Genomic DNA, 72,089 nt, shown 5'->3' with positions numbered 1-72,089 from the left:
GAAATAAATCAGACAGAGAAAGACAAATATATATCACTTACATGTGGAATCTAAAAAATACAACAAACTAGTGAATGTGAAAAAAAGAAACATGTTCACAGATGTAGAGAACAGGCTAGTGGTTACCAGTGGGGAGAGGGGAGGGGAGGGGTAAGATAAGGATAGGGGATTAAGGTGTACAGACTATTAGGTATAAAATAAGCTACAGGGATATATTGTACAACATGGGGGAAATAGCCTATATTTTATAATAACTATAAATTGAGTATAACCTTTAAAAATTGTGAGTCACTATATTGTACTTCTGTAACTCATATAATATTAAGCATCAACTGTACTTCAATAAAAAAACAAAAGTGGGTGAAGTGGTGAACACTGCAGCTGGCCGGTGAGGGAGCTCCATCAGTGGTGGTGGAGCTGGTGGTCATAGTAACGGTTGCTCTTCTCAATTGCTCTGGGAGAAAGGTACTGATGTCCTGCTTCACCAGGTGAGAAAACCGGGTCTTTACATCTGCTGAAGGGGCTCTGATGGAGCGGGAGATGCCTGCTGCCCAGCTGTCACCCACCTGCCAAGGATGGTTGGCCTTTCTGATTGGTTTTCCCCCTCTACCATCAGCGTCCTCCTGTCCATAGTGGGAGCTGGGTCACAGTCTCCAGCTACTAGACCTGCTGAGGCTGCAACCAACCTGGGATGAGGTGGATTCTCCTGGACACACTGGTATGTAGTACTAGGTTCCGCAGCCCATTGGGAAGGCTGCACTGACGTTGCAAAGCCCAAGTCCCTTCTTACATGAAGACTCTTGACCTTGGGGATCACTCCCCTGTTAGAACTTCTGAAATCCTCCTGGTCTGGGCCACTCATCTGATACTTGATGTACATGTGGCTGTGGTTGTTTGTCTTATTCCAGCTGCTCTCCTCGGTTAGATCATAAATGGATGGAGGGCAGATCATGGCAAGATAATTCCTCTGGACGGAAAGAACTTTTTATCTTCCTTCCTCCTTCTCCAGCGGATAGCCTGATACTTAATAAGTGCTTATTGGATGAATAGACAAATCAGTGGGGGAAGGGACTAGCCACAGGACCATGGGGCACTTCTCAGAGCAGCCAGCTTTGGGCTTTGCTGCTGCCAGCCCAGGTCTGCCTGTGTTGTGGTCTATCACAACGCCTTTTCAAGTTCACACCGTGTGTTTGCATCATCGGGTCCTCTGCTGGGGAGGGTGACAGGCCGGATTGATCACGCCAGAAAGTCAAACAGCCAGTCAGGTGTGGTGTCTTCAGAAGGGTGGTTTTTCCACTTCACCTGGAGTGCACCTGGAGCTAAAACCCTGATGCACTGGCCCCATACCCAGAGATTCAGATCTTCTAAGTGGTCTGGGATGGAGTCCCCAAAGTTCCCACGGACCCTGGCTGAGAACCACTGCCCAACACTAACATGGAGGGGGTCCAGGCAGCTTGGGGGCTTTCGTGGGTCTGAGCATGGGATCCCCACCTGTGAGCTGTGTGATCCTGGGTAAGTGAGGTAACCTCTTTGAGCCTCAGTTCCTTCGTCTGTAAAATGGGGTCATGGTAGTACCCAGCATCTAGGGAGGTCAAGAGGGTCGAATGAGTCCATGCATGCAATGTTCTTAGCACGTCTTAAGTGCTCAATAAATGGTCACTGTCATTACTATTATTGATTATTATTTTACTGACATGTGTGAATGAAGGAGGGTTTGGGCCAGAAAGACGGCGCTGCCTTGACTCGCTCTTGTGCTGTGTTTGTGCGTAAATCTGGATCCAAAAACCCAGCGCACATGTACAGCCTTGTGCTGTGCTGTGCTTGGGGACAGTTGGTGCAGCTGTCCCAGACCCTCTGTCACAGCAGGCCACATGTCATTTATTATCCAGGCAGGAGGAATGTAAAGGAAGAGGCTTCTGCACTTAAAAACACTTTTACTTTATTAAGAGCCTCTCTAATGTAAAAAACGCTCACACAGTCACTTTCCATGGCAGCTGCATTACCATTATTTTCAACGCTCTGAGGACAAAATGAGATTAGGTGTGAGGAAGGGGCGAGGTAGGGTGAGCATTCAAGGGCTGGATTTAAATCCAATTCTGCAGGTTGAGCCCGTATTAATGCAATATTACAGGATTTGAAGGCAAGGGCCTCTGTGGCTTAATCCAAGGTTTCTCCAACAACTGGGTCATTGGCAATGTCACTGCTGCTTTTATTCTAACTTTATCAAAGGGATACTCAGAGAGAGCACGCTAATTCTTAATTCCCACAATTTCTTGCCTTTAAGCATCAAATAGACACTTCTGCCAGGTAACCTTTCGTGATCACAGCAGACCTGAAATAGAAATGTTTTAACCCTTTCTGATGATTAGACAAGGCACAAAAACACACCTCCCTGGTACCACTCCAACAGATTAATTTCAAACAGGAGAGCTCAGAGATCAAAGAAGGACACACACTTAATTACCTCACTGCAGCCGCACAATTTGCTCAGCCGGCCGGGAGGCCCCAAGAGCCAGAGCGAGAAGCAGCGCATACGTTCACAGAGCACATATTTATCAAAGTGTTATGGGCTGGGCACTGGGAATGTTCAGTAATTGAGAACTCAGTCCCTTCCAGAGGGAGTTCAGGGTTGAGTATGGGAAAAAGTGTAATAAAAGATACAACTGTGACCAGGGCCTTAAGAGTGCAGGGCAGATACTCTTCCCAGGCTGGCCTAAGAGCCATTATTAACTTCTTTCTCCTTTTCCTCATCTACTCTATAGATTGGGGGAGTTACAGTGTCATTTCCTACCCTCCACTGCAACTAGAAATGGTTGGCGAGGCACTGTGGGGGCATGAACTGTTAAGTAGAAGTCTGCCGGTGGGTTTCAGGAAAACTTTTATTTTCCTGACAAAAGAGGAGAAGAAGCTGGAAAGCAAAAATGATTTACCTGGAAAGCATATATGATGCCTGAACGTGTGGCACCCATCTCGCCACCATGAGGTAATGAGCCTAAGACAAAGGCTACTGTCAAGCTGTTGTCTGGATATTGTGAGACCTTTCAAACAGCTGGCAGCTGCCTTCCTTGAGACTTCTTGTTATGTGAGAAAAATAAATCCCTAAGCTGCTGTAAGTCAGCTTTCTACTCCCCGCAGCAGAGTGTCATCGTGATGGACAGAGAAAAGCACAGATGAAGTGTCAGGGGCCTGTCGAAGTGGGAGAGGTGAGTTGGCACAGGACGGGGTCAGGAAAGGCTCCATGGAGGGGGTGGTGGTGGCATTTGAATTGGGACTTAAAAGGCTTTAGCGTTCAATGTGTAGAGATGGGAGAGAAAACTATAGTGTGAGCGGAGGCGGAAGCTGGGAAAAGTGGTAAAATAGTGCTGCCTGTTTCTGCAAGTTGTAGTAACCAAACCCAAACTAGATTGAACAATGAAGGATGATTGTTTACTTGTGTGATTGGAAAACCCAAGAGCTGACTTGCTGCAGGCCCGTCTGGATCCAGGAACATAAATTACGTGGACAGGAGTCTGTCTTGTCTTTCTAGCTCTTTCTCTCTTTGGCTTTGCTCTTAGAGAACTGTCTTTGAGTAGCAGACAAGACGACTGGCAGCAGGTTAGACTCACATTCTCTCAGCTTAGAAACCTCTGGAGAAAGAGAAGTTTGAACTCTTACCGTTCATATATCAGGCTGGCCTTGCTTGGCTCATTTCTTTTTTTTTTTTTTACATCTTTATTGGAGTATAATTGCTTTACAATGGTGTGTTAGTTTCTGCCTTATAACAAAGTGAACCAGTTATACATATACATATATCCCCATATCTCTTCCCTCTTGCGTCTCCCTCCCTCCCACCCTTCCTATCCGACCCAGGTGGTCACAAAGCACCGAGCTGATCTCCCTGTGCTATGTGGCTGCTTCCCACTAGCCATCTATTTTACGTATGGTAGTGTATGTATGTGTATATATGTCCATGCCACTCTCTCGCTTTGTCACAGCTTACCCTTCCCCCTCCCTGTATCTTCAAGTCCATTCTCTAGTAGGTCTGTGTCTTTATTCCTGTCTTACCCCTAGGTTCTTCAAGACATTTTTTTTCTTAAATTCCATATATATGTGTTAGCATACGGTATTTGTTTTTCTCTTTCTGACTTACTTCACTCTGTATGACAGACTCTAGGTCCATCCACCTCATTACAAATAGCTCAGTTTCTTTTCTTTTTATGGCTGAGTAATATTCCATTGGCTCATTTCTGACAGATGCAGCACAAACAAGGAATCTGAAAGGAGGGATGTCTCTGAAAGGGCAGCCTCAGCAGGGGCTCCCCCTGCGATGTCCCGCCAGGTGTGACAGCCCCAAGGGGACCACAAGGAGTGAGGAAGGGATGAGTTCCCCAAGGAACCGGAAGATGGCGGGTAGGCAAAACCCACAGTGACTGTAATCCTCGATGAGCTGTTTGCTCGGCAGCAACTAGATCGGGGAGCACTTGTCTCAGGGTCACCTGATCCTCCTTGACTGAAATTGAGCTCAGGAAGGCAGGGCTTGCTGCGTTGTGCGGTCAGCAGCTCTCCAGGAGACACTACAAGGTTTCTCACGAGGCCAGCCTCTTCGGACATCTCTTCCATACTTATTACTTTCTTTCTCCTTCACCAGCCCTCCAGCTGGACGCATGACTATTTTCTTACTGTTAAGGACACATCTCTCTCTCTCATTCTCTCTCACCTTGAAGCAAAGAAAGGTACAGGAGGCTTGGGAGAAACAGCAAATCCCAGGCTGCTTACATTATCTCTGGAATGAAACAGAACCAAACGCGGCTTGGGAAGCGTAGCATCCAGCATCCCACATCGCCCTGCTCCCTTTTCACGCTGGATGGAGGCCCTTGTCATGACTCATCTCCCAGGAGCCTTGAGGAATCCTACCCCTGGGGGCCTCCCCTCTGGAATTGCTGGTAGCTCCTCCCCCGACAAAGGCATCAACAACAGAAACCACTGCTCTCGGACCAGCTGGAAACCTTTCAGGGCAGAGACTCTCCGGCTTAGGTCATTAGGCAAAGAATAGAGCTTTGTGCAGTGCAGGAGAAAAACCTAATTTGGATGCTCTGTTTCTTTGTTTCTGTTCAGCTCCGGAACCCCCCTACCTACTCCCACTGCAGTCCTCGGCCATTAAACTAGTCTAGAAACCAGTCTTCTTCCTGCATTCATTCCACAGCTATTTATTGAGCTCTCATTATGTCCCAGCCATTCTTCTTGGTTCCCTTCCTTTGCGGAACAAAGACTCCCCCACTACTTTTGAACACTAAATACAGGAGGCACCCTCTACCTCTGCTATGGAGCGACAGTTTTGAATTTAGTGCCCATCTTCCCCCCTCTTCCTATCTCTGAATCCTATCCTTCCTTCTCCCCTTAGTCTTGTTCTTTTTTTCTCCATGACCTCTGGCTCCCCACTGGCCTTTGGAAAAATTCCATTTTCTGTGATTCTTTTCTTTTTTTTTTTTAAAAAATTATTTATTTATTTGGCTGTGCTGGGTCTTAGTTGCTGCATGCGGGATCTAGTTCCCTGACCAGGGATCAAACCCGGGTCCCCTGCACTGAAAGGTGGATTCATTATCACTGGACCACCAGGGAAGTCCCTTTTCTTCTCTTTTTAGTATCTACAAATCTCTTACACCTGCTGTAGTTTGCCTTCTTATACACCTCCTGGCTCTTAGAGAAATACTTCTACTTGGAGGCAGCAAATGGGGTGGAATGAACAGGCAATTCAGATGAAAGTGCTGGCACCGTCACTCATTATTGCGACCTTGGGCCAGTGACTTAAGCTCTCTGAGTCTGTTTCTTCATCTGGACAGTGGGTATGATATTAATACCTACCCATAGGTCTTTGATGGGGATTAAGTGAAATGATTCGTGGGAAAGTACAATGCAGGCATTTCGTGTTCGTGGACTGTGCGGAAGGTAAGTGGAGCCCTGACTGTGGCAAAGGGACGTTCACACGCGCACTGGGAACCGTCTTGCACGTCCAGCTTCAAGATTTGGGAAAGCTCTTCCTTTACAGCGCTTTGCATCCTGGCCCCAGAGCAAGATGTTAGAAGCTGACTGAGACGTTTTCTAGATGAACGAACTGCCCCCAGACATTCAGGGTTTTATGTTTCAGAAAGTCTGAACAGGCTGGAATTTTAATCTCCCTTCTGCCACTCCTAGTCTCATTTTGGAAATGGACTTAAAGTCACCTTTTTGAGATTCTTAATTTTTAACCCCCCTAGCTATTAGGAGTGTCCATTTGCTGCTGTTTATAACATGGGCTCCTGACTCGGCTTCTCCCACAGCTTGGACTCACCCAAAGACCCCGGGGCTCACTTGTGTCATCTTGGTTGTCTGGCCTTTTGTTTTGTTCATCACGTCTCTTGGTTTCTGATTTAGACTGGGCGTCTCTCAGATGCCTTGGCTACTGACTGTCCATCCTGTGATTCTCATCCTGCCTTTCCTTCCACAAGCCCATCAGTTGCTACCTAGTCTTTTAGGTGGTCTAAGCCTTTTCTGGAACTTTCTGGTGGAAAGGCTGTCATATACCTATTCCTTCCTTGACCTTAAGCAGTACTGCTCTCCTTTCACTTTGAACCTGTGAATTCCAACTGAATTCTTTATGCTCCAGTGAGACTTTATTTACCTGTGCATAGGATACATTCTTTACTTTCTCCCAAAATATATACTATATACATGTTATATCATTTGATTATATTTCATATATGTATAATATTTCATGTACTATATTATATATAATATATATAACATGACAAGTTTCCTGTGAGTCTAACACATTGGTTTTAGGGCTACATACTTGGAAGGCTGAAAAAAAGAGGTAAAATAATGGGTCATGCTACCCCCTAGTGGCAGATATGGCAGCGCACATCTCAGCAAAGGTGAAAGTTTTATATTCTCTTCTTATCAAAAGTAAAAATCCAGAGACCACACAGATGAGCATTTCCCTTATGTTATAGATTTAAGTGTATTTCTGCTGCAACCTGTATTTACTGATACGAAGATTTCTTTTTGGAGCTCTGTGATTTTAGCCTTCTATTTAGGGATAATAGACTATTATTGCATGGCCAAAAGGTATATATTTTCTTATGGATGCACAATACTGTAAACTATATTTATATGAATGAAATAATGTTTTCCCATACAGTTGATGTATTTTTTCTTCTTTTCAAAAAAAAAAAAACTTTCTGTAAAATTGAGATGTCTCACACCCCTGGGCATTTCCCATGCTGACAGATCAGATCAGGTCTTCTACTGGCTCTGGTGCACAAACTGCCAAAGGCTGCTGGGAAGTCAAGGACCCTGAGCATCTGACTCCAGGCTGTCTTCTACTGGAGTCCAGCGGGTAGTTGGGCAGCCCTGATTGGGTTCTCAGCTGCTGCTCAAGCTTCCTTTGGTCCCTTTTTGTTGATTCCTCTGAGTATATCCACCTGCTACCTACCCACCCCCCTCCCCGCGGCCCAGGCCCAGGACCTTGGCAATAGACATAAATGATCCTCCAGCTGCAAACCTGATATGCAGAGCCCCGATGGCTGTCCAGGGCCTCGGCCATACTGAAAATATTTAACACTCACAACACACCAGAGCAGGGGAGGGCAGACTTCCTGAAAAGGGCCAGAAAATAAATATTTTAGACATGTGGCCCATTCTGTCTCTGTCACAACTCTTCAGCTCTGCTGTTATTGGATCAAAGCAGCCCCATGCAATACAGACATGAATGGGTGTGACCCTGTCCCAGTAAAACTTCCTGAACTCACAAATTTAAATTTCATCTAATTTTCATGTGTCATGAAATATAATTTCTCTTTTGATTTTTTCCAACCATTTAATAATGTGAAACTCATTCTTAGCTTGCTAATGTTATAAAAACAGGCTACAAGCTGGAATTGGCCCATGGGCCTTGGTTTGCTGACCCCAGCGTCAGAGTGAGTATTCCATTACCCCTTTCTAGCTGATGGCAATTTTTCTGACAACCACAAACAGCTGGATTCAGGACTCTATTCTATTCAGTTTCACAATAAAACACAGTTCAGAAGTAGTTAAAGTTTTTGTCAATTCCAAACAGACACATATTTATTTAGGTGTTTGGAACTGCTTGGCTGAGCCAGCCTTTTTTTTTTTTTTTTTTTTTTTTTGCCATACGCGGGCCTCTCACCGCTGTGGCCCCTCCCGCTGAGGAGCACAGGCTCCGAAAGCACAGGCCCAGCGGCCATGGCCCAGGGGCCCAGCCGCTCCGTGGCACGCAGGATCCTCCCTGACCAGGGCACAAACCCGCGTCCCCCCCACCATCGGCAGGCGGACTCTCAACCACTGCGCCACTGCAGAAGCCCTGAACCAGCCTTTTATTTCCTCAAAAGAATTTGTTGATCCACTGAAAATTCTCTTTGAAAAGCAGCCTCATAGATGTTTTATAATAGTCTAATATAGAACCTTTGGGGCCTCAGTGCAAGGGAGTGAGGATGTCACCTCCACATCCTTTTCTTTCTGTGTCCATACCTCTGTCCCTTTTCTCCTTTCCTCTTCCTAACTAGCTGATTATATAATTAAACATTTCCCCATTTAGAGCCCTTTAATCATCCCATGGCCCTCCCGCGGCCTATTCTATTTCCTTCTGAGATGAGGTGCCCAGGACCGAATGGCAGTCAAGGTCAAGGTGCCTGCAGTTGTACGACATACAAGCGACATTAACATGGCGTTCGTGCCTCCTTAATACGGACTAATAGCTCATTCTCCTTGGCGACCTCTATTGAGCACGGGACAGTCATCTTCTGTACACTCTCTGTGATAATTTCAAGATCTTTTCCTTAGGAAGTGATCACTAATTCAGGGCCATCAGCGATCATAAATAGCTTAAATTGCTCTTTTGAGTGTGAACTGCCTCCCGTGGGTCATTTAATTTACCAAGTGTCCCCTGGCTGTGCTTGTCCCAGACCAGCCGCTCTCCCTGTCCTTGTTAACTCTGTTTCTGTGTCTTCCTTTGGTCCAGTCGGGAGAAGTGGAACACGTTTGGGAATGAACATGTGTTCTGCTATTGACCCACGCAGCAAGGCATTCGTGATGGATTTGATTGGATTGAAAGTGTTTTAAGCCCAAGGAAGTTGTCTCTGGAGGATTTTCAGGAGGCCAAAGGGATCCTACATTGTGCTCGGAGTTGGTTTGCTTCTGTTTAGAGAAAACCCAAGTGTTTTACTTTACTTGAAACTTTCCCAGTTTGAGGGTTTTATTGGGTTTTCATAATTCGCCACTCTGGAGAACCTCTGAGACAGGGTTCTGCCCAGCTGACTAAGTTTTTAGCTGTCCCCAACTGGTAATTGTTTAAGATGTTTAAATATACAAATTAAGTTGGTAAATTTTGAATATGGATTGTAATTAGATAATAATATTGTATCAATGCTCAATTTCCTGAATTGGATGATTGCCACTGTGATGAGGGAAGAGAATGTCCTTGTACTTGGGAGATGCATGTTGAGGGATTTAGGAGTGAAGGGTCATGATGTTGGCACCATGTTTCAAATGGTTCAAAACACATTTATATGTACATATATATAATGTGTATAATAGTGCATACATAAGCACACACATATATGGAGACATAAAGCAGATATGGCAAAATGTTAATGAAGGGTGAATCTAGGTGAAGAGGATATGGGAGTTCAGTTGTAAGGGTTTTTTTGTGTGTGTGTGTTACGCGGGCCTCTCACTGTTGTGGCCTCTCCCGTTGCGGAGCACACGCTCCGGACGTGCAGGCTCAGCGGCCATGGCTCATGGGCCCAGCCGCTCTGTGGCATGTGGGATCTTCCCAGACCGGGGCACGAACCCGTGTCTCCTGCATCGGCAGGCGGACTCTCAACCACTGCGCCACCAGGGAAGCCCAGTTGTAAGGTTTTTGCAACTTCTGTGTTGGTCTGAAGTTCTTTGCAAATGAATAGTTTAATTAGGATAGTGTAGCAATGGTAATGACGGCGCCTGAGACATTTGTAGCTGGCTGGCCCGGCTTCGCCTTCCCCCCAGCGCGCCTTGGTGTCTCCCTCCTTCTCCCCCTCCCCCCTGCCCAGTGCATGCTGCTACTCTTCCGCTCCCTGTCCCCACTCGTCTGCCCCATTTCAGTCAAGGGTCATCCAACATGAGCTGAGCGCCAGTATGTGCCAGGTGTTGGTGGGGACAAGGGAGTGGAGACGTTGTCCCTATCCTCAAGGAAATACAGTCCACAGGGAAGACAGAAACTAAACAGAGAATCACCAAGGGCTGTAAAGGAGAAAAGCTGAAGGAAGCATGTCATAGGGTCTAACCCATTTGAGGGCTCAGGGGAGCCTTCCTTGGGAAATGGTATTTGAGCCCAGAGCTATAGGATGGTGGGGATGAGCTTGGCGAAGAGAAGGTGGCAGAGGGACCAGCGTGTGTATATAGGGCTTGAGGGGCGTGTGGGAGGTATGGAGAGAAGCCCAGCCTGGCTGGAGCGGAGATCAGGGGCGGGGCAGAGGAGGTGGGAGAAGCAGGCAGACCCCTTGGATAATTTGTTTTTCTTTCTTCTGAGAGCCTGGGATGGCAGTAGACAGTAATGCCATGATTAGCTTTGCATTGTTGAAAAAAAAATCCCTCTAGTTGCAAGGCAGAAAATTGGGAAAAGCACATGTGGTGATGGGGAGAGAGGCCAGGTGGCCATTGCAGCAGTTCCATGACCAGCGATACTTTCCTGGACTGCATGGAAGCTGTGCCGACAGAGAGAACTGGGGATATATCAGAGACATGTAGGAGGTGGGCTTGGCGGGACTTGGTGATTGATTGGACAATCCCTTTCTAATGTCCCTTTATTGGAAAATTTCTCTGTTTTTCCTTTTGGTTTATAGATCTGGTTGCAAAATACTGTTTTTTTCAAAAACACTTGCAGATATAGCCATTTACATGACATTGACCAATTGTCTTACTGTGTATGCCTGAGATGAATGAATATTCCTTGCACAAAAATGATGGTTTATCTTGTTCAATAAAATCATGCTAATTAGGGAATTGGGAGCTACCCATCTCACACATTCTAGAAACTAGAGATGTGGGAGATAGAAATTAATGTAGTTTTAAAACAATCTATTGCGCTTAAGAAATTGCACATTAGACTATAGGGTTTATATTGGAAGATACTAATTTTGATTGGGAAGAGGCCCGGTATGACGCAATCACAATTCTGACAAATAAATGTTGTGGTTCTTTTCCATGCCAGGATGATTTACAATTATAAGTCATACATGGTTCTCTTTGATTTATGGCATCCTGTTAGCCATGGAATTACTTAACAAAATCAGTTTGGCTTGATGTAAGATTTTTTTTTCTTGCCTAGAAAAAATATTGGCCTGAAGAAAAGATGACATTAATTTAGGAATAGTGGAGTTATCATTGAGTTATCAAAATAAATCTGAGGACATAAATCAATTCTACTGCATGGAGAATGCTAAATCGATAAGTCCAAAAAGACTTATTGATTTAATGGCTGTCACTCAAGCCTTCTTCAGTAGGTTCCTCAGCCATATGTTTAATTGAAATGATAATGTAGATAAATTTGGGTAAATCCACAAATCCTGACTTTGATACGGGATTGTTCAGGGTAATGGAAATGATTTGGCTAGGCTGACTTTCTCCTTCAGATTCAGGAGAGTCCGTGTTGGAGGACATCACATCTTCCTGTGTCCTAGAGCTTCCCCTCTGGACAGATGATGGCTCAACAGTTTTGTTCGTTTGTTTGTTTGCTTTTTTGTGTGTGTTGTTGTGCCGCAAGGCTTTCGGGGTCTTAGTTCCCCGACCAAGGATTGAACCTGGGGCCACGACAGTAAAAGCGCCAAATCCTAACCACTGGACTGCCAGGGAATTCCCTGCTCAATAGTTTTAAGTCACTCCTTTTAAATTTAATTTATGAATTTAATGCACAAATAAACTGATCACAGTATTAAGGGGACATTAAAAAACATTACTCATAGTTAACACCCTGACATATCGGCAACTATTATGCTGAACTGTAATATCTATTTCTGTGTCTTGTCTCTCTAATTTATAAGATATGAGCCATTGGAGGCAAGAGTCATTTATCTTAGTATCCCCTAGATCTTGTTTAAATGCATGAATGTTTTTACATAGCTGTAATCAGAACTGTATCAGTTAGGTTTTGCCATATAACAAAAACCCCAACATTTAGTGGCTTAAAACAATGATCCGTTTATTTGCTCATGATTCTGTGTGTCACATAGGTGGTTCTTCTGTTCTTAGCTGGGACTGGATAGTCTAGGATGGCTTCACTCATGTGTCTGGTAGTGGATGATGACCCTGGGATGATGGCCACCTGTCTCATTATCCAGTAGGCAGTTCACATCATGGCAGAAGAGTTCCCATCAGCAAGGAAGGGAGTAATTGTCAAGTACTTGTGCAAGTATTATCAAGTCTTTGCTTGTGTCATATATGATAATAGTCCCTTGACCAAAGCCAGTTACATGCCAAGCCTGTATCTGAGAGGTGGAGAAATAGATTCTACCTTCTGATGAGGGGAGCTACAAATAGTGTGGCCTTTTTTCAATATAAGTAAAATTGGTTTTTTTTTTTACTTTTTTTTTTTTTTTTTTTGCAGTACGCGGGCCTGTCCCTGCCACGGCCTCTCCCGTTGCAGAGCACAGGCTCCGGACGCACAGGCCCAGCGTCCACGGCTCACGGGCCCAGCCGCTCCGCGGCATGCGGGATCCTCCCAGACCGGGGCACGAACCTGTGCCCCCTGCATCGGCAGGCGGACTCCCAACCACTGCGCCACCAGGGAAGCCCAGTAAAATTGTATTTTATACTTTTTTCCTTAACTATAGATGCTTCCTTTTGTTACATTTTTTTAAACGCTATTATAGTTACTATTTACCATGTGCTAATTGCTTTAGAAACATAAAGCATTCAACCCTCAGGCAACCCTAAAAGGAGGGTAAAACTATTATCCCCATGTTACTAATGAAGAAATGGAGGCTGAGAGACATCAAGCAACTCACTGAAGGTCACAGAGCTAGTAAATGGGAAAGGAGAGATAATAGCCCTGATCTCTCTGGCTTGAGAACCTTACTTTTAGCAGACTTTTCATGATGATTACTACTTCCCTCCTGTTCGGTATTTAGACACTGATAATTTTTTGAAGTTGTAGGAAATATCACCAGGAGGATTTCCTAAGCTGTGTAGGAGACTGGCCCTCCACTCCCATGCCTTCCTTACCCAAGGGTGACTTGGGCTGTGTAGAAAAGCCATGCCATCTCCCAAGTCCACCAAATAGGACTCCTTCTGACTTAGAGTAACTTTGATGTTCGTGTTTCCCCTAGGCCATGGAGGCAAAGTGGTGATAGCTAGACTCTGTCAAACCCTAAATTAAGGGTCTGGGTGCCATCCCATGTGATTGAATGGTGCCCAGGCAGGCAGAGCATTGCAGCAAGTCTAACCTAAGCACTCCAACTGGCCCAGGAATCTTTATTTTCTTGCCTCCTCTTCCTGGATCAAGTATCTTCCAAATGATCTCATGGAATTATTCAGGTATCGTCTCGCCTTCCCCTGCCTGCCATCTTCCTGTAATTGATCAGCTGGCCGTTGCTTCCTGGTGGAGCCAAGCTAATCAGACCGTGGGTTTGGGGTACTTGTTGGAGAAGGAAGGGTAGGCTCAGGAACCCCACCATTCAAATGGGTGGGATTCAGGATAAAACAGCATAGTTGTTTAGATATAATTGCTGGGCTAGAAAGATCTTATGTGAGGATTTACACAGACACTTATGAGGAACCTTCAGAAATGTCCAGAAGGTTGGCCAGGAGCTCAGAGGGGCTTCTCCACACCTTAACCACCATTTCAAGTCATTGGACCAAAAGTAGGTATAAAGGAAAAACCACCCTCTTGCCGTGTCTCTCCTTTACTGTCACAATACTACCACACTCACAACACTTCTGACACACATCAAGCCACTCTGCAGTACCAGCTGTAGGGTGTCCTACAATTCAATTCAATCCTGACACCACCCGGAGTTATTGTGGACCCCACAGGTTAAGGGCTCAGTCTCACAAGAACCCTGCTTCAGATGCCAATCACAAATAGTAGGTCCCAGGTTACCCACAACTTCTGTCCCACTGGGTTACAAATTGGAGGTTTCCATCACCCTCCTCCTTGGATTTGATCATTTGCTAGAAGAGCTCACAGAACTTAGGGAAACACTTAGGTTTACCAGTTTATTATATAATAAAGGATATAATAAAGGATCCAGATGAACACTCAGATGAAGAGGTACGTAGGGTGAGGTCTGGAAAGGTCCTGAGTGCAGGAGCTTCTGTCCTTGCAGAGCTGAGATGTACCACCCTCCTGATACATGGATGCGTTCACCAACCTGGAAGCTCACCAAACCCTATACTTCTGGGATTTTTATAGAGGCTTCATCACAGAGGAATAATCAATCATTAACTCAATCTCCAGCCTCTCTTCCCTTCCTGGAAGAGTGGGAGTGGCGTGGGGCTGCAAGTTCCAATCTTCTAATCATGGTTTGGTCTTTCCAGTGACCAGCCCCCATCCAGGAGCTATTCAGAAGTTGACTTATTAGAATAAAAGACACTTCTATAACCCAGGAAATTCTGAGGGTTTTAGAAGCTCTGTGCCAAGCACCGGGGACAGAGAGCTATATATACTTATATACTTTTCTATTATTTACGGTAAGCAACTTTCCTAAGACCTAAAACCCATATACATGAATGTCTCAAATGCACAGCCTCTCAAAAAGTCCAGCCCCCCCAGGTCTGTTTTTGGGCACATTTCGGAGGTGCATTGGCACTGGCTCATACCAGCTTGTTTGTCATACAACTTATCATCATATTTTCAGGAATTTTGCAAGCTAGTTGTTAAACACGGCCATTATTAAAAATTAAAGTATATAAACTTACAATTAAATAAATTAAAGAACTAATAAATACTCAAAACTCATCACTTCCTGCTTATTTTACATTTTAGTATTATCTGTGCTTTTTTTTTTTTTTTTTTTTTTTTGCGGTACGCGGGCCTCTCTCACTGTTGTGGCCTCTCCTGCTGCGGAGCACAGGCTCTGGACGCACAGTCTCAGCGGCCATGGCTCATGGGCCCAGCCGCTCCGTGGCATGTGGGATCTTCCCGGACCGGGGCACAAACCCGTGTCCCCTGCACCAGCAGGTGGACTCTCAACCACTGCGCCACCAGGGAAGCCCTATCTGTGCTTTTGAGGTCATTTATATCTATTTTATCAGTATGGTGGAATTATTATATCATCATGTGCTTCTTCTAATTTCTTCCCAACAGCATTCATGGCATCATGTTGGTAGCTTGGAATCAGTCATGGTGGGAGTATTTACACCCTAGAAATCTGCAAATACTACAAATTAGGGCTTGATTTTTTGTTTTGTTTTGTTTTGTTGATTTCCTAGACTTAAGAAAGTAATGGAGAAAATGTGAATAACGCATATGAAACTTAAAAAGTGCGTCATGTCTGTACCTGTTATACTGAGAATAGTCCAAAAAATGGAGGAAATTCTTCTAGTATTTGAAACTATTACCTGACTCAGCAAAGAAGTCACTCCTGTTGTTGATGAGCAAGTGAAGTTCTGACATCCATCTTCATCATTTCACTTTCTTTTTTCTTGTTAATGGAAAGGAAACTATCAACCAACCTTCATGCTGTAACTATACTCATTTGTCATTTGCAACCATAGGTTGACTATGGACACAGGGATTTGGCAAAAGTCAAGAAAACATTGTGTGAGTCCATTGGCTACATGGGATTTACAATAAAGGGCATTGTATAATTTATTATTGATAAAATAGCACTATACATCCTTTATACTAGTAAAATTTATATTAAATTTACATACATAGTAGATCCATATACACACACTTTTTTTCTCCTAGAGAGAAGTTGTTAAACATTTATTATCACCCCATCAACATGTTCCCAGCACTCTCTTACTGGTCACATATGAGAAATTGGGGGAGTTTCCTCTTTAGTCTGTATGCTTGAGAACACCAACTTTCTTCTTATCCTTGGTGCACTCAGTCACGGGGGCCCTGCAAATCATTAAATTCAGCCTGCTGAGGAAGGCCAAAGAACAAAAAATGACTTCTCTACAATCTGAAGACTTTCCTACAAAGAACTGTAACATAAGCAGGTAGAGGACAGAGTTAGCATTTCTTGGGTCTCCTGTAAGTGAATGTCTTGTTCATCATGAGGGCGCACTTTGGAATTTTTGCATTTACATCTATCAAAGTAACAATGACAACAAGCATCTGTATGTTTTATCATTTACAAAGCACATCCATATTTATTAACTTATTTCATACTTCTCAAGCTTTCTCTGTTTCTTTTTTAAAGAAGCTCTAGTAACTCATGTATTTATTTATCATGCTTCCCATTACAGTATTACATGTAGTTTGATGAAACAAATATTCAACACATCCACGGATTTCTCTGTTGCTAGCAATTCATGTGCAACTGGAGAGGGGGAATATTTATCACAGCTCTAGAGGCTAGCTAGTTCATTCCTCTCCACAATGTTATTGCCGCTCGGACATGATATTAAAGACGTTTACTTGCTATTTCCTACACTGTTCTAACAAATCTGCAGTGAATTCAGGGCAGGAAACAAAACCCCTTAAGGGGATATTAATGGTTCTAGTGGAAAAAGTAATCCCACCTGCCAAAAGTAAGTATGATGTAGTTGTCTTTGAATCTATTTCTCTCTTGGGGTATCAGGTGGAGAAGCGTATCGGGAATGGTAGGGGAAGGAGAGAGGAGCAAGCAGCTGTCTCAAGGATTATGGACAGAGTTCCTGACCATTTTCTAAACACTGTTACTGTTTTAGCTTTCATCACGATGGAGGAAAACACCATCCAACTTATCTTCCTTGTTGTGATCAACAGCATAGCATGTTAAGGTTTGCTCTGGAAAATTCTGCATAGAGTAAGGTATGAATTAATTCAAAAGCAGGTGGCGACTCATTTGTAATAGTTCATGCCTGTTAACAACAATTAGACGAGGTTTCTGCAGCACCCAGGGTGTTGGAAGTTTGGCTATTAGCCAGTTAACATGATTGATTTTCAGAGCTACTCAGGATCTTTCAGACCTGAAAAATGGGCATTTGGGACTAAAAGCACTGATTTGATGCTCTCTGATGATCAAACGAAATCAGATTGTTATCAGATCTTAACTCCACTTTATGCTGCATGAGCTTGGATTGTCTACAGTAGCATCCTTGGCACGCTTGGGAATGAAAAAATTCAGTTTCAAAAGTAAACACAGATGGGGCTTCCCTGCTGGCGCAGTGGTTGAGAGTCTGCCTGCCGATGCAGGGGACATGGGTTCGTGCCCCGGTCCGGGAGGATCCCACATGCCGCGGAGCGGATAGGCCCGTGAGCCATGGCCGCTGAGCCTGCGCGTCCGGAGCCTGTGCTCCTCAACGGGAGAGGCCACATCAGTGAGAGGCCCGCGTACCGCAAAAAAAAAAAAGTAAACACAGAGAACAAAAATAGTTCACAGGACAGCTTATGGTAGAACAAAGCCCAACTAATCAGGGGCAACAGATACAGCTGAAGGTGGCAGAACTGAATACACAGCAAAGGACACCAAACACATTTTTTTCACCAAGATTTGCTTTTTTCTCTTTAGTTATTGATTACCTTTGCGAAGGAGAGAATATTGACATGTGCAGAAGACCAGAACAAGTTGAAATAGTTTTAGCTAGAGTCTCTTTGGCAGGTCTTCATGTTCTGATTTAGAGTGGGAACCACTGTGGATTCTGAAATAGCTTCTATAACTGGTTTCATCACAGACCTAATCATCCAAAACATCATCCTCTATAATTTGACTGAAAAGCAGTGGGACAGCAAAAGTTTCAATTCTTGAAAAGGATTTAGCAGCCAGACAGCTTATGCTTATTAGAGACACTCTCACACTATCTCCTCCCCTCTCTCTTTACCCCAACCACGACTAAATAAATCCAGGGGCTTGAATCAAGTATGGAGGGGGGAGGGGCAGGAGAGAGGACCTGAACAGACTCCTGGGGGAAAACGGTTCTGTTAAAAAAAAAAATTAAATAAGGCTTTACTATCCTACAGAAGTTCTAGTCTCAAAAGATTGAGAACTTGAAGAGTGAGTCATTTTTTTCAGAGGATGTGCAAGGACACACCCTCAGGCCAGATTTAGAGTGGAAGGAATCCAGCTCCTGACAGGTGGGGACCCAGCTCCCTGAACCTCTTCTCCACTGTGTGACCTTTGATGAGACTCAACTTCCCTGAGTCTCTTGTTTGAGGCTGTGTCTGCTTTCAGACCTTTACACTTTTTTTCATTGTAAAATTTTCCATTTTTAGGATTAAGATCCTTTGAAGACATTGCTCTCATGCCAGGTTGTCTTAATTTTCATGCTTTGGGTTTTTAGCAAACACTATTTAGAAACTATATTGGGGATATCTGGGAAGGCTGGACGTTTCTGTAAGGAGATATAAGGAAAGTACCATCCTTCAGATAAGCCTACATTATCACAAAGTGGCCCTCATTTTGATTATGTGTGCCATGGCATTAAATTAAAAAACAAATACATACAAACTAGTATAAACACGTGACCCAAGCATCTGCTTCTCCCCTTGCATATACTAGACATACATTAGAGGTCGATTTCCTCTGACATATTGTTTTTGCCTATGCCTACGTTGACCAGTGGCCCTCCCTTAAGTCTTCACTGTTCTCTCCCCACCTTCGCACTGTCTCCTGGGACTGTCACTCATGCCTCTGTGACAGTCCAGAAAACTTGGCCTCTGTGCACCAGTGCCGAACTGAATCTCAGAGACAGTTTTGGGTGAAGTAGAAAAGAATAGCTTTATTGCTTTGCCAGGCAAAGGGGGTCACAGCAGGCTCATGTCCTCAAAATTGTGTGTCCCAACACAGGGGGTTGGGGGGGTGGAGGCAGGATTTGGTGAGGAGTTTTATAGTTGGTTCAAGGGTGGCGTTGCTGATAAGGATCCTGGTGCGTGCAGGGCCTGCATTCCTTTAATCTGGCCTCAGGTGTTCTCCTGATGAGCTTCTGTGGTTCTTCAGGTTATCAAACTGTGACCTTCTCTCTGGAATGAAGAATGCTTCATCAAGTAGTTAACATCTTCCATTCCTTGAGGGTTTTAGCTCTGCAGAAGAGCTCAAAGATATTGTTGTGTGCATCCCTTGAGGGGGAAACAGGACCCTGCCCCAAGGCTGCACTATTGTTCCTTGGCTGCTCCTCCCTTGTCTCTTCATCCCCTTGCTTCCCTGATTAGCCAACTGTTTGAACCTCCCCTTTGGAACTCAGGGAAGGTCATGAAGGCTGAAGCCTATTTCCTACAAACAAGGAATGGGGGACACTGAAATGCTTCTGTGCCCAGGAGCCCCACGGGGTCCTGCTCTGTTTCACCACCACCTCTTATTTACCAGCTTCACCCTCTGCTAGAAACAACCGTTCTTCCGTCATTACTCCAGGGCACCAGTGACAAAGCCCAGGTGGAAGCAGATTTTCCATGAGTGTTTGGAGATATTTGAGGGTGATTATGGTGCAGGATGGGGACAAGCTCAATTCAGATGTCACTGTTTTTAGAAATTTATCAGCGAACCTCCACTGTGGTGGGTATGTGGTAACTGGGGGAGAGGGAAGATGACTAAATGGAACATTTAACAACTATCCTGTCTTTCCCTCCTCTTAGGAGGTCCTGGAATTGGAGCATTAGAACAGAGATGGGGGAGGGTATTTCAGGACAGGACAAGGGAAGGGAGGGAGCTGCAGAGAGCAGGTTGCCTTATTCACGGCTTGCCTGGACCTGGCTCTGTTAGCCCTCATCCGCCAACTAGAAGAAGACCTTTCAAAATGCCTTCGACTTCCAACATCTGGTTAAGCCAGATCATAATGAAAGAAAATCTGCTTGATGAGGTTGGCCTAAGCCTCACATTTTTCACTGTTAGCTCTCTTTCCGGTCTGTCTTTGTAAAAGCTCTTTGAGGGTGTTTAAGCACCTAGTGACAGATGTGGAGATTTAACAAGTTTTAGGCCCCTTGATTTTCTTGGTGGGCTAAAGAGACTCATCGGCTGTCACTCATCTGATCCAACCTGTCTTCAGATCATGTTAAAATTCCTTTTTATCACATTCCCCAGAACATAATGAAAAGGCAGATTAGCCTGATTATCGAGGCCCATCAGCTCGATGCTCTTAGTTAAATGATACCCACCACGAGCCACGGAGAAGAGCTTTGCAGGGTTAGCTGGGTGTGTTATTACAGTGACTTATTTAATAAACTTGCTGTCAGCATCTTAATCCTTGGTCAAGTATAAGCATGAGAATCCTTGTTAGCCATGATTAGGCGACATTGATGGTTAACAACATTTTCTCATCCCGCTGGATTCATTTTCATTAAAACTCTAAATTGGTTAAAAACATTTTTTTTTCAACAAGAGCACCTGATCGATGGTGTCTGTGCATTTTCATGATGAAGCCCTGTGATACGTAAGTTCAGCTTGATTTTATATTTGGGTTCATGCTGGGATCTATTTCCTATATGGTTTCTAACCCTTCAGCCTTCTCTTCTGCCTTACCTGTACTTGGGTCCTACTCATCAGATTGGCTAGGTGTTCTTCACGTACATGTCCATTCTACTAAAGGTGCAGAATCTTCCACAGAGGGGGCAGTATCGGGAATGGTTTTCTGTCTCCTTTCTCGTCAGAGTCTGAAGTGGAGCTGGGCTGGATTCTTGGCAGTGCCCAGGGTTCTGGTTAGACTGGCAGATTCTGACCTGACTTACCTCCTTTCCCCGACCTGGCCCCTTCTGGGAGCACTGCCCTGGTGGCCACCCCACCCCATACCTAACAGCGCCAGGCACACAGTAAGCTTGCCATGGATGCTTGAGAGGTGAAAGAATAAGGGGCCGAGGGTCCCAAATTCCAAATAAACAACTATTGTCTCTCTTTCCCCGAGAGCTGTGTTCACCTGGGTCCTGATTATCGAGATCCGGGGACAGGATTAAACCTGCAAGGATGTTATTAGGGGCAACACCTATGCGAGAGAAAATGGGGGAGAACTGTCAGTCTCTGATGGAAGTCTGAGCTGAGTGGAGGAGGAGGGAAGGTTTTTGATAACGTCCTAGATGCCCACACAGGCAAAGGAAGGTTTAACCAGCCTCCTGGGGAGTCTTAGAGCCAAGCCTAGTCATAGACCTGCCATGCTCAGACACTGGCTGGGGGCAGCTGGTGGGAAGGGTGGCCTCGGTGAGAAGGTGGTACTCGTTTTCCGAGGGCAGCCCCGGGGCCCTTGGTTAATCCTGTATCCTGGAGGTGGAGGTCTATGAGTTGCCCTCCCATGGCTGCCACAGGGCTGATGGCCACAGCTGAGCCTTTTGTGGAGCTGTGGAGGTTTCCTGTCTTGGGGACGCTCTCCCGTAGGCCCCTGTGCTTCACTGCTAGGCCTAGTTGCCCACAAGGTCATTCACTGCGCAGGGCCCAGTCCCCCCACGCATTCCTGCCATCCAAGGCACCATGTTGACTCTGCCAGTGAGAGACGGGGAGTGGAGAGAGAGCCGTGGTGTCAGAGTGAAACTGCAGAGGGCCTCGGGTGCTGTGCTGAGGAGCTCAGAAGCCACCCTGAAGGCGGTGGGGAGCCACTGAAGAGTTTTAGTGTGGAGAGCCGTATGGTTGGCTTTGTGAATAGAACTCTAGCAGGCAGGGTGAATTGCTTGGGGAAGGAGGTGGCAGAGAGGAGAAGCAAGCAGAGACACTAGTTAGGAAGATGTTGCAGTTATTTGGTTAAGATGATGGTGGAATGAAACACCTGTATCACCTTCTCCATCTGTAACTTCCAGCTACCTCATCAGGGTCTTGTACTTCCTCGGCCTTTCTTCCCAGGATGCTATGCTTAGGACATCCTTTCTGGAGAGCCCCACCTAGGACTGGTCAGGACCGTAATAACTATTTTCCCCATTCCTTCCCCTGGCACCAGCTAAACGACTTAGAATAAGAGTTTTAGTGAAGACCAACTTTGTTCAGCTGTGTTATTTCAATTCTTGGTGTTTGGGGAGGAAAATCAGCCCTCTGGCTCCTGCTCTGGGAGCAGCGATGTTCGTTTGCGATTCCTCGTTGGCAGGAAGTCGGTGCGTCACGTGTCTCTTTGATCTTCTTTTTCACTGTAGTTATATTCCCTTTGCTCTTCTCTCTAACTTTTTCTCAATGTTTCTCCTCCCTTTCCTTCTGGGAGTTCTCTGTGGAAGGTAAGATCTCACTTATCCTGGGCGGTCTCAGATGGCCCTTCCTTGAGAAGGGTGTGTTTTTAGATGGCCACACACATCTTTGATTTCATGGTTCTACACCCTGCCCAGTTTTTTCTTCTAGCTCTTTCCCTTTTTCTCTTAATACACTGACACCCTAAGCTTATCAGAAGAGGGCACTCTCTACAGAAGGCAGAATTCCTGGGCCTCCCAGTTCCAACTCTTGTCTCTGGAGTTTTGTCTCCCTCTTGGTGGGCTGTTTACTGTTGTCATCACCCACTAGCTTGGGGGCTCTGTTCCCTGATTACCAAGAGAAGACACAGCTTTTTCCCTAAAGCACAGCTGAGACCAGACTGGTATGTAATTCAGACTTTACTGCAGGTTCGCTGGGGACAATGAAGCGGGTTACATGCAGAGAGCTACTTACTATGGGCTGCCAGCTGTGGCTGCAGCTGGAGCAGTTCTGTCTCTGGTGTTTTCCTTTGTAGCCCCCAACTGGTGGCCCTAGTCAAAGATAATTCCCCCATCCCATAACCCAGGAGCACCCTCAGAATCACTGTATTAGTAAGAGTCCAGCCTAAGAGGGCCAGGTCCACCAAGAGGAAGGCGGTCCCTGCTTCTTATCTCAAGCCTACCTACCGAGTTTGAATGTTCTGTTGTAGGATCATGGGCTTTGTGAAGGGTTTGTCCTTCAAAGTAGACCCTACACTGCCACTCACAGCAGTGTGGCTTCACACTGTGGTCAGACAAGGCAATCTAATCAGAACACAATTGCCCAATGACCTCCTGCATCGACATTTGCAGGAGACCTTTTAACCATGGCATGATGGTCTCCTGTCCTGTCCCTCAGTGTGCTCACACTTCAGCCTGAGCTGCCTCTTAAATGCGGATTGCTGGGGTTTTGCTCCCAGCGATTCTGTTTCAGTAGGTCTGAGATGATCCACTGATGAACCTAATACAGCTTATACCACAGTTTGGTTTCTCTAAGCTGTGTGTCAGGCTCTGTGCTTGCCTTTAGCAAGATGGGCTCAACTATGCACGAGGTTCAGCTTCCAAGGAGAAAAGTAGAGGCCAAGGTCAGGTATGAAGGACAATTGCAAATTAGAGAAAGAGACTTTGGTATCTGGATCCAAATTAAGAGAACTGGCGGCAGATCTTACCCGTTTATAGCTGCCGCTTGGGTGTCGTATTTCCCATTTAGAATCTCAATGTTAAAGTCCACAGCCTGTCAAAGAAAGGTTTAGTAGGGAGAAAAGGGAGATGGAGTGACATGGGGAAACAAAGGTGATATCTAAGTTTTAGGGTTTTGCACCGAATTCGATATTCTCTGCACTGAAAAGAACCCCTCTTTGTTGGATTGGATTGAATTTATTTGGTGCAAACACACATCCTTTAAGTACCAGTGTATTTTTTATGTTCAAATACTCTGCATGAAAGACCAATAATTATCAAGCACAGCAGCGAATAACACTGTAATCTCTTTATTGCAATTAATTAATTAGTAAATTGCTACCAATTTTAAATGAGACAAATGTGTCCATAGTTGGCATGAATATAAAGCTACTGAAGTAAAAATTTACTGTTTTCAAATTTGCATTTTGTAATGGAAAACAAATTGCTTTATGTAGAACATTTACTTAATTGTATACGCTCTAGTGGGGTCTTACCTGAATTGTCTGGCATGTGAAGAAAAGGAACTAGGTTCTAAGCTGAGAAAAAAAAATAATAGGGAGGTTTTCTACAATAATTTTCAAGGATTGCATGGAGAAGTTTCACCAGTTTTACTCTACATCCACTATACAGAGAATTTTTGAAAATGTACACCATATATGCAACAGTATGCTCTACTGGCGATTAAATCTGTGTTTTCCCTCTGTTCTAGCAAGAGACGGTGAGAAAGATACCTTGTATGTCTTAAGAAGAATCCATCTTATCTCAGGAACAAAATTTGTAACTTGACAGAAATGCATATACACAGAATGCAATGTCATTTCCTCTGTCATTTTTTGGTGTAAGTACTATAATAAAAAGTATACAGTGTCGATGATGAAAAAAAGAAAAAAAGATGGTACCTGAAGAGAACATAACATGGGGACAACCACCTGGTGAATACTTAATAAATGTAGGCTAATAATTATGCTTATAAAGAAAGAAAACACCAATTATATGACATTCTGGAAAAGTCAAAACTATAGCAATGGTAAAAAAGATCAATGGTTTCCAGGGGTCTGAGGCAGAGAGGGCATTAGGTGAGGTTTGAACACATTAAGCACCTTTTTAAGATGGTATAACTATCTGTATGATACTATAATGGAAGATATATGATAGCACACATTTGTCAAAATGTATAGAACTTTATAACATAAAGAGTGAACCTTACTGTACACAAACTAATAAAAAACCTATTTAGAGGTCAGGGTATTCCTGGATGGAATGCAGAATGTGATAAAACTAATTATATCATGAATGTATGAAATAAATATAACTATTACAAAAAAAATATTGCAGGAAGGTCAATTATGACGAATTTCTATTTGCAGCGTCAATAAAAACATACTATTCCATTGGCACACATTTTGTACCATGAAGCTCTGTACTATATTTTGTTTCAGTGATTTCTGTTTTTTTAAAACATTTTTCTAAGAGCTTCAAGAGACCATGTAAAAATACCATTATGGTTTATAACACTTAAAAATGAAAAAGTAAAGGAAATTGATTCAAAGTCATAAATTTTACTCATATTTAGGTGATTAAAACCTGTTTCCTATCAAGAAGCTAAGTTGCAACACTTATCATTTTAGTGATGGGATGGAGTAGGGAGAAGATTTAAGGAAAGGGAGGGTAAGAGTAATTGCTCTTTTTATTTTGAAAAATTTTAAAGTATGATGTTTATATTTTAAAAATTATCTCAAACTTTCAGAAAAGTTGTAAGTACAATACAAAATATGTATTTCTCCTGAACCATTTGAGACTAAGTGCTGACATGATGTCCCATTCTTCCCAAATATTGTAGTGTGTTATTTCCTACAGAGACATTCTCCCACACATTGCAATAAAACCTGAAATAAAACCATCAAAAAAAAAAAAAAAAGGGCTTCCCTGGTGGTGCAGTGGTTGAGAGTCTGCCTGCCGATGCAGGGGACACGGGTTCGTGCCCTGTTCTGGGAAGATCCCACATGCCGCAGAGCGGCTAGGCCTGTGAGCCATGGCCGCTGGACCTGCGCATCCGGAGCCTGTGCTCCTCAGCGGGAGAGGCCACAGCAGGGAGAGGCCCGCGTACAGCAAAAAAAAAAAAAAAAAAAAAAAAAAAGAATACATTTTTGAATCGCTGAAAATACCTCCTATGCCATCCCCATGCAGAGATCTGGGACCCCTGTAGACATATTAAGCAAGGTGTTAGTTCCATTTCCTAGAAAAAGGGGTGTGACTAGACATTTGGGACCAGCATCTGGGAGGAGAAATGAAGACTGTCCTGGGAGGAGGCTTCCCAGGAAGAAAAGAAGGTGCCTGGGGCTCTGAGTCCATGAGGTGGTGAAAACTGAGCTCACCTCTTTCCTGAAATCTAGGGCTGGCTTTCAGTTGAGGAAGTAGTCGAGGATGAGAGCAAATGGAGTGCTCTGATGATGGGCACCCTGCCACCTGGCACCATGTTCTTGGCTTCTCCTTCCTGCCTGCTTGGGCTGTACTCCCAGAGCTCTCTCAGGGGTCCCTGCAGACAGTGATACCCACTAACTCAGGGAGTATGGCTCAAGTGCCCATACTTTGGAGAGAAGATGAAGCATGAAAGTGCCCCCAGGGGAAATATGGGTGAGTCTGAAAGACTAGCCATCTCCCTTACATAAGGCTTAATTGTGTGGCAGTGTTTTCTGACAATGAGGGGAATTAGTCATTGAGATAGAGACCACGTGTACTTTCCTAGGGGCCGTTGACCTAGGAAAGTCTTATCTGTTTGGGACGGATCGTGGTCTTGCCTGGTGGGGAAGAGGGCACAGCGGGTGTGTGCAGGGGGATGGGGGAAGAAGGGAAGTCAAGGATACTGAAACAAGTTCACTTCCCACACTGGGATTATCTGCCTGCTCATCTCCTGAAATTGGGATGGGTGCCATCACTGTTCCTCCTTCTCCTGGTTTGCTCCAACTCCCCAGGGCATATTAAAAAATACGGAAATCGGAGCATTATCCTTTTTGCTTGGTTTCATAATAATAAATTACTGGAAAAATATGTGCTGTGATGTATCTCTTTTTATCCCACTGAGAGAGGAATCTTCGTAGCACTTTCTCTTGTGAATAGAACTCAATAGTTCTCCTTTGTGTAGTAAAATGGTATTATAGTCATGCTCGATTGTGATATTGTATGTAATTACAAGCCTGTTGAGTTCTGCATTTGAGCCCAGTCTGGGGGATGTGGAATTCAGTTTTTTTCAATCACACAGGATTAAACTTGGCATTCAGGTCTTTTGTATAAAGCCGGTGCTGGCTGGTTAATGAACATTCTGACCGCTAGTGTGAAGAAAAATTAATTCCATTCAGGGTAGTCAGCTAACATGTGCTTACCCTATTGGACCAATGTTTGTAGAAAAGGACAGTGTCCTTTCTGATGCAGGACCCATGCCCGATTGGTTTGTATCTGTGTCATACCTGCTGTCAAAATAGTTTGAATATTGCCTCTGACTTCTCTCTCTACCATTTTCACGTATTGCTTGGACTACCAAGCTATAAGCCAAGATATCTTGTCCAGCCTTGAAAATAAGTGCCAACTGACAAATCTAAAATTTATGGGTAACTGGTGAAGTGAAATGGATTTATGAGGAGCTCCCTCAAGGGCTCCATCCATCAGATGAGACAACTGGGTACTGTTGAAATAATTGTTGTATTTACAGTTCATTAAACTTCCAATGGGCAGAATTCCAAACCAGGGTTGGCCATACCTGGTTCCATAGGCCAGTAACAACCCTTACTTGTGATGGTGTCTCCCCGGGGTCCAGAGTAGTGCACATGCTCATCTGGTCCAACCATATCCTGGCTTCCATGACTCTGTGATGCGTCAGCTTGCTAGGTTTTCCATGTAGACACGTGCTTTCATATAAGAGTGTTACCGAAACTGGATTTGGGTCCCTTTGCCCAACGCACAGCAAACACAATCTATTGACACCAGGTTGTGGTGAAGGAAAGAATAGCATTTATTGCTGGGTGCCAAGCAAGGAGAATGGGCAGCTAGTGCTCAAAAGACCCAAACTCCCCTATGGCTTTCAGGGAAGGTTTTTAAAAATTAATTAATTAATTATTTTTGGCTGTGTCGGGTCTTCACTGCAGCATGCAGGATCTTTCGTTGTGGTGCGTGGGCTCTTCATTGCGGTGCGTGGGCTTCTCTCTAGTTTTGGTGCGTGGGCTTCTCTCTAGTTGTGGCGTGCAGTTTTTCTCTAGTTGTGGCATGTGGGCTCCAGAGCGTGTGGGCTCTGTAGTTTGTGGCACGGCGGGCTCTCTAGTTGAGGCTCGCGGGCTCAGTAGTTATGGCACGTAGGCTTAGTTGCCCTGCAGCATGTGGGATCTCAGTTCCCCGATCAGGTATCGAACCCATGTCCCCTGCATTGGAAGGTAGATTCTTTACTACTGGACCACCAGGGAAATCCCTCAGGGAAGGGTTTTTAAAGGCAGCATTAGGGGTGTGGGTTGCAGGATGCTTGGTCAGCTCATGGACATTTTTCTGACTGGTTGGTGGTGATAGGAGTTAACATCAACAACCTTCTGGTCCCAACTGGTCTGGGGTTTACACGCCTGTGGTCAGTAGTTTCCATTTGGTGGAAGTCTGGTTTCTGTAAAAACTTCTTAGGAATGTTCATCAGACATTTTTAACTATGTCCTTCAGGGAGGAACTAAAGGTTTTCTGACTCTGCTATATGGCTGATCTATTGTTTAAATTTTTACCAGTTTCCTGGCCAAACAGCTATTCTTTGTTGCTGTGTGTTCACATTTTCCTAATCATTAACCCTTGAGCCAACCTTCTGAGACTCAGAAGAGGCCTAAAGCAAAGACTTTTACTTCAAGAGACAGGGGATATGGGGTGGTGTGGGGGTCGTATTCCAGAGAGAGTCCTGAAGGGTGCTGCTTGGCTTCAAGAGGATGAAAGTTGACCCCCTGCTCCCCGCTGGAGTCCTTGGTTCTGAATGTTGTACCCTACATTGAATATCTGAGACTTGCTACTCTGCCTAGAAGGGCTGAGAATTGGGAGGAAGATGGGAAAAGGTAAAATGCTTTGGGATTTAGGTAAGGGCAGTAAAGATGGAGATTGCACTTCTTGTCCAATTTTCCTGAGCCGTTGTAAACTATTCTTGTCAAGCAAAGTCAGTCGTATGTTGTAGACCTGTCCTGATCTACTATTCCAAACATATAATTATTACTTAAAATAATAATAATAATAAGTAGGAAAATAGCTGTCATGTAGTAGAGCCATGGCCATGTACCAAACCCAGGGCTAGTGGGTTCACATACATTATTTCATTTAATTTTTAGAATAACAACCCTGTAAGTAGGAATTATTTCCCACCTCTTATGGATAAATAACTTGAGGCCCTGAGTGACTTAGTAACTTTCCCAAGTTTACTTAGCCTAGCTCTGCCCAGCAGCAAAGCCCACAGTCCATCCTTGCCACTGTGTGGCCTCCCAAGGAAACTCAATTGTTCCACCTGGCCAATGCATCTTCTAAAATGAGATCCAGGTAAGTGTTTTATGTGTTCCAACTTTGTATGCAAAGTTTACATTTCCTTTAAAATTCCCCTGCTCACTCCTCCAGTCAAGGTTAACTTGGACGCAGAAAGTTCTTCAAATATTCAGACCACCTGTCATCCACGGAACGTTCTGAACCTTGACAGTCTCAGAAGTGTTCCTACCCTTGCATGAAAACAGCTCTCTCTAGCTTATAATTAGAAGTGAAATAATTTTAAATAGCTTCCACATGGCTCAGCTTTCAAAGAGGTTCCAGTTACATACTCCACATAAACAGATAATCAGAGGCCAGAGCCAGAGAGCACAATTCCTGGCTCCTAACTGGCATGAAGCAGGGACATCTGCTCTGCATGAAGCCTGGGTCAGGCTGGCCTCCTCATCTGTGACCTCCTGCGGTTGCGGGGGGACTTGCCCTGGATTGCATAAAGACCTCACAGGGGCATTGAAAAATGGGATTTAATCAACATGATAATAATTTATTGAACAGAAAACCTAATTGGTTTGAATCCTTCCTTAACCACCATTAATTATTTTAGGATTGAATGCCCATCTTATAAAAAAAATGTTTTCTTTCCAGAGGTAGAATTTCTTGCCTTGGTTGCAAGTCCAAACAATTTCCCTAAAAGACTCCATCAGAGATGAATCTGAAATGATTCTACTCTCTTCCTACTGAGGATGAATTTTGCAGATTGGAGGATATGTAACACCACATATTCAGCAAGTTTCATCTCATCTTCCCCTCCATTTCTTCAACACCCCCCACCCACCCTTTATTACTACTACTATTTTTAAATTCCAAACCTGGATGGAGGTTGTGGGAATTGGACAGCAGAGCAACCTACAGGGCCTGGGGCTGAGGTCTCCCTGGAAACTGTCTCTGTTTTTCCAGAAGGCCAGTTTTTCCGAATGTACCTAGAATGGAAGGGTCCTAACTTACCTTACTCCAGAATTTTCTGAGCTCCTGAGAAGGCTGCTGAGAGCTGAATGCTCCTCTAAATGACGTCTGGGGGAACAATATGTGCTTGCAAGTGAGGCAGAGGGATATTTATTTTAGAACTTTGGTCTAGGGTTCTAGTACCCACCCCCCTCCCCCCTCAGCTGCTCATACTATCTCTCGTTCCTTAGCAAGTCTAAATCCTATCCAGCCTTTGTATGACCGTTTGGGGCCATATCTTCTCCACAGAGTCTTTCTACCAAGTCTGGTCTTCATTGATTTAATTAATTAATCAATCAATTAATTAATTAATTAAATGTTATCCATTTTAATCTAATATTGGAATGACTAGCTACTCATGCAAGGTATTGGCCTAGATGTACTTTGTGGGGTTGCAAAGATGAACCAAATTTAGATCCTACCATGAAGAGTTTACAGTCCACAAGGAGAGAAGCCAAGTATAGCTGGGGATGAGGAAGGATACAAATATGCAAGCTGTTACTCTATGGTGTCTTTTTAAAAATTAATTAATTAAAATTATTGGCTGTGTTGGGTCTTCGTTGCTGTGCGCAGGCTTTCTCTAGTTGCAGTGAGTGGGGGTCACTCTTCATTTTGTTGCACGGGCTTCTCATTGTGGTGGCTTCTCTTGTTGTGGAGCACGGGCTCTAGGCATGCAGGCTTCAGTAGTTGTGGCACGCGGGCTCAGTAGTTGTGGCTCATGGGCTTAATTGCTCCGCAGCATGTGGGATCTTCCTGGACCAGGAATCGAACCCGTGTCTCCTGAATTGGCAGGTGGATTCTTAACCACTGTGCCACGAGGGAAGTTCCCTCTATGGTGTCTTAAGGTAGAAAGCAATACAATGCAATGAGAGAAAATGTGAGGAAACGCCCCAAAGGACTCCCTCCCCTGAGGGGCAGAGAACCTCTGAAAATGTTCTCTCTAGTTTGAAGGTTCTTTGAGATACACAATGTTCACTTGAGCCAGGGGAAATCTGCTTTGGATTTTTATTTCTATTTATTTCCTAGTTGCTGGAAAGAGGACCTTCATGGAAGATGTGGATAGCAGGTTTAAAATAGGGTGGGGATTTAGTGAGCCCTACCGGTAGGAATGAAAGTGAAAGGCAGACATCCAGTGCTGTGGATGGCTTCCAGCTCAAGAAGGTATAAGAACCAACAAGCAGGGACCACAGTCAGAAGAGGCTTGTGTGCTTCCTTAAACTGGTGACTTGTCTCACATTTATTATGTCTGTTACCTCCCGCTCCCCAGTGTTACCCTCTAGGGATTTAAAGATTGAGGGTAAAGCCCTAGGTGAATGGGCTCAGTGGCCCTCTTTCTTGGGGCAGGAAGGAAGGCAGGGCCTGAGGAGATTGGGCCAGACAAGGGAGAAGAGTGGGGATCTGCTGGGTCAGAACAGGAGCAAGAGAGAAGATAAGCAAGCAAGTCCTGGGGCCAGATGGGCAGGAAAGTGACCTGGTCCTGGCATAGGAAGGCTTCTGGGGTCCCTGACACAAGCAGGAATGAGTGCCAGAGAGGTTCTGAGGAGAGAGAATTACTCTTGGCTTTGGGGATCAAGGCAGGTTGGCTCCATGGAGGAGACTGAATGTCACTGGAGCCCTGAAAGACAATCCAGATCCAGGTGCTTCCCAGTTTAAAGGAAGAGAATATGTGTAAGACAGAAAGGTACGAAAGAATGGGGTGAGGGTGTGAAACAGGAAGTCATCGGGTTTGGTTGGCAAGAAGGGAAGGGGCGGGCGTAAGGGTGGAAAGGTAGGTAGGGGCCAGATGGTGGCAGCTAAGGAGATCGGGCAGTGGGGGAGGGTCACTGGAGGCTCTGTGAGGGTGTAGAGCTGTACTTTAGGGAGATTAATCTGGCAGCGGGGTGGAGAGAGAGGTTGGAGGGGGAGAGAGGTCAGGAAGCCATTGCTGTAATATAGGAGGGGTTAAGGTAATAGGGCCTGTATCATTCAGGATTAATTTCCTCTGCCTGTATCAGTAACTTCCACAAGTTACAAGTTTCTCCCTCATGTAAAGGAGGTGGGGGTGAGCAATCAAGAACTGATATGTAAGCTCCATTGTGATCAGGGATTTAGTCTTCTATAGCTCTTTGCTTTGCCATCCCTAGGGAGCTGCCATTTTAGTCAACATTGATCCAGCAGCAAAATAGAGGAAAGGTGTAGAAAAGCATGTTTGTTTAAGAGAAACTTCCCAGAAGTGACATGGGATACTTTTACTTACTTCTCATTGGCTAGAAATTGTCATGTGGCTACACCTAATTGAAGGGGAGCCTGGGAAATGGAGTCTTTTGGCTGGGTGGTCATGTGGCTGGCTAAAACTGAGGGTTCTTTGATTAAGGAGAAAGGGGAGAAGGTGTGTAGGGGAAGGCAATTAATTTGTAGACTCTGTCTCAGAGCCTATCAATTAATTCAAGTAGCGGCAAAGAGAATGGAGAGGAAGGGCAGAACATATGAGACATTCAGTGACATAGTAACTGGGCTTGACAACTGTTTAGAAATGGCATGAAAATAGGAGAGATTTGGAGCCTGGGTAAAGTGAAGTGGTGGAAACGATAGTTATTATGTGTCAGGCACTATTCTAAGTGCTTTCATGTGGATTTTTACATTGAGTCCTCATAATAACCCTATGAGATAGGTCCTAGTATTATTATTTAAAAATATATATATATTTCCCATCACACTCTTTCAAAATCACATAATTCAATTTTTTTGTGTGTGTGGTATGCGGGCCTCTCACTATTGTGGCCTCTCCCGTTGCGGAGCACAGGCTCCAGACGCGCAGGCTCAGCAGCCATGGCTCACGGGCCCAACCGCTCCGCGGCATGTGGGATCTTCCCGGACCAGGGCACGAACCCGTGTCCCCTGCATCGGCAGGCGGACTCTCAACCACTGCGCCACCAAGGAAGCCCCCATAATTCAAATTTATATGACACATATTCTTAGTAAAATAATAGGTCCTAGCATTATTATCTCTATTTTGCAGATGAAGAAAATGGGGCCTGGGGATGGTAAGTTGCTTGCCCAAAGTGATTCAGTCAGTAGCAGAACCAGAATTTGAACCCAGGCAGCTGGTTCCAGAGCCTGTGCCCTTAACCAGTATGCTGTGGTGGCAAAGACTAGAGAGAGGAGACTCAGGAATACCTAGATTCCTACGCTCACACCATGTCTTTTCTTCACAATATTCCCCCATTCCCTTGAGCACTTTTCTCTTTGGTAGTGCTCAGTGGTAGATGGTAAAGACAACTTTTTGAGCTGATGTTTGCACGTGGGTTTGGAAGAGCACCGGAAGCGCTGACAACCTGTCCCTTGTTTTGGTCATTGACAATTTTGAGCTTTGGCCTGAGTGGGGACTGACCCCTGGCAATGCCTTGGGGGGCCTGAGGGTGGTTCTGGGGGTGGCATCTCAGGAGATTTCCCAGTCAGTCTGGAACTAGACTGCCCAGAACCCATGTTTCCAGGTCCAGATGGGGCAAGAAAGGAACGAAAAGCCAAGAAAGAAACGGTAGGGCCCAGAGCTTGGGTAGCTCAGGCCCGAGAAAGTCTGGATGGGGAGTTAGGAAGGTGGGCTCTGGACAGATTCAAAACAGGGAGCTCTTAGTATGGTTTCTGGGAATAGTGGACAGCTCTGTGCTCCAAGGGCTTGGGGATGTAGCTTTGGAAAGGACAGAAGAGATTCTTTTCATGGCCAAATGTTTGAAAACAACATTCTCTCCCTGCCCATTGCTGTTTTGCAGAAAGCATGATTGAGGTCCAGTCTGTGCCAGAGCTAAAGACCAAGAATGGAGTAATGTCTGCAGAGAGAAGGGCAATTAGCAAATTCCTTAATTAGAGTTGGGTTCCGATTTCTGTAGTCAATTCTTATCACTTGTTAGGTTTTAACTCAGCTCCTTTGGCCTGAAATGCACAGCCACAGAGTTCAGAAAATCAGGGTCCAGGGATCTTGGATAAAGTAAGTAAGACCTGGTTTCCCTTTCTGTAAAAAGATTATCACAAAAAACCTTATTTCCTGAGACTGTGAGGATCCAAAGCATTGACATGTGAAAGTGCTGACAAGCTCTCAAGTTTAGTTATCAATTACTTAGTGATAACGATGCCTTATGAGTCATTAATGCCTGCTAGTAAATGATTTGGTGCTTAAATTTCATGCTTAGTTGAATTCACTGTCTTCCGTTTCTCACCAAGGTGCTGTTCTGCCCTGGCTCCTGTAATCAAAGCTTGGAGATTTACTTAGGCACCAAAAGATTAATCTTGACAAAATTCATGAAGTTTCTATTTTTTTCTGTTTACCGAGCATTAGTTATCATCCCTGGGATTTGACACCTTCTTTTTATTTTGATGGGAATTTGTATTTAAATATATATTTAGAGAATATCTTGTGGAAAAGCTGCAGTTTGTCGACTTGTGGGAAAAGGGCTTTCCTTGAACAAAAGTCTCACACTGGAACGAGCCTCGATGTTTTGACATACAGTGCCTCCATTCTAGGTTGTTACTGAATATGTCCGTCTCCCATTCCACGCCTCCTTCCTTTCTTTCAAACAAGATTTAATTGCAAGAGACCAAACTCATATGTAATTATCTTGTTCTAAAGATGCAGACAGGAATGAGATGTAGTTCCGTCCTTAATAAGCTCACCGTCTGGGAGAGAAGACAAACTTGAAAAAAAATAATTGTAATATGGTGAGACAAATGCCATTAAATAAATATATACAGGGTACAGAGGTGGCATTTCAATAGGAAGGAGCAAATGCATCTTGGCATTTTAACAGGAGGAAAATTCATCTTGGCGTTATCCCCGTCTAAATATGCAACCCCAGAACTCAGTCATCACTCAGTGAAACTGACTCTCCTTGCTTGTGTATCATGTTAATTTAACAATCCTTTTAATTTCAGAGATTAAGAAGGAATTTGGGTCTTTATTAGTCAGCCTCTTCCTTCTTTCATCTCATTGTACTTCTTAATTCCTAATTTATGTATTTACAATGCAAAAATGCATTGGGTCATTCCTGCCATCCCCATTCTCTCCCGTGACCTCTCTATGTGTTGTTTAATTTTTCCATTATAAATCTTTCATGTGTATGTATATATTAAAAAATAAAATAAAATTCAAAAATTAAAAAAAAAAAAGCTTCAATGTGGGGGTGGGTGGGATGAATTGGAAGATTGGGATTGACATATATACACTATTGATCTATGTATAAAATAGATAACTAATGGGAACCTACTGTATCATTCAGAGTACTCTACTCAATGCTCTGTGTTGACCTAAATGGGAAGGAAATCCAAAAAGGAGGGGACGTATGTATATGTATAGCTGATTCACTTTGCTGTACAGTAGAAACTAACACAACATTGTAAAGCAGCTATACTCCAATAAAAATTAATTAAAACAATTTTAATTTGTGTAACTGTGTTCCTTTCTTTAAAATCCAAACTTGTCTCATCAGATTTGCAGAAATTTGAAAGCTTGACAATACATTTGTTGACAAGGCTGTGGGGAAGCTGGTATTCTCATACGTTGTTGATGGGAATGAAAAATGGTACAATTCCTATGGAACGAAATTTGGTAATATCTAACAAAACTATATGTGCATTTATCCTCTGATCCAGCAATCTGACTTCTAGGAATTTATCCTGATATACTTCCAACAATATGAAAACACAAATACACAAATTTACTATTGATACATTTAATGTTGAATGTTATTATATTTAAATATTACAAATATTATACAAAGTACAAATATCACAAGGTAGTGTTATTTGTAATCACAAAAACATTGGAAACCACTTCAATGTCCAAACATAGGAAATTGATTGAAAAAATTATGGTACTCACACACAATGGAGTGCTATGTGGTTATAAACAAGAATGAGGACAAGCTCTGTGGACTGACATGGAGTGATTTCTAGGAGATATTGTTAAGTGAAAAAAGCAAAGTGCAAAAGAATATATATAGTATGCTACCTTTTGTGTAAGCAAGAAGGAAAGTCAGAAAACATATATATTTTCTTATCTTTACAAAAGAAACACAAGGAAGATAAATCAGGAAACATTAAAGTAGGTCACCTACAAGAGGTGGGGGGAATAGGGCAGAAGAGATATGGTGGGAGTAATACTTCTCTGAGTGTATATCTTTTTGCGTAGTTCTGACCTTCAGAAATGTGTTAATGTTCTGCAGATTTAAAAATAAAATGAATAAGAAAAAAAAAAGAAAAAATTGAATAAGGATGGGAACGGGAAAAATCTCTAAAACTGAAAGTAAACTGAGCCAAATCACCCAATCATACTTCAAATGAATAACATAATGGAAGAGAGAGAGAAAAAAAGAAATGACTAATTCAGGTTACTTATGAACACCTCAGCCTTGGGTGGGAACATGGGGTAGTGGGGAATTGCACACAAATCCTGAACTCTTTTTAGTGGGCTTGTTTTTTGTATGGTTAGGGAAAAGCAGTTCTGAAAAAATTTTGTATGTATTATAGGATTGAACAAAGGAGTACAGGTGGCTAGAACAACACAGGTTTGAATCGCAAGCATCCACTTATATACAGATATTTTAAAAATAAATACTACAGTACTATGCAATCTGAGGTTGGTTGAATCTGTGGATGTCAAACTGCAGATATAGAGGGCTAACTACGAAGTTATATGAGGATTTTCAACTATGTGTTAGAGGTAGGCACCCCTAACCTCCCCGTGTTGTTCAGGGGTCAACTGAAAATATATTGTTGCTCTTGGGAGCCAGGGTTCTTCTTAGGGAAGAAGGGCCGTAATATGGAATGTGGGAAGGCAAAAAGAACCCTGCTGGGATGGATTGAAATTGGAGGTATCAGTGTGTACCATATTTCTAAAACATATATAGTATGTGTTTATACATGTATATACACGCATATATGTATATTTATACATATGAATGTATATACATGTGTACATTACCTAGCTTTGTCTGCTGAAAGGGCCAAGAAGCAATAACACCTCAGTTACACTGAGCACACCTAGTGCCCAGGTCTTGGTCTCTAATACCATTCCCCACTGAAAGTAGGGCTCCTGGGAGAAACAGCTGATTCCAGGGCTGGGGCAGGGTAGGTATGAGATGAGTCTAGAACACTTAGTTATGCTAGAAATTTAAAAAGTGCTAGAAAAAAAGATGGAAGCATGTCACAAGGACACAGGAGCCAGCTTGAAAGGATTCCTACTAGCTAAATCTGGGACAATTTGAATACAAAAAATTAAATAAAATGATGACTCATAAACCATTAAAAATAGGAATTCATGAGTCCCTACCAATAACAAATGAATATACTAATAATTAATATATGGGGAGGAGGGAGGGCTGTTGCATACAATTAAAGGCTGAATGTGAACTGGTAAATTGGGAGAAGGTACTAGAGCTGGAAAGTTAGCATTTTGCAACCATTATGGAAAAGATTAGATCAAGCAAGAATTATCAATACATGCTAAATTTAGGGGAAATTTAGATGAGGAACAGGATATTTGTATGGTCTTAAAGTATCTTGCACAGACTGATTACTAGTTCCAAGGGAAAAAATTAGCTATTACACAGTGGAGAAATTTGACATCTTGACTGGTCAAAATTTGCATCAGTGATGAGAGCAGATGGACATCACATGCTTCTAGATGTGATACCCTGAGAAAGATAGAACAGCACCTATGTAGTATCTGGGCCAAGATTGTGAAACCTGAATCATGAGGAAACATTAGACAAACTCCAAATGAGAAATATTTTATCGAAAATGGGGGAGAGGGGAGGTCTATACGAAAAAAATGTCATCATGGATGACCAGGAAAGACTCTGGAAGTGTTCCAGATTAAAGAAGGATAAAGAGACATGACGGCTAAGTGCAATCCTTGACCCCAGGCTGGATTCTTTACTGGGGTGAAAATGCTGTAAGGACATTATTAGATCAATTGACAAAAATGGGATATGGACAGTAGATTTTATTAAGGTATTGTTCCAATGTTAAATTTATTGAGGATGATAACCATACTATATGTATGTAAGAGAATGTCTCTATTCAGAGGAAATACAATTAATGTATTTAGGGATAAGTGGCCATGATCTATGTAATTTCCTTAAAAAAATCAAGGGAAAATATTACATGCGAAAGAGAGAGAGAGAGAGAGAGAGCAAGAGGAAATAGTAAAGCAAGCAAATAATAAAGCACATGGGTAAACTGTCAGCAATAGGTGAATCCTGGTAAAAGAAAATCAGGCATTCTTTTACTATTTTTACTGTCGTACCTTTTCTCTAAGCTTAAAGTTATTTCCAAATAGAAGGTTAAAAATTTAACCTTGCATATCCTGCTTTAATGGAGGAACATTTATCTCTACTATTCTGTTTTGGTTCTGGGGACCATGTTGAAGTCTGACCACTTGTTAGAATAGATAATATCAGTAACTAAGAACCCCCCCTCTTTTTTTTTGTAGTGAAGCCTTTTCTTTGGAAATGAAATCTTATGTGGAAAATCAAGCTGTAGAAGAGATGCAAGAGGGGCTGTTCTGATTCAAGCATGTGTGTATTTGTGGGGGATATTAGAGTCCTGTCTGCCTGTCTACTCCACCTCCAGCTCCCAGGTGGGCAGCCCGAAGGCATCTCCAGGGAAGGGAGTTTGACAACCACTGCTCTAAATTAAACTGGCCATGGTCCAACTGACCTTAGTAACCACTGAATGAGAATGACTATTCTGAGATTGGGTGAAAACCTCAGGATTACTTCACAGCAGTTGGCTTGGGCTTTTTGGATGTGTCCTAATGCATGTCTTCACTGATAAATGACCAGTTTTTTTCCTGTCTCTCCATGAGTTTATTCCATCCTTGGCCGGCGGTTCATACTTGACAGATATTCAGCAACAAGGAGCTGTTTGTCAAGCCCAGTGTGAGATTGTTTCAAAGGATTAAGTCGTTTTTGAAGAAGTATGTAGAGATAAGACTTGTATAAACAGAATCACATTTTCTCATAGCTGCTTCATGGTTGCTTGGGATTCATTTTCAAATGGCTGTGGGGTCTCACAGATGGGATTTATGTTTATCCAACCATTTTCTTCCTTTTCTTTCAGGTAGTTAAGGGTCTTGAACACATTTGGTGGCGAGGAACTTGGCACTGTAAGAAAACTTTGGCAAACCTTTTTGTAAACTGACCCAACACCCTCCAGATTAACTGCTCTGAAAGTTGGAACCTCGGTATATAGTTGACGTTTGAACAACACGGGTTTGAGCTGCGCTGGTCCACTTATACATGGATTTTTTTCAATAGTAAATATGACAGTACTACACAATCCACTGTTAGTTGAATCCTTGGGTGTAGAACCTCAGATCTGGAGGAACTGCTTGTATGGAGGACCGACTATAAGTTATACTCAAATTTTCAACTGTGCGGAGAGTCGGCACCCCTAACCACCACGGTGTTCAAGGGTCAGCTGTATTTGTATCTGCTTTAAAACTCAAACCCTAGTCAACAAAAATTTAAGAGCATTATTTATTCAACAAGCCTCGGAAGAGTGTACCTAACAAATTCATTTTGTTTAAGATGTGACCATCTTAGCGATTCACCTCAAGTCTCTGTAAGGCTTTTTGCAGGACCCAAGACTCGAGTAACTACCTGTCCCATTGTTCTTTTCATAGGAAGACAAATCCCCCCTACAGAGAAATGTTGCAAAGCTGAGGATAGAGATGACCCTTAGATTTAATCTATTGTGACAACTCCTGTTGATTGGTAGTGAGTTCCTGGATTCCTACGTTGAGAGGGATTCTGGGGCAGCATTTGGGCTTGGTGAGAATGAGTGTCATGATTGATTTGTGATGTCTGCTTGGGGTATGGAATGGGGAAGTTATCCAGGTGTATGCAACATTAGTGATGCTCTTGACCTAAAAGTAACTCCCAGGGGCCCTGTTTTGTTGGAAAGGACACATTTCCCCATTGGCCATAAGTGCTGGTCTACTTTATGTGCTTTCTTACTACAAACAAAAAAATGTTGCTCACCATTCCAGTTCTACAAGGATCAAGTCATGAGCCGCTGCAGTTGCTGACCTACAGTACACCCTGAAAAGAATTCAGGATGAAGCATTCTGTGTTTTAGATATATGAACCCCTGGATAGTTAAGATGCATATCTAAGGAAGAATTTCAATGACCCCGGATTCTTGCATCTTCCCATAGATAAGCACTAAAGTCATTAACTTGAGATTTTTTTTGTGTGTGTGTGATTAGCGATAATCTTTTACTAAGATGTGTGCTTGTACGTGTATTTCCCAACCAAAAAAATTCATATATATATATACTTGCCTCTCCCCTACCTGTTTGGAGCAGTTCCTCAGAGCTGTCTGAGAGGCTATTTCCCAGGCTATAGTCTTCAGCAAGACACTGAATAAAATTCAACTCTCAGCTCTTATGTCGTGTGTGTGTGTGTGTGTGTGTGTGTGTGTGTGTGTGTGTGTGTGTCCAGTTGACATTACTAAACAAGGAATCTTGGCTCTGGATCTCCAGATTAGATATGGGAGGAACTGGAGAAACCTCACTGAGGCTTTGAGGTGTTTCTCCTGCACACATATGGCACCCAATGCCACAAAGGAATCCTTAGTGGAGGGCATGGCAAAAGGCAGAGTTAAAAGTCTTCTATACCTTATTTGGGTTCAATTGCTTGGCCTGCTCATCTTGAGATTTTAGAGTGCCAGTCTTTCTTTTTTTAAGATTTCAGAATCCTGACATTCTTGTACTGTACAAACTCAGAGATAGTTCCTTGTTATTTAAGTGGCAAGAAAAGTCGACCCTGGCAAAGCCCAGCCTCTCTCAGAAACTTCCTCAGTACTGAGACATGAGAAACAGAACAGAGTTTAGAGACGATTCCTCTGTGGAGCTCTATGCCTGATCTTCACACACGGGTGCAATATTTTCCTTCTTTAATTCCCCGGCATTTTGTATCTCTCCTAGGGAGCTCTGTAGAGCTTCTTGACAGCCTTCCCACTGAGATCCTTCTCATCTACCGCCCTCCCACATTAGTTGCTAAGAACCTTTCAATAAACCTTTAATCAGTTAACATTTTTGAAGGCCATTTATTATGTCTTGCTTCTCTTTGTTTTTTCACGATTCCTGGCAATGATGCAAAGCTCCGGAGACCCCGTTATGCATTTGCAAAATGGATTGTTTCAAAAAGACTTGTTTGTGGAATTATTTATCAGGATAAGAATAAAAAAGCTGGCTGAGCGATGTGAAGCCTGGCAATTCGTGATAGAATTGGGCCTTCTTTCCCCCTCCTCCGTTCGGGTGTTCGGATTTGAGTTACTTTTGGAAATCCACGCAGACAGCTCCCTGAAGACCAGTACTTGGAGGTGTTCTTACCTGGAGGCAGGGTATTAAAAGCAGCACTCAGAGAAAGATTCAATGTGTGTTTTATTCACAAACAGCCCCGAATAAGGAAGACTTTGTGAAGGAAGATGTTGTCATACTTCCCAGCAACTGCGCTTGAATTAGCCAGTGTGACCCTCCCTTCCCTCCAGCAGAAAACAGCTCCCCATTCAGGCATTCCTTTCCCGCCAGACCCTGTTTACACCGACACTTGCCTGGGTCGACTCTAACTTTGGGGCCAGACAAATAAACTTGAGCACGGAGGCAAAAATACCTCCATGGAGAGAAGTCGTGGAGGGAAGTGGGTCCTCCCCCCTCCCCCATCAGGACAGAAATAGGTGTGGGGAAGTGAGAGTGGGAGGTTTAACCAGCACTGTTTAGGGGGCAAAAGGAGGATCCACTACCTGTTTCGAAAACTGTATAAAATGGCTCTTGCCTGTCTCACTCCCCGCTGCCTCCTTCCCCCATGGCTGAGGAATTTGTGAAGATCTTTTAATAAAAAGTTGAAACTAGCAAGAAAAGATACTGAAATGACATGGGTAGATAGGCTTTATTTCTTTAATGGAAAGAAATTGAAAGCACATTAAAATTCGAGTTTCAGAGAATTTTCATGTAATTCTTCAATGTATTGTCCCAACTTTATTCTCTTCTGGTAGATTGTCTTGACATGACCATGGTTTGAGATACTTTGAAGAGTCCAAGAAAATAATTTGGTTGTTGATGAGAGATGTAAAAAAAAAAAACCCCACAAAACCCTGAGGTATTTAATAATTTTGAATCCAGATAACTATGGTAACCAACGGGACTCTGAATTCTGACAGATAATTTAGAATGCAGACACCTAACTATACCTGTTACACACCTGTTTGTCCCTCGAAACTCACCTCCAGTCTCTCTCCCCCTCATTCACCAGGCTCTAGGCCTTAAACATGCTGTGCCCTTTGCCCTTTCCTATTTGAGAGTTGCCCAAGGGTGCTGTGCCCTGTCCAGGGAGGCTGTTCCCCTGAGCACCACTGCAGGCATTGGCTGACGCCTCCAGCTTAAGTCTTACCCTCTGGCAGACCTGCCGTGGTCACCCTTGTTGAGGGTGATCCATAATACAGATCTTGTTCTTTGTTTTAGCCTCCTTTTTAGATCCTTCAAAGTGTCCAACAAAATTCAAAATTATTTTATTGGTTAGTTTACTAGTGTGGGGTGTCCCCGAAATGGAATCTCCTTGAAGGCTGGGACTCTGTCCGTCTGCTTTACCAGAGTGGCCAGCCCCAGATGCTTGTTGAACAAATGAAGTCGTGAATTGTGGCAAGCCCCTAAGTGGAGCTGGCAGGAACAAATCACAAGGAGCCACTTGCTGCCAGGAGCCAGGCTGGCATGGAGAGGGCCAGGCCAGGCTAGGCGTGGGTACTGGGAGGAAGCGGAGCTTTTCACTGGAATCCTTCTGACTCCGGGTGCTCTCTCCATATTCTAGTGGCAAGGTCATGTGAGTCAGCCCAGGCGTGGGCTTGAGGCTGTGTCTTTTCTGGTAAAAGGGGGGATGTGGTTCATAGTTACTACTTTTAATATTAACAATATAGCTTGGAGTTTTTCCTGGAAAAATGTGGCCTCTCAATAGCAGACATTTAGTAGGCCATGAAAGGTGCCTTCCTGGCCAGGCATGGTGCTGGAGTCATAGCAGTTACAGGGTGGAAGGGGACAGACGGCGACTCAGTGTCCGGAGGGGAGACTGACATGTAAACGACAATAACACAGAATGACAAGTGCCGCTACTGAGGGGAGCACAGGAGGGACCGAGGGGGTGCGTGGAGGAGGCTCTCCAGTATAGTCACCCTCAGCTTGTTGCCGCCTGGCTGGTTCCTTAAAAGAGGATTTGGTGACCTCTGCTGGGGGATGACACCACCAGCCTGAACTGAGCCAGGCCTGTCCACGGAGAGAGGGGAGATTTGCACAGAACCAAGGAGGCTTTCTAAAGTAAAATATTGGCTTTAAGAGATAAAGCTTGAAGGAGACTTGATAAAAGGTGGACTTGGACCAATAGCAGACAGAAAACACTTTATGAACAAGGCCAGAGAGTGGAGAAGGCTGGAAGGGGGTAGGGATGGGGAAATGAGAGGGGAAGGCAGCTCCCCTGGATGGGTAAATGGACCTGGAGGCCTAGCTGAGTGGGTTCAGCTGGCTGGGGACTTGGATAAAGCAATTCCACCTCTAAGAATTTATTCTCAGGAGCCAATCAGATACACGTGCAAAGAACTTACATTGACGGTAAACACTAGAGTTGCTAAACACAGGGATCAATTATCAATTAAATGATTTATGGTATACCTAAAATATGATAGGGCCATTAAAAATGATGGTGCAGGGAATTCCCTGGCAGTCCAGTGGTTAGGACTCTGCACTTTCACTGCCGAGGGCGCGGGTTCAATCCCTGGTAGGGGAACTAAGAACTTGCGTGATGAAGCCAAAAAAAAAAATGATGGTGCAGTTTTATTTATATTGGGATGAAAAGACATTCAAGAGACAGTGAATAAGAACATATTCAATCCATATATTGGGATGGAAAGATATATTAAGAGATACTGATAAGTAAAAAAAACAGATTACAAAACAATACTAAAAACATATAAAAGTGCAGAAGTAAACACACAATGCTTACAGTGGTGGCAGGGGAGGTTTAAGAACCATTGTTCATTTTTTGCTTTACACTTTTATGTGTCCCCTCCATCCCCAATGAGCAGACATTAAATTTACAACCAGAAAACCAGTAAAGTTATTTCCATTTTGAAAGGAAAAATCCACAGGGTTTTAAAAGAGATGATTAGGGCTAGAATCCCAGTTGAGTAAGTGATGGCTAAGAAATGCTGCATTCCTCTTTCATAATTTTCCAAGGAGATTCTTCCATCAGGCAGAGGCTCTGGATCCTGTGGTTTAGATCTAGGTGGAGAGATGAACCCTTCTTTGGGTTTGCTCCCCAGTACTGACCTAGGGGTTGGGATGTGCTCCCTCTGTAATGCTCCACAATAGGCATGAGAAAGGAGGCACCTTCGCTGCATGTTAGAATCGCTAGGAGAGTTGACATTAACACCTGTCTGTGCCCATGTCCCACCCCTCAGACCAATTAAAGCCAGATCTCTAGGGATGAGGCCCCGTGATGCTATTCTGCAGCCAGGGTTGAGTACCTCTCGATAAGAGGATAATGCATAAAAAATAAACAGACAGCATCCTAAATTTGGACCTGGGCTTTCCGGCCCTGAGTGTTAATCTTTGAAAAAGAGATGCCTTGGTCAAGCACATGCACAAATAAAGGCTCGGGGAAGTCCCACAGTAAAGAAATCTGTTTCACTTGGTGTTTCCAATTGTACCTGCCCATGGAAACCTTTGTCTAGGGCAACCCTTTATCTTGGGTCACAGTGGACTGGCAGCAGTAGCCCTGAGTCTTTCTTGAATGCCACATAATTTGTCCACCCTGTGGGGACATTCTGCAATGTCCCTAAAACCCTAGTAAGACCAAAGGGGATCTCCAGACACAGCTGTAGAGGTGAATGGGGAGTTCCCATTCTGGAACTTTGAGGTAAGCCTATTGCCCACTAGAGCACCTGACCTGGGACAGTGGGGAGGAGACACCCTGGCTACAGATTCAGGTGTACACAGGAGGAAAATGAGGTCCAAATAGGTTCCTGAGTGCCTGTCCCAAATCACGCAGCTGGGAAGGAGCCCAAAGGGGACTAAAATCCAGACTTTCTGCTTCTCATTTGGACCCCTCCTCCCCGCCTTTACTTTAATGTCTTAAAGTAAAGACATTACTTTAAGCATTTTATGATCTTTGAATGAAGGAGCACTACCGTGATTAATGGGGAGTTTCAGCTTTCTTATCCCATTTTGTGTTCCTATCTCATCTGCTAAGAAGACACCCAGAGCTCTAAATATCATTTGGTCATAAGGAGTGTTTAGAATTGAAGAGCTGGTTTGACACAATTAAAAGCTTCCAGAAGGCTGTTATGGCGCCAAGTATTTACTTAGTGATAGCAAGCTATTTAAATTTCATTATGCAGTAGAAAATAGAAAGATAAGAACAAAATATGGTCAGGCTGACTGTGACCTCAAAACCCTTGCTCCTTTGGTTCAGAAAAGATAGCAGAAGCAGAACATTCTGATTCAAGGATCGTTTTGTTAAACCGTGCGTTCTCTCAAATAGAATTGTTTCTTAATCTCTTTGTGGGCTGCTAATGGGCCATTTATGGGGGGGTTCCAAGGCAAAAAGAATCTGGACCAAATATGGCTGCCGATTTGGGGAGGAGTCCCCTGTATTGCTGCTGGTTGAGCAAAGACTCAGTAACTCCCTGCCTTGAGCAAAATGAGGTTTACTATCGTAAAAAAAGAGTCAGAAACATCCCCCATCAACAAGGCAAAGAAAGTAAATTTCACTCCTTCATTCTCCTGCCTCCTTTTTATATACATCACTTTGATTGTTGAAGCTCTCACTCCTCTTCCCTCAGTCCCCTTTCAAGGTCATTCTCTACAATAATTTTAACCATAATATTTCCAGTGACACAGGTTCTCATTTTATTCTTCTTATGAGTAAGGAAGTGAGGGATGGAGGATATAACAGGGTGAAGGATCTGCTTCAGGGGATTGTCAAAAGGGGCACTCAACTGATACATATCTATATATTTGAGGAATAATTTACAAACAGTAAAATTCACCCTTTTTAGTGTATAATTTTATGACTTTTGACAAATGAATACTGCTTTATAACTAGTAGCACCAAGTCAACATATATCTCTCACTCCAGAAAGTTCCCTTGTGTCTCTTCCTTGTCAATTCCTTCTTTCTACTTCCAGTCCCTGGCAACCACCAATCAGTTTCTTATCTCCATAATTCTGCCTCTTTCATAAAACCATATACATGGAATCAGACAGTATGTCATCTCCTGAATCTGGCTTCTTTCCCTGCGTGTAATGCATTTAAAATTCACCCGTTTTCTGAGTAGTGTTCCACTGTGTGCATATACTGCAATTTGTTTCTCCATTCACCAGTTAGAGGACATTGGTGTTGTTTCCAGTTCTTGGCAATTATGGTTAAAGTTGCTATAAGCATTCACACATAGGTTTTTGTGTGGATATGTGTTTTCATTTCTTTTGAATAAATACCTAGGAGTGGTATTGTTGGATCATCTGGTAAGTTTACATAGAACTTTATAAGAACTTTAATTTTATCAGAGCTTTATATATTTAACTTTATAAATAATATATGTTTTTGTTTTTAATTTGTTTTTGATTTAAACAATTAAATTGAAATAAATTGATTTAATTGTTTAGAATTTTATAAAAGGGTATCATGCTGAGGTAATCTTTTTGTTTTTTGATTCTGTTTTTTTTTCACTTAGTTTCATACTTTTAAGATTTATCCATATTTTGACATCTGGCTCTAAATGTAATATTCTATCAGGTTAATATACCATCGTTTATTCATTCCTTCTCCTACTGATGGGCATTTGGCTGTTTCCAGATTTTTAAATTGTTTTGCTTTACTACTGACATTATTGTTTAGGTCTCTTGTATTAGTTATCAATTGCTACTAGTTAACAAAAACTTAGTGGCTTAAAATAACACACATTTGTCATCTTATAGTCTCTGTGAGTTGAGAGCCCAGGTATGTCTTAGCTGGGTCCTCCACTTCAAGTCCTCATAAGACTGCAGTCAAGGTGCTGTCCAGGACTCTGGTCTAATCTTAGGGCTTGACTGGGGAAGGAGTCACTTTCAAGCTCCTCTGGTTGCTGGCAGAATTCAGGTCCTTGCAGGTTGCTGGACTGAGGGGCTCAGTGTCTTGCTGGCTGTCAGCTCTTTCTCCCTTGAGCCCTCTCCAGCAGGGTCGCTTCATCAAAGCCAGCAAGGGAGAGTGCCTGCTGGCATGACAAACATTACAGTCTTATGTAACATAATCGCAAAAGTGACATACCATCACCTTTGCCATATTCTCTTGGTTTGAAGCACGTGTGGGTCCTGCCCACACTCAAGGGGAAGAGATTGCCCAGGGGTACAAGTACCAGGAGGCAGGGATAGTGGGAGTCACTTTAGAATCTGTCAGCCTCACTTGTTGCACATGTGTACAGTTTTCCCTTAGTTTATACCTGGGAGTGGAATGGCTGCATCGTAGGGAACTCTCTCTATTCTTAATATTGTTCTTTACTTAAAGACTATCTTTTCTGAAATTAATGTAGCTAAGTCAACTTTCTTCTGGTTAATATTTGCCTATGTCTTTTTCTATTTTTTGCTTTCAATCTTTGCATATTCTTATGTTTGATGTATGTCTCCTGTAAATAGCATATATCAGAATTTAAAAGGTAAATCCAATCTGTCAGCCCTTATCTTTATTTTTTTATTTTTTATTTTTAAACATCTTTATTGGAGTATAATTGCTTAACAATGGTGTGTTATTTCTGCTTTATAACAAAGTGAATCAGCTATACATATACATATATCCCCATATCTCCTCCCTCTTGCGTCTCCCTCCCACCCTCCCTGTCCCACCCCTCTAGGTGGTCACAAAGCGCTGAGCTGATCTACCTGTAAGCCCTTATCTTTAACTGGTGAGCTCAGTCCATCTACATTTGTTAGAGTAAGTGACACACATGGACCTATTTTTAATCCTCAATTTTTCAGTCTGTGACACTTTTACAAGACTTTCTTATCTTCCTTACATTTTTTTTTTTTTTTTGGCTGCACCTCATGGCTTGCAGGATCTTAGTTCCCCGACCAGGGATTGAACTTGGGCCCCGGCAATGAAAGTGCTGGGTCTTACTCATTGGACCACCAGGAAATCCCCTCCCTCACTTTTATTTCTAATGATGTTGCTCTATCTGTATCTCCCTCATTTTGTCTAAGGTGAACATGTAGGATTTCCTGCTGTCTCCTCCATCCACCCCTATCATCTTGATATAACCTAGGCTTTATTTCTAGATTGTTAGAGATGTAATTTATCTTTTTCTTTGGCCTTAGCTTGCTTTTCCTTTTTTAAGCAATAAGAAAGTTTATCAAGGTACTTGAGCATCCTTGTTCTACGAATCTCTTGTAGAAAAATCTCCTGGATTTTTCTCTCCCATAGTACGTCAACCAAAACTACTTATAGGGCTTCCCTGGTGGCACAGTGGTTGACAGTCTGCCTGTCGATGCAGGGGACGTGGGTTCGTGCCCCGGTCTGGGAGGATCGCACATGCTGCAGAGCGGCTAGGCCCGTGAGCCATGGCCACTGAGCCTGCACGTCTGGAGCCTGTGCTCCGCAACGGGAGAGGCCACAACAGTGTGAGGCCCGAGTACCGCAAAAAAAACCCCAAGCAAACAACTATTTATAATGCACATCTTTCTGCAGCATATCTTGTACACCTGAGAATATTTTTATTTGGCTCTAATATATGAATATAAATATTAGGTTTGATTGAATGTAAAATATTAGATTCTATATTCTATTCCTTCAATTCTGTGAAAACATTATTCCATCTTTTTTTTTTTGCATTTAATATTGCTGATGTCAATCTGATTCTTGTTCTTTTGTATGTGATCTGCTCTTTCTAGGATAAGCTCTTAGAACTTTAAAAAATTCTTAAATTTTATTTTATATATATACATATACATGGGTATATGTTTTCTGGAATACACACACACACACACACATACACACACACATATATATATACATTTTTGTTAATGCAGAAAAATTGATCTCCATTATGTCCTCACATATTTCTTCCTCTCCACTTTTTTTCTCTTTTAGTGGAGTTCCTATTACCTAGATGTTTGTACCTCTATGTCTATCTTCCTTATCTTTTAGCTTTCCTTTATGTTATCTATTTTTTTGCTCTATCTTCTACCTTCTGGGATATTTCTTCACTCTGGTCTCCCAATTCACTAATTTATTTTTAGGCAGAATCAATTCTGCTCTCTCTTTATTTCTATTATTATATATTTTATTACTAATATTTATTTGATTCTTTTTATATTTTCTTGCTTATTATTATTAATTCATTCTTGCATATTTTACAGGACACAGGATATAGGATACATTATTGATCAGGATGATTAAAAATACTTGGCACACACTTCCGGGTAAGATGGCGGAAGAGTAAGACGCGGAGATCACCTTCCTCCCCACAGATACACCAGAAATACAGCTACACGTGGAACAACTCCTACAGAACACCTACTGAACGCTGGCAGAAGACCCCAGACCTCCCAAAAGGCAAGAAACTCCCCACATACCTGGGTAGGGCAAAGCAGAGAGATTCCCGCACAGAGGAGCGGTGCCGAGCGGCACTCACCAGCCCGAGAGGCTTGTCTGCTCCCCCGCCGGGGCGGGCGGCGCTGGAGCTGAGGCTCGGGCTTCGGTCAGAGCGCAGGGAGAGGACTGGGGCTGGCGGCGAGAACTCAGCCTGAAGGGGGCTAATGTGCCACAGCTAGCCGGGAGGGAGTCCGGGAAAACTCTGGAGCTGCCGAAGAGGCAGGAGACTTTTTCTTCCCTCTTGGTTTCCTGGTGCGCGAGGAGAGGGGATTAAGAGCGCCGCGTAAAGGAGCTCCAGAGACGGGCGCGAGTCGCGGCTGAAAGCGCGGAGCCCAGAGACGGGCGTGGGACGCTGGGGCTGCTGCTGCCGCCGCCAAGAAGCCTGTGTGTGAGCGCAGGTCACTGTCCACACCGCCCTTCCGGGAGCCTGTGCAGCCTGCCACTGCCGGGGTCCCGGGATCCAGGGGCGGCTTCCCTGGGAGAACGCACGGCGCGCCTCGGGCTGGTGCAACGTCACGCCGACCTCTGCCGCTGCAGGCTCGCCCCGCACTCCGTGCCCCTCCCTCCCGCCCGGCCTGAGTGAGCCAGAGTCCCCGAAGAGGCTGCTCCTTTAACCCTGTCCTGTCTGAGCGAAGAACAGACACCCTCCGGCGACCTACACGCAGAGGCGGGGCCAAATCCAAAGCTGAGACCCAGGAGCTGTGAGAACAAAGAAGAGAAAGGGAAACCTCTCCCAGCAGCCTCAGAAGCAGCGGATTAAAGCTCCACAATCAACTTCATGTACCCTGCATCTGTGGAATACATGAATAGACAACAAATCATCCCAAATTGAGGAGCCAGGAGTCAGTGCTGTGCCTCTGAGGTGGGAGAGCGAACTTCAGGACACTGGTCCACAAGAGACCTCCCAGCTCCACATAATATCAAACGGCAAAAATCTTCCAGAGATCTCCATCTCAACACCAGCACCCAGCTTCACTCAACGACCAGCAAGCTACAGTGCTGGACACCCTATGCCAAACAACTAGCAAGACAGGAACACAACGCCACCCATTAGCTGAGAGGCGGCCTCAAATCATAAAACGTCCGCAAACACCCCAAAACACACCACCAGACGTGGACCTGCCCACCAGAAAGACAAGATCCAGCCTCATCCACCAGAACACAGGCAGTAGTCCCCTCCACCAAGAAGCCTACACAACCCACTAAACCAACCTTAGCCACTGGGGACAGACACCAAAAACAACGGGAACTACGAACCTGCAGCCTGCAAAAAGGAGACCCCAAACACAGTAACATAAGCAAAATGAGAAAACAGAAAAACACACAGCAGGAGAAGGAGCAAGATAAAAACCCACCAGACCTAACAAATGAAGAGGTAATAGGCAGTCTATCTGAAAAAGAATTCAGAATAATGATGGTAAAGATGATCCAAAATCTTGGAAATAGAATAGACAAAATGCAAGAAACAGTTAACAAGGACCTAGAAGAACTAAAGACGAATCAAGCAATGATTAAAAACACAATAAATGAAATAAAAAATACTCTAGATGGGATCAATAGCAGAATAACTGAGGCAGAAGAACGGATAAGTGAGGTGGAAGATAAAATAGTGGAAATAACTGCTGCACAGCAAAATAAAGAAAAAAGAATGAAAAGAACAGAGGACAGTCTCAGAGACCTCTGGGACAACATTAAACGCACCAACATTCGAATTATAGGGGTTCCAGAAGAAGAAGAGAAAAAGAAAGGGACTGAGAAAATATTTGAAGAGATTATAGTTGAAAACTTCCCTAATATGGGAAAGGAAATAGTTAATCAAGTCCAGGAGGCACAGAGAGTCCCATACAGAATAAATCCAAGGAGAAATACTCCAAGACACATATTAATCAAACTGTCAAAAATTAAACACAAAGAAATCATATTAAAAGCAGCAAGGCAAAAACAACAAATAACACACAAGGGAATCCCCATCAGGATAACAGCTGATCTCTCAGCAGAAACTCTACAAGCCAGAAGGGAGTGGCAGGACATACTTAAAGTGATGAAGGAGAAAAACCTGCAACCAAGATTACTCTACCCAGCAAGGATCTCATTCAGATTTGATGGAGAAATTAAAACCTTTACAGACAAGCAAAAGCTGAGAGAGTTCAGCACCACCAAACCAGCTTTACAACAAATGCTAAAGGAACTTCTCTAGGCAAGAAACACAACAGAAGGAAAAGAACTACAATAACGAACCCAAACCAATTAAGAAAATGGGAATAGGAACATACATATCAATAATTACCTTAAATGTAAATGGACTAAATGCTCCCACCAAAAGACACAGAGTGGCTGAATGGATACAAAAACAAGACCCATATATATGCTGTCTACAAGAGACCCACTTCAGACCTAGAGACACATACAGACTGAAAGTAAGGGGATGGAAAAAGATATTCCATGCAAATGGAAACCAAAAGAAAGCTGGAGTAGCAATTCTCATATCAGACAAAATAGACTTTAAAATAAAGACTACTAGAAGAGACAAAGAAGGACACTACATAATGATCAAGGGATCAATCCAAGAAGAAGATATAACAATTGTAAATATTTATGCACCCAACATAGGAGCACCTCAATACATAAGGCAAATACTAACAGCCATAAAAGGAGAAATCGACAGTAACACACTCATAGTAGGGGACTTTAACACCCCACTTTCACCAATGGACAGATCATCCAAAATGAAAATAAATAAGGAAACACAAGCTTTAAATGATACATTAAACAAGATGGACTTAATTGATATTTATAGGACATTCCATCCAAAAACAACAGAATACACATTTTTCTCAAGTGCTCATGGAACATTCTCCAAGATAGATCATATCTTGGGTCACAAATCAAGCCTTGGTAAATTTAAGAAAATTGAAATTGTATCAAGTATCTTTTCCGACCACAATGCTACGAGACTAGATATCAATTACAGGAAAAGAGCTGTAAAAAATACAATCACATGGAGGCTAAACAATACACTACTTAATAACGAAGTGATCACTGAAGAAATCAAAGAGGAAATTTAAAAATACCTAGAAACAAATGACAATGGAGACACGACGACCCAAAACGTATGGGATGCAGCAAAAGCAGTTCTAAGAGGGAAGTTTATGGCAATACAATCCCACCTTAAGAAACAGGAAACATCTCGAATAAACAACCTAACCTTGCACCTAAAGCAATTAGAGAAAGAAGAACAAAAACATCCCAAAGTTAGCAGAAGGAAAGAAATCATAAAAATCAGATCAGAAATAAATGAAAAAGAAATGAAGGAAACGATAGCAAAGATCAATAAAACTAAAAGCTGGTTCTTTGAGAAGATAAACAAAATTGATAAACCATTAGCCAGACTCATCAAGAAAAAAAGGGAGAAGACTCAAATCAATAGAATTAGAAATGAAAAAGGAGAAGTAACAACTGACACTGCAGAAATACAAAAGATCATGAGAGATTACTATAAGCAACTCTATGCCAATAAAATGGACAACCTGGAAGAAATGGACAAATTCTTAGAAATGCACAACCTGCCAAGACTGAATCAGGAAGAAATAGAAAATATGAACAGACCAATCACAAGCACTGAAATTGAAACTGTGATAAAAAATCTTCCAACAAACAAAAGCCCAGGACCAGATGGCTTCACAGGCGAATTCTATCAAGCATTTAGAGAAGAGCTAACACCTATCCTTCTGAAACTCTTCCAAAATATAGCAGAGGGAGGAACACTCCCAAACTCATTCTACGAGGCCACCATCACCTTGATACCAAAACCAGACAAGGATGTCACAAAGAAAGAAAACTACAGGCCAATATCACTGATGAACATAGATGCAAAAATCCTCAACAAAATACTAGCAAACAGAATTCAACAGCACATTAAAAGGATCATACACCATGATCAAGTGGGGTTTATTCCAGGAATGCAAGGATTCTTCAATATACTCAAATCAATCAATGTGATACACCATATTAACAAACTGAAGGAGAAAAACCATATGATCATCTCAATAGATGCAGAGAAAGCTTTTGACAAAATTCAACACCCATTTATGATAAAAACCCTGCAGAAAGTAGGCATAGAGGGAACTTTCCTCAACATAATAAAGGCCATATATGACAAACCCACAGCCAGCATCGTCCTCAATGGTGAAAAACTGAAACCATTTCCACTAAGATCAGGAACAAGACAAGGTTGCCCACTCTCACCACTCTTATTCAACATAGTTTTGGAAGTTTTAGCCACAGCAATCAGAGAAGAAAAGGAAATAAAAGGAATCCAAATGGGAAAAGAAGAAGTAAAGCTGTCACTGTTTGCAGATGACATGATACTATACATAGAGAATCCTAAAGATGCTACCAGAAAACTACTAGAGCTAATCAATGAATTTGGTAAAGTTGCAGGATACAAAATTAATGCACAGAAATCTCTGGCATTCCTATATACTAATGATGAAAAATCTGAAAGTGAAATCAAGGAAACACTCCCATTTACCATTGCAACAAAAAGAATAAAATATCTAGGAATAAACCTACCTAAGGAGACAAAAGACCTGTATGCAGAAAATTATAAGACACTGATGAAAGAAATTAAAGATGATACAAATAGATGGAGAGATGTACCATGTTCTTGGAATGGAAGAATCAACATTGTGAAAATGACTCTACTACCCAAAGCAATCTACAGATTCAATGCAATACCTATCAAACTACCAATGGCATTTTTCACAGAACTAGAACAAAAAATTTCACAAATTGTATGGAAACACAAAAGACCCCGAATAGCCAAAGCAATCTTGAGAACGAAAAATGGAGCTGGAGGAATCAGGCTCCCTGACTTCAGACTATACTACAAAGCTACAGTAATCAAGACAGTATGGTACTGGCACAAAAACAGAAAGATAGATCAATGGAACAGGATAGAAAGCCCAGAGATAAACCCACGGACATATGGTCACCTTATCTTTGATAAAGGAGGCAGGAATGTACAGTGGAGAAAGGACAGTCTCTTCAATAAGTGGTGCTGGGAAAACTGGACAGGGACATGTAAAAGTATGAGATTAGATCACTCCCTAACACCATACACAAAAATTAGCTCAAAATGGATTAAAGACCTAAATGTAAGGCCAGACACTATCAAACTTCTAGAGGAAAACATAGGCAGAACACTCTATGACATAAATCACAGCAAGATCCTTTTTGACCCACCTCCTAGAGAAATGGAAATAAAGACAAAAATAAACACATGGGACCTAATGAAACTTCAAAGCTTTTGCACAGCAAAGGAAACCATAAACAAGACCAAAAGACAACCCTCAGAATGGGAGAAAATATTTGCAAATGAAGCAACTGACCAAGGATTAATCTCCAAAATTTATAAGCAGCTCATGCAGCTCAATAGCAAAAAAACAAACAACCCAATCCAAAAATGGGCAGAAGACCTAAATAGACATTTCTCCACAGAAGATATACAGACTGCCAACAAACACATGAAAGGATGCTCAACATCTTTACTCATTAGAGAAATGCAAATCAAAACTACAATGAGATATCATCTCACACCAGTCAGAATGGCCATCATCAAAAAATCTAGAAACAATAAATGCTGGAGAGGGTGTGGAAAAAAGGGAACACTCTTGCACTGCTGGTGGGAATGTGAATTGGTACAGCCACTATGGAGAACGGTATGGAGGTTCCTTAAAAAACTACAAATAGAACTACCATATGACCCAGCAATCCCACTACTGGGCATATACCCTGAGAAAACCATAATTCAAAAAGAGACATGTACCAAAATGTTCATAGCAGCCCTATTTACAATAGCCCGGAGATGGAAACAACCTAAGTGTCCATCATCGGATGAATGGATAAAGAAGATGTGGCACATATATACAATGGAATATTACTCAGCCATAAAAAGAAATGAAATTGAGCTATTTGTAATGAGGTGGATGGACCTAGAGTCTGTCATACACAGTGAAGTAAGTCAGAAAGAGAAAGACAAATACTGTATTCTGACACATATATATGGAATTTAAGAAAAAAATGTCATGAAGAACATAGGGGTAAGACAGGAATAAAGACACAGACCTACTAGAGCATGGACTTGAGGATAGGGGGAGGGGGAAGGGTAAGCTGTGACAAAGTGAAAGAGCGGCATGGACATATATACACTACCAAACGTAAGGTAGATAGCTAGTGGGAAGCAGCCGCATAGCACAGGGAGATCAGCTCGGTTCTTTGTGACCGCCTGGAGGGGTGGGATAGGGAGGGTGGGAGGGAGACGCAAAAGGGAGGGGATATGGGAACATATGTATATGTATAACTGATTAAATTTGTAATAAAAAAAAAAACTTAAAAAAAAAACAACTTAAAAAAAAATACTTGGCATATATGTCTTAATATTTCTGCTTCTGTTGGAATCTGTAATCCAGGAGGTTATGTTCATTGTGAAATGGCTGTCCTCCTCAAGTATCTTGTTATTTTGTTTTGTGTGTTCTTTTTTTTTTTTTTTTTCTACTACACTGTTTACAGGCAGTACCTATGGGGAAAGGCAGACCCCCAGTGAACTCAGGGGATTAGGGTTAGATGAGCTCCAGGGTGTAGAGCTCTGACGTCAGAAAACTGCATCCGATGGCTACTCACCCCATAAAACAACTCTTCTGGTCAGGTCTTCATCCTTTGTCCCCAAGAGAGAAGCACGTTCTCAAGAGACTCAGAATTCCATGGTTCTGAATCTTGACTGTACATCAAAATCACCTGGGAAATTTTTAAAAGTCCTGTGCCCAGACCATGCACCAGACCAATTTTGTTGGAATCCCTAGAGGTAGAATCCAAGTAGAAGTGCTTTTAAAGCTCCCCAGGTGATTTCAACGTGCAGCCAAGTTTGAGGTCCTTCATCAAAACTAGATTGTAATTCTCCAGCCCTGGGTGTTTGAAGGAGAAGGGATATGGAAACAACTTTTGAGGGTCATTTTGTTTCCCCTGGTTTTTCTGCTTCTTCTGAGGCCATCTGCACCGGATTCCTATGTCTTAGCAGGAGGAGTGCAGGCTCCGTTTGCCACAAGGTGATGAGGGGAGGCTTGGGGGAAGCAGGAGCAGAATTCCACCAATTCTTCTATTTTATCCTCCCTCAACCTTGCTGGGCTGTGTCCTGCCCCAGGACAAAGCCCACTGCTCCACAAACACCAGTCCGGAACAGCCCCAGACAACTGAGAAGTTTCTCACGATGTTCTCCTCTTTACTTTTCTATTCTTGTGGGGTTGGTGGGGATGGGGCAGTAGGGAGGTGAGCATAACGCATTCATCCTAGTTCAGCATCTTGGTCTGAACTGGAGCTACGCAGGGTATGATCAATGGACCGGAAGTAGCCTCACCTGGGGGCTTGTTAGAAAATGCAGAATCTTAGGCCTCACCTTGCACCTACAGATTCAAAATCTGTGTTTGAACAATTCCCCTCAAGTAATTCCCATGCATATTAAAGTTTGAGAAGCACTGCCATATACAGTATAGATGTTGAACAAACATATTTCAGTGGAATCAGGCACCTTTTTGACCAAATACCTCAGAGTTTGCTTGGTCATGTTGTACCTGTAAAAGGTTGATTTTGGTTCTTTGATTTGTCTCTGCCCTAGGCCAGAATTCAGCAATGTTGGATTTGGCTGCTATGTAGATGGATTTGTAAGACAGAATTCTTTAGTTTAAGACAAACAGTGCTCTACTAGCACCATCTACCTCTAGGTTGTAGCACTCATCACTGTTGTACTTTTATATTTACTGGCATGAATAGTTGATTGATGTCTGGCTGCTACATGATATTGTAAAGCTCCAGAAAGACAGGAAGATGTCTGACTTTATTAGGCACTGTCTTCATAATGCCCAGCACAGTGTGTGACATACTGCAGGTGATTAATAAACATCAATTTAATAAGAGAAATGACTTGAGCACTTGTACAGGTCTACTTAATTGATGGTTGCCTATTGAATGCTCATATTAATGATTACACTTGTAAAGGGTTCTTTTGTTAAGAAAAAATATATATATATAGTTTTGGGAATATATTTCTTCCATTATTAATATTTCTTATTATTAGTATTAAATCCAAATACTTGATTTTTTAGTCTTATGTTTGTTTTAAAAAACCTTGAATGCATATTGACATTTAAATAAATGCTAACATTTAGTACTTACTGATTTCTTAATTCAGTATCTACATTTTTTCCCCCATAAAGTAAAACAAAAAATCTTGTCTTCAAGGAATCTCAGATCTCGTTGGTATTCTTTTTTTTTTTTTTTTTTTTTTTTGCGGTACGCGGGCCTCTCACTGTTGTGGCCTCTCCCGTTGTGGAGCACAGGCTCCAGACGCGCAGGCCCAGCGGCCATGGCTCACGGGCCTAGCCGCTCCACGGCATGTGGGATCCTCCCGGACTGGTGCACGAACCCGTGTCCCCGGCCTCGGCAGGCGGACTCCCAACCACTGCGCCACCAGGGAAGCCCTCGTTGGTATTCTTAGCAAAGAACAAATACATTTATTATATGGTATAAAAAAGAGAGATATGGGGATATATGTATATGTATAACTGATGCACTTTTTATAAAGCAGAAACTAACACACCATTGCAAAGCAATTATACTCCAATAAAGATGTTAAAAAAAAAAAAAAAAGGGGGTGAGGGGCCGAGACTGAAGCCCATCTGAACTGTTTCTACTACTATTCTTTTCGCCCGTTCCAGTTTGGGCCCAGGACAGCAGCCCGAGTAATTAATATTAAGTTCACTCTTTCCCCTTCTCTGTCCTTCCTGTCTGTGAGGTTTCCAAAGAGGTGCTGACCGTGAAATAGTCTGGCCTCTCATCAGCCTGAGAGGAGTGGGAAGGAATGTATGCTGGCTTAAGAAAAACATCTGACAAAAACCCAATTTTTGATTATGTAAGGCCTATAAACGTGTATTTAAATAAACACTTTATTTAATTTGAATATTAAAATGTATTGGTAACGGTAGAGCATGTGTTCCCTTATACTGGATACTGATGTCTTTTATTGTTACGGTTCCCAAAAGATATATGATTTCCCCCAAATATAATCCAGTTTATATAATTCTGTATGGGATTCTGAGTCTTTCCTGTATGTCCCCTTTTCTTTTCCTCCCTCCAGCAAGCCTGAGTACACATACATAATAATGACATGTGCAGCAGCATTAGACAATTTAAAAAATTAAGAGTTTAAAAAGCCCCTGCCCAGCTTTTCTCTGAAAATCTTGAAGTATTTTGCTTTAAACTTGGCAAAGCTAAAGACGAAAGTGGCATCTATGATCAGGGAAAGTCTGACTAAGAATTGAAGACTATTAGAAAGCTGGTAGCACAACACAGGCTTTTTGCTTGTCAAAGGTGATGAAAGATATGCAGAGGGGCAAAAGCAAGTAGCATAATGAGGGTGCCATGGAAATGATTTGGTTTTGAGGATTGGTGAATTTTAAAGCAAAGTAACATATTTCAAGTTTTTCATAAAACACTGAATTGTAAAATGTAGATGCTATTTGAAAATGTTCAATTTTTAGTCCCTAAAATGTGCATTTATCTGACAAATAAATATAAACCTTAATAAGACATTTGGGAAGTACACTTTTATTTATTCTAATTAGTCCCTACATTTCAAAATAGATGGCAAAGTCTTCATTTCATTAATGAAATATTAAAAAAATAAAAGAAAAAGAAAGAAAACAAATTATTGAGTTCCAAATAAGTTTTTTTTTCTAGAGAATAATTATTAAACACAATAAAAGCCTAGCTGAATCTCATTTCTATGCATCATTAAAGAGTTCTTGAACCACACAAACCATGATCTTTTTCTGAAGAGATTGTAAGAATGACTAGAGTAGAAAAATGATCTCTTGCTCAGGGAGGGTGTGTCACACCCTTACCTCCTCCCAACTCTCTGCTCACTTTTTTTCTTTGCAGAGTTGGGGAAAAGGACCATTTAAAAAGCCTCATTTCACCAGCAGAGGTCACAATTTCTCCTTTATCGTTTCCAATAAATGGCTTCTTAGCTGTGATTCCTTAGTTCAAGGAAATGCAGGAGTTTTCAGCTGGAAGCACAGCCAGAGGGGCTGGTGGAAATATATGCGTCATTCATACTGGCTGTATCTTCTTATGTATGCACCTTTTAAGTATGTTATCTACCTGTACTCTTTTTTTTTTTTTTCCTGCGGTACGTGGACCTCTCACTGTTGTGGCCTCTCCCGTTGCGGAGAACGGGCTCCGGACGCACAGGCTCAGCGGCCATGGCTCATGGGCCCAGCCGCTCCGCGGCACGTGGGATCCTCCCGGACCGGGGCACGAACCCGTGTCCCCTGCATTGGCAGGTGGACTCTCAACCACTGCGCCACCAGGGAAGCCCTCTACCTGTACTCTTAAATGGATAACTTGCGTACGTATGATAAGAACCTTTATGTTATACATAATAATAATCTTTAGTTAATTCATGTCATTAAGTATTATTCAGTGCTTACCGGTGCCATCTCAAATTCTGCCCAGTTCTCTGACTCATAGACCAAAGAGTAGGTTGTCATAAACCCCTAGAGGTGAACTGGCACGAACCCTTAGAAAGAAACCCCTGGTGAGTTCCTTCGGCGGAAGGAGGAAGAATTAAATAGAATGAGGATGTATTGAACGTTGACCAAGCACGGAGCCCAGTGCCAGGTATGGAAGGTGAGTTGGAGAGGAATAAATCCCAGTCCTGGCTTCTGATTTTGGTTTGGTTTTGGAAGCAAAGGCACATGTTTGTAGTTCATTTGAAGACTAACGTTGGACGATAGAATGGAATTCTAAGTGGATTGCTCATGAGTGTCCAGAGTATGGGTCAGTCAATAAGAATTATCTATAGAAGGTCAGGGGTAGGCGAGTGATGGGACTGGAATTCTCCCGTCCTGTTGCCTTGGGCTGGGGGTAGGGGTGAGGGGGAGGGGAGGTGGACATGGGAACACACTCGGCACACGTCTGGCCAAATCCAAAGACGGATTTCAGGAATTCCTTTTCTCTTCCTCTGTTTATGGAGGAAATAGGCATTTTCTTGGGGTCCCTGGGAAAGTTGGGCTTATTGGTTTCACAGTGTTGGTGAAGATCTTTCCTAAATTGAATTCCCTCCCTTCCTTCCTTTTATTTTCTTTCTTTCTGTAATGCCAACAAAAGTTCTTGTTGGCGTTTCAGAAGTTCCAAAATGCTGTGGGTTTGGGGGTTTCTCTGTGGCTTCTGCTCTTCCCTTGGGCTCTGGGTAGCACGTTTGCAGTGTCCAGGGGGTGAGGAAGTGCACTTGCTCCTTCTGAAAAGAAGCGTGGCCAAATGACCATGACGATGGACCTCCGTTAATGCACGTGAGGTGACACATCCCAGAGAAAACTGGGCCCGTGTTCTTGACATCATCCTCTGGGTTCTCCTGTTTCTGTTCACTGGGCCTCTGGCCCTCCTAGCTGGTTCTGTGCCCGGTCACCTGCTACCTGCCCATCCGGCATGCCTTGTAGTTGAAATATACTAGAGCCAACTGGTTCTGGCTTGCCAGAGACTGTGGATAAATAGGCAGGAATTCTGCAAGCTGATTTTAAAACCATTGGTAGCCTAAAAGCAGCCTTGGTGGGAGTATTTACAACACAGAAATTGGCAAACACTACAAATGAAGCTCTATCTTCTACCAGCTCATCAGTACTCCGCAACTTACATGGACCTCTTAGTACCAGTGGAAATACACATCTCCTAATTTTGACAGTGACACACTTCGGAGTTTTTTGATGCAAATGTTTACTAGGAAAGGAAAGAAAAATAGACTGACTTCCTTCTCCTCCTCCTTCAAAAACTTTGAAACAAAAGTTTTCTCTTTAATCAAGTACAGATTTCTGGTCTTAATTTTAGCCAGAGTTTGTTCAAAGGACAGGCAAGTTGTCCCAGCTTTCAGGCACAGTCTGATTCCTTTCTTTAAGCCCACACTAGCCCAAATTTCCTTTTAAAATCCCCCACTTTCCTCTTTCTGCCCCCTGTGGCTTCCCAAGGGTCACTGTGCTGACACTGTCCTTAGCCCAAGGCATCAGACTCTTCACTGGTCCTTTTTGGCTTGAGAAAGCCGTTCCAGGTCTGCAGACCCATCTGGGCTGCCTGGCCTCCTCAGGTTTGTGAGGGACGATGGCTGTTTCCTATTTCTCCACAATATCGCCCTCTTATTTCCTGACAGATCAGATCTGCACTCGATGGCATTGCACCTGTTGAGGCAACATGCAGGAGGGAGAGGAGAGTCGTCCACTCTCTGCCACCCTCACCCAGACGATGAGCACCGCTTCTCCCTGCTCTGAGGAAGGCGCCACTCTGTACGTCTGGGGGCGGTGTGTTAGCAAAAATGTTGTGGATTCTAAAACCTACCAACTACAGGTATTGTGAGGCGGTTGCCTCGCCCCTGCTGGGAACACTGTCATATTTACTGCCATAAACCCAGTGCCTGGAAAAGGAGTTAATCCCCATTTGTTGAATGATCCAGTTTGTCCCGATCCCTCAGGCAGAAACATATTAGTTACCTGGGCTGCCATAACCAGGGACCACAGACCAGGCGGCTTAAACAATTGACACATATTTTCTCACAGTTCTGGGAGTCTAGGAGTCTAAGATCAAGGTTCTGGAAAATTGGTTTCTGGTGAGACCTTTCTTCCTGGCTTGTAGAGGGCAGCCTTCGCACTGTGTCCTCACACGGCCTCTTTTCTGTGCATGCACAGAAACTCTCTGGTGTTTCTTCCTCTTATAAGGGCATCATAAGATGGGGCCTCACCCTTACAACCTCATTTAACCTTAATTACCCCCTGTCTCCAAATATAGTCACATTGAGGGATAAGGGCTTCAACCTATGAATTTTGGGGGGGGGGACACAATTCAGTCCATAACAAATGAGAATTGATTCTGTTTTAAGAATATTTACAGAAAAAAGAAGCATCCTCCCAATTTCCTTTAATCCCCTCTTTCAGGTTTAACAACTCTCTCTTCAGGAAAGTCTTCCACAGGCCTAAGTCCTGCTTGATGCAGGATGAAGGCAGTTTTTCTTCTGGCCTCTGTGGGGAGGGCAGAGAGTGAATCCTAATTTTTATATCTGTGGTTTCCATCTGTGTATCTATGCTTATCCTTCAAAACGTACCCACTCAAAATTATTTTTTTTCATTCAAATTTAAATAATAAACATGTGCAGTAATCTAAGGAGAGGTACACGGATCCAAGTCAAACAAACAGTGATGGGGTTTTACGACCCTTCTAAGTGAGAACTTTTATTTCTTAAAAACCCTAATAACACAGTGGTTTTGAAAATCACTCTGACATGATCCCTTACCCTTTTCTTCTCCTCCAGCTAACTCTTTCTCCAATCCTGTTTCTTTTGCTAGTCGTGGAGGGCATAAAATAAATCAGTGTGGAAGTCAGGCAGAATGCCTGTTTACTCCTCATTCCTATTTAGTTTTTCCTTCATAAATTTGGGTTTCATGCCTCTCTCCTGGGGTGGGGGAGTTCTTGTGAGGGCCTGGGGAGTGGCAACAAAAGCCGCTGAATGTTAGCGGTGAGAAGGTGGCACTGGGAAAAGAAGCCCAAAGGCTGAGTACACGCTACCCTTTTGTGCACGTTTGCCTTTAACAGGAAACTTCTGGAAGCAAGATGCTTGAATGCAAAGAAACCGAGTGCTTATGATGAGGGCTTTAGGCAGGTCTGTGAGAGAGATGTTTTGTTGGGTGTGTGAGGGCTTTCTTCAGATCACACCGTGTAGACAAGCGTCTGCTTCTCCCCGACTCACTGGAGAGTGTGGCCCAGAGACTGGGGGCTGGGGAGAGGGCAGGGCTGAGACTCATTTGTGGTGAAGTGTTAGAGGTATGACTATGTTTGACACACACACACACACACACACACACACACACGCTCCCTAGTCTCCCAGTGGGTTATAGCTGGATTGGAGGTTACCCTGCCCACGTGTGGCCCCAGGTGCACAGGCTCGAAGGGAGCTGGACCTGGGCCATATCAGGGGTGGGGCTGGCCGTTGGCCACCCCAGGCTGGGGCCCCCCTTCCCCCAGTGGAATCCTGAATCTCAGGACTTCGGAGCTGGGAGGCACCTTAGAAGCGCAGCGAGCGTCGTAAGCCTTTCATTTCACAGATGAAGTCACTGAGACCCCAGAAGGCTCCACCCTCTTTCTGGGCTTGTCAGATGCACTTAGGAAATACATGTCGACTTGACATGACCCACTGTGAAATAGGCGTGACAAAACTCCCCACATGGCAGCTGGATTAGGCTGCGGGCAGCTGGGAATGATTCTCCCTTTGCTGGTTAAACCTCAGTGGAGGGGGAGCAGCCGAGGGGCATTGTGGGAAGTTGGGAGGGTACAGCCTGAGTAGAGGTCGAAAGCCTCCCTTCACCAAAAACTTCCAGTTTAATAGAATGTCAGAGCTGGAAGGGAACTTATATATAAATAATGAAACTCAATGCTCTCAGGTCACAGATGAATAAACTGAGGGCCAGAGAGGGGAAGCAATTCGCTGGCACAACAAGTCTTTGAACCCAGACCCCCAGCTTCCCAGTCGATGTTCTTCCTGCTGTGCCACGGAGCCTCTCAGCAGCAAGTTGCACAGCTGAGATTGACTTTATTGCCTGGATTCAGAGACTGCGTGAACTGCAGTGGAAGGGAGTCACGTGTAGGGAAGAGGCAGGCAGAGACGCAGAGCTAGGTCTGGCGAAGCGCAGGCTGGCTTTCTTTTACACCGCCATGTTGTGACTTAAGATGGAGCCAGAGTTATTGCCCCACCAGTGAAACAGAACCGTGTAAATTAAATCTACAATGAACTGTCTATTGAAGGTGTGAACAAGGCTGATAAATCCCTAGGAGCTTTGGAAACATCTGCTCCTTTCCTCGAAGGCAGAAAGTTTACCATAAAGCAGCAAAAGCCAGAACTGGAATCTTTCACTTTCTCTGAAGGGATAAAGATTGGGCCCAACATTCAGATAAACTCCATAGCTGAGGGAGGTTTTGTGAACGATAGGCTAGCTTCTCCCTTTCTCCTTTGCTAGTCTGGAATTTTCCCACTCTGCCATGCCTATCTCAGTTCTTCAGGGATTTTGTGTTGCTGTTTTACAGTTGTAGAAGGGAATCTTGACCTGGTCAAGGTACTTTGTGCTGAGCCCCAGTGGGTAGGTGGGTAAATTTGAGTCAGTGGAGGAACGATAAGAAGGCTACCAGAAAGAACAGGAATCAGGAGTTGGGTCATGTCACCAGGCCCTGGTTAGAATCCCTGGCCAGAGGTCAGGGTCTGAGGGTAGGTATTGGGTACCGGGAAGAGGCAGATAGCGATGAAGAGCTGAGGTCAAGAATCCAGGAGAGGGCTTCCCTGGTGGCACAGTGGTTGAGAGTCCGCCTGCCGATGCAGGGGACACGGGTTCGTGCCCCGGTCCGGGAAGATCCCACATGCCGCGGAGCGGCTGGGCCCGTGAGCCATGGCCGCTGAGCCTGCGCGTCAGGAGCCTGTGCTCTGCAACGCGAGAGGCCACAGCAGTGAGAGGCCCACGTACTGCAAAAAAAAAAAAAAAAGAATCCAGGAGATCAGAACTGGATTGCTGATCTGATACAAGGAATCTTGGAACCACAAAAGTATAAGGAAGCACCATGATTTAGTCCTAACGTGAAACGTGATTTCCAGCAAGAGGAAATGGTTGTAAACTCAAGGATAGCAAACAGGTAACATTTTGCTTGCTGATTACAACTGAATGATGGTAGCCACTTGAAGTGTGGTATCTAGGAGGGTTAGAATCACTGGCTGGGTCGAAGGGTGCTGTGTCTGTTGATGATATCTGCTGTGGACAGGTCAAAGAGACTGCCTGGTGCTACATATTTTCCATTCCTACCTTAATTGATGGACTCTCCTAACTTTCCTTATTCCGTCTAACCCTGGTTTGCAGCCTATACCTATGTGCCCTGTCCACCCATACCCTTTCACTATTCTAAATAGGTGCTATGCTGCTGGTCCAAGTCATGGAACTGCCTTAGAGATGAGCAGCCTCCTTCAATTTCCCCCCTGGGGTGTGGTATAAAAGTTGTTTTCTTTATACATTATTATGTGCAATAGCAAAGGATATTGAATGTATAAAATCCTCCAGATAGAAAATAACAGGTAGTTTCAAAACTTAGGGGCTGTATTTGGATCTAGGCCACTGTCTTTGTCCTTGTGGCCATGGATCCTCTTTCTTATGTTCTCTCAGAGGAGAGTCTAGAGCCTGGGAGTCTAGTGGATGGGGATTAGTGAGGAAGCAAGGTGGTTCACACCATGCTCCTTGCTCTACCCCCGGATAAACTCTTACCTTTCCGGACTGATAAGGAGTGGACATTTAGTAAATAGTTGGTAAGTGAAATTAATTCTACTAGGAAGACCATTCCACGGCAAGTATGACCTAGTCCTTGCACGCCAGGGGCTTCTACTCTAGGGTGTAACATGGCACGGGGTGAGGGAGGATGAGCAGCAAGAATTATGTAGTTCCTGGGCCTGTGATCCTTAAGTGGCTGGTGACAAGGACCAGGGCATTGGGCGATTTCATGCTTTTGGTTGTGGTCATATGGACACAGTTGTGTTTGGCTGCAGTTGGGGGTGAGGACAGAGAGGGAAAAGTCACTATTTCTTCTCCTTCCATTTCATCTGCGCACATGAGATTGATCAGAGTTGCAAATTTGAACTTTCTGGTATTTCTCCAGGAAAAAGTGTCAAAATCCACTCATCTAGGAAGTAGTGTGTAGAGGTAAGCACCTGGGATTGGACCTGGTGCTTCTCTAATTGCTTCATAGCTTGACTCTGGGCAAATTATTCCATCTCTTTGAGCTTCAGTTTCTTCTTTTTTAATCTGTAAAAGGGGGATAATAATGTCTGCCTTGTTACCTAATAAGATTAAAAAATATTAACATGTGTGAAAGTATTTTATAATTGTAAAGCCCTATAAAAATGCAAGGGCTTATTATTATGACATTAAACATGAATAATTGCTAGGTACAAGATGCATATTTATCGCATTAAAATATGAAGAGTGGGACCCCTTTTGAATGGGATATTCTCTCTGTCTGTCTCTGTGTCTCTGTCTGTCTCTCTATAGATTTTATTTGAAGTATAGTTGATTTACAGTGTCGTGTTAGTTTCAGGTGTTCAGCACTGAATATATCTATTCTTTTCTAGATTCTTTTCCCTTATGGGTTATTACAGAATGCTGAGTAGAGTTCCCAGTGCTATACAGTAGGTCCTTGTTGATTATCTATTTTATATACAGTAGTGTGTATATGTTAATCCCAACCTCCTAATTTATCTCTCCCCCACCCCTTTCCCCTTTGGTAACCATAAGTTTGTTTTCTACATCTGTGGGTCTATTTCTGTTTCGTAAATAAGTTCATTTGCATTTTTTTGGGTTTCACCCCATATGTATTTAAAAAATTTGTTTTATTTGTTTTTTAAATTTTTGGCTGTATTGGGTCTTCGTTGCTGCGTGCGGGCTTTCTCTAGTTGTGGCGAGCAGGGGCTACACTTTGTTGTGGTATGTGGGCTTCTCATTGCGTGGTTTCTCTTGCTGCGGAGCATGGGCTCTAGGTGCACGGGCTTCAGTAGTTGCGGCACATGGGCTCAGTAGTTGTGGCACACGGGCTTAGTTGTTCCGTGGCATGTGGGATCTTCCCGGACCAGGGCTCGAACCTGTGTCCCCTGCATTGGCAGGCAGATTCTTAACCACTGCACCACCAGGGAAGCCCTTCACTCAGTGTTTTACTCACCAATATAGGAGCCAAAGTAGCATTCTCTTCTTCCACTCTTAGATGATGCTGGGCTCCCAATCAATAGTGAAAACTTTGATTTGAGCTGTTTTAGCAAAGGCGGAGAGTTTTCCTCCTTCCCTTTGATGGGCTGGTTGCTCCATGAAGAGAAGAGGCTTGCATTTTAAGGAGGATAAGCAAGTGAGAGGTGCAATCCTGGACTGAAAACTTGAGCAGAACTAGCTGGTCCACAGAGGCCTTGGTCTCTGTGTTAGTTCTTGTTAACCAACTGGGAAAACTGGACTAAGGAATGACAGATGAAACTAGGACAAGAACTGAGGTTGGTTGTTGGGAGTTTACTTTACTCCGGCACCTGACCCCCTTCCCTGTAGCTTGGTCAGTACTCAGTTTTTGTTGCTACAGACATTAGATTAGGGAGTTTCACTGCAAATTCTGTTTAGTTAATTTGGGCAGAAGAAGGTATTGCCCCATTTGAGTTCAAGGCTCTGCAGTTTGGAACAAGTGCACTTTGAGCTCAGAAGTTTAAATGCTGTGCTGGCAACTTGTTTTAACTTTCAATTCCTATAGTTAGGAAAAAAAAAAGCTTTCAGATGTCATTTGTTGTAATGATTAGCTCCAGTGAGTGAGTCTATCTCTGGTTATTTCCTTCAAAGCTTTAATGGGCTGAAGCCTGTGTATTTGATCATTAACAAAATGATCTCCTCTTTCTACCATGTTGATAATCTTGTTTAATAGGAATGCAGCTTTGATTTCTTCCTGGGCTAGGTTGCTATTTTTCTGGCATTGAGAAGTGTTGGTTTAAGATTTTGCCACATATGAGACATGGCGAAATTCCATCTTGGAAATCTCCAAGCTCAAAAAGATGAGAGTGGAAGGAATATTCTTGGCCCAACTGTGGGAAGCAGTTTGTTTGGATCAGAACTAACCAAAAATGTTGGCTTATGTGGAAACTTTATACCTGTCCCACGTGTTTTAGACATTGCTGAAAAAACAAACAGGTCCATATTTGCAATTACAAGGTCAAAAAGTCGCATGTCGGTCCCAGCGCCAATTTAGCTAACTGGGTCCTCAAGCAGTCGGCACTGATGTTGGTAAGTAAGAGTACGTTGTGGTCGCTTAACCAATCTCTGCACCCGGGAAAAATAAAAAAATACAACAAGAAATCAAAGTGAATTTGAAACCAGAGTGGGCTATCGTAACAGTGCTCAGATTCTGAGCTCCTGAGCTGTCTCTGCATCCCAGACTTGGATAGTCTGTATGCATCTGTACAGGCAGAATCTCCTTAATCCATATCTTAGGGCAGCATGAGCACTGTGCAACACCCCGTACGGACCTGGATTTCTGGAGCTGCATTCTCATGAAAGGTGTCCCACTGACCATGTCATCTTGTTCTTCCTCCTCTGTCTTAAGCCAGCTGGTTCATCTCCTGAAATTCAATATGCTCCCCCTCTTTTTTCAGATATGCCACTGCATAAAAGAGGCTCATGAAAAGAAACAGCTGCGCTGATACCAGTAGGAGCTGCTGCAGCTACAGATTCAAATCTGTGCACCTGCATGGAGCTGGGTGACTGGAGATTTGTCAGGGGAGGGAATATCCTGGAACATCAGGACTCTAAAGCCAGAGGGATGGATGGCTCTGGGGGTGGCAAACTGGATACCCCACTGCTCACCTGGAGGTCACGGGATCACACTTGACTTGAATTAGTGAAAAGGATTCCAGGATGGAGGGTTAGTTGGTTGTTTATGAATGAAATGATTAGCTGGTTGTAACAGTTCCTAATAAACAGATTGTCCATATCAATGACATCTATTCAGTGAGCCTCCAGCAAGTGACATCTCTGTAGCATCATGCAGGAAGGGGCATGATTGATGAGACTTAGGAGAATCCTGCTAAGGTGGTGTCTTCATGTAGTAGTGAGTGAGCTGGGAGTCACTGGGCAGGGCAGGGTGTTGGGGGGGAATTAAGCAGAGGAATCACGTGATCTGACGTATGTTTTAATAGACTCACTCTGATTGCTGGGTTGGGGCTAGGTAGTAAGGGGGCAGGAAAAGTAGCCAAGGTAAAAATTGTTGGTGTTTTGGAGGATGAAGGTCTTGCTGCAAGTGGTGAGAAGCTGTTGGATTCTGGGTATATTTTGGAGGTAGAGTCATAGTGTGAAAGAAAGAGAGTCAAGGATGCCTCGGAGGTTTTTGGTCTGAACAACTGGAAGGGCTGAGTTTCCCAGCCACTGGGATGGGAAAGACTTTATGTATGGAAGAACAGATTTTGGGGTGGGAGCGTATCAGGATATCAGTGTTGGTTGTGTCTATTAGACATCCAAATGGGGAGGATAAGTAGGCATTTGGATCCATGAGTCTGGAGTTCAAAGACAGGTTCTAGCTGGAGATAAAAACTTGGGAATCATCAGTGGGGGACTGAGATCTGCTGGGACTGAATGAGATCGCCAGGGGAGTGGGGCACATGGAGAAGAGAAGTGACACAAATGCTGGGCCCTGGGACCTCCAGCAGAAGAAGGTGGTGGAGATTGAGAGGAGCGCATGAAGAAAATGAGAAGGAATGGCAACAGGGTGGGAGGAGAACTGCAAGAGTGTGGTGCCCTGGAAACCAAGTGAGCAAAGTGTTCTAAGGAGAGGAAGGGAGCAGCCATGGCCGGGGATACGCAGGACGAGCGCTGAGCATTGACGATCAGACTCAGCTGCGTGGAGGTACTGGTGACTTGGAAAAGAGCAGTTTTGGGGGAGTGATGGGGTCATCCTTGGATTGGAAGGAGTATATAAGAGAAAGGAGAGAGAATTTGACAAAGGAGCATCGACAACTCTTACAAGGAGTTTTGTTCATTGGAGGGAAAGTAGAGTGAAGAAAGGTTTTCTAATTTTATTTTTTAATTAAATTTTATTTATTTATTTATTTTTTAAGATGGGAGAAATAACATGCCAGTGGGAATAAACCAGTAGAGGAGGCGACTTTTGATAACAAAGGAGAGAGAGGGGAGAGCTGGTAGAGCCATGTCCTTGAGTGGGATCCAGGGTACAGGTGGAGAAGCTGGTCTTCTACAGGGACAAGGACGGTCCATCCATAGAAAGGCGGGGAAGGCAGAGTCTATGGGAGCAGATGCCAGTGCGTGGGTAGAAGTGGAGGCGGGCAGCCGTAGCACTTCTCTTCTGAGAGCTTCGGTTTTCTCAGTGAGGCAGGAGGCAAGGTGAGCAGCTGAGAGCAGAGATGGGAGGGGAGGTGCTGGAGGCCGAGGAGAGAGGATGGCCATCTCTAGAAGGGTGGCAGGGTGAGTGGCCAGGGAATGAAGTGTGATGGCCAGGTAGCAGGAGGACCCAGAGGAGGTAATGAAGATTAATTACATGAAGACTGTGAGTGTTGGTCGTATGATTTTCTCTAGCTGAGGGGTACAGTACAGAGGTGGATTTTAGGGTTTGCTAATGGAGCTCTACAAAGCAGGTGAGGGGCACCCTGAGGATTTCTCTTTATTTTCATTAAAAAATATTACTGGTTACAGACTTACTAAACTGACTTAACAAACTAGTAATGGGTTGTGACCCAGAGGTTGAAAAATCACTGATCTAAATGGCATACCATTTTTTTTTTCCTACTTGGCTTCTTAAGGAAGAGACATAACCGCGGCCGGGATTTCTCTGAAAGTCCACCAGGCGTTTGTTCAGTATCTTCTCGGAGCTTAGCACAAATTTCAGTGCTGTTGGGGAGACAGAAGAGAGATGAGACATAGTTCCTGCCTTCAGGGTGAAGAGTTGGTGAGGATGCAAGTCAGTGGCCCCTCCCTCACCAAGCACCTGGGTCAGGTTTTACTACTCAAAGATGGTGCCACACTGTGGTGCACTACTACCTAATGTGTTAAATGGATGCCAAGTGACCAAACGTCACAGATGTCCATCATAATGTCAGTCTAAGAACACTTGTTCTCCACATGTAGTCAGATCACCTGACTCCAAGCCTGTCACCTCCTTTAACCCAAGCAGTAGACTCTATTAATGCAACCTAAGACAGTATCAACCTTTCAGGCAGCCTTGGAAAATTGTTGGCTCACACTGACCTTATGGTCAAACTTCACCCTCTGAGACTTAAAAAAAAAAAATCTTAGTTCTCATCAAGTCTTTATTATATATTTGATTTTTTAGGGGTGTGTGGGGTAAATGAAATGTTCTTTCTGTTGGAGATTGGGGACTATGTGTTTTGGAGCTGTAGATACACATCTACTGAGTGGGGATAAAGTCTGGGTGCTGGTTCGCTCAAATTTTGGTTCATCTTAGAACATATGGCCCTGCAGGAAACAGTGTGTGGGCGTCTTTGATGCAAAGGGAAAAATAACTAATTTCTTCACCTTTTTGTTCTATGTTTGGTCTTAGATTCAAAGGGAAAATGAGTTAGGACCAAGGTGTTGTATTCAACCCCATCTTCCAATCATATTTTAATTCAATATAGAAGGAGTTCCTCTCTCTCTGTGGCATTCAAGGCTTATGGTCCCAGACATGGCATTTGCATGCTGTTTAGTTTGGAATGCTTTGTGCTGACACACTTGCCACTGATGCAGTTGGGCTTGCCTTTCCAGGCAACAGTTAAACCAGCAGGAGACCACTTGTGTGTAATTTGTTGGAATGAAATCTACATTTGGGGATTAGATTACTTAGTAGTGTCATTTTGCCTTGCGTCGACTTTGT

This window comes from Mesoplodon densirostris, chromosome 8, assembly GCF_025265405.1.
Source record: "Mesoplodon densirostris isolate mMesDen1 chromosome 8, mMesDen1 primary haplotype, whole genome shotgun sequence".
NCBI classification, from domain to species: Eukaryota; Metazoa; Chordata; class Mammalia; order Artiodactyla; family Ziphiidae; genus Mesoplodon; species Mesoplodon densirostris.
The sequence above is the reverse complement of the archived record's forward strand: the minus strand, read 5'-3'. Positions refer to the sequence as shown.